Genomic DNA, 72,089 nt, shown 5'->3' on the forward strand with positions numbered 1-72,089 from the left:
CAATTTATGCCATTGAATGCCATTACTGACTGACTATGATGATGGGATTGGGAAATTAGGAGGGCAGTCCTTAGAAGGGTGGACAAGTTAACATCTTCTGCTGTGTGTGTCTGTGTGTGTGTGTGTGTGTGTGTGTGTGTGTGTATGTATGTATGTGTGGGTTGGGAGGGGAGGGTTCATGGTGACTGGCACATTGGCATAGAACTAACCAGTAGCTTCTCTGAAGCACTGATGGCATTGCCATAATTCTTCCCACTGTCTGACTCAATAGCAGGTTTCTGTGGGGGGCATTTTTTACCTATGACAGTTGCAGCTTTCAATCCTAGATTGGATTTCTACCTGTCCTCCCAGAAGATGCTTTAGTGATGTACCAGCTTAGCATATGATTGGTAAGGCCTTGAAATAAATCCCTAATCTCTAGCTCACAGAGATGTGTATGGGGGGGTAGGGGCGAAAAGGGGTTTTGAGGATGGAAGTGAGTGAAATTAACTAGTAAATCTAATACCTGGCTAACACTGATGATCTGGAAAAGGAGAATATAGTGTTTTAATCCTTCAGCCTCTCCAGTTTTTCTTTTTTCCTCTCTTGTTTTCCTTTCACTCCTTGGTCCCATTGTGAGCATTATCACCACAATCCCAGTCAGGTTATGGAAATTGAGTGTCTAATTGGCATGAGCATAGCAGGGTAGCATAGTGAATACAGGACAGGTCTTAAAGTCAGGAAAATCTGCCTCCGACACCTATTAGATCTGTGAGCATGGGCAAAACATTTAACCTCTCAATGACTTGGCAAGAACCTGAGAAGCTGAGTGGCCCAGAGGAAGAAATACTTTCATTCCATTTAGAGCAGTTTAGATTTCACTTTGCCATTTTCTACCCATGAGATCTCAGGCAATGTCATAGATTAAGCTGATGGCAGAGCATGAACTCAAACTTCTCTGAGTTTCAGTTTCCTCATTTACCAAATGAGGACATAGGACCAGATAAAATCTAAAGTTCTTTCCAGCTAAAGAATTCTGATTCTGGGTTTTCCTAAAGAAGTGAAGCTTCTATCTTGAATTAGTTTTTAATCTTCTCATATAATAATCTAGTCTATTCAACATTTCCCCCTTACTACAGAGCCCGTTCTTCCCCTAAAACTGATTTTACAAGCCAGTATACAAAGGTTGAATTCTATCTATGTACCCTGGTAAAGGAAGGGGAATAAGAAAACATTGGGAAAGAAAATATGGTTGCAAATGAAGAATGCAGAAGGAAAAGGGGAAAAACAACACATCCAGCTAACTGAAGGGAGGAAAATTGGAAATTAATGATAAAAGAAAAAGAAGAAAGAGAAAAGATAGAGAACAGAATAGAAAACTGAAATACAAGAAGTCGAAAGAGGAAAATATAATTAAGAGCAGAGGAGAAGGGAAAAGAAAGAATTGGGGGAAAAAAGAGGTTTATTTTTAAATGTTTTCCTTAAACCCATTTTCAGATTCTGACAATAGCAATTTTCTTCATCCATATGATGAAATAGAGAGATTCTCAGAGTCCATAAATGGAAGACCTTATCAATCTATATGAGTAAGAATTTTTCCAGAATGGGTTCTATGTATAATAAGCACCTCAAATACCATCCTCCCCCAGGATATCACCCAAATGAACTTGTCACAGTGACGCTCCATTAATCATTAAAAAGTTATAATAAGGTTATTACTATTATATTGAAAGAACCCATGTATGAATGAATAAATTAAAAAGTACTTTTTAAGTTCTTAACTGTGTTAAGCACTAAAAACGTAAATACAAAAGCAAGCCAGAAGTGTAAATAGCATCATTGGTAGAGGAAATAATAGAGTGAAAATTATGGAGTTATGTTCAAAAACATGGTTTAACTAAAAGATTTTGCTAAAGATTCATGGGAGATATAGATATACTATGGAAATAGGTAGAATGAAATGGGGCAATTAGGTGGTTCAGTGGATAGAGCAATGGGCCCAGGCCCTGACTCCAGAGTCAGGTTCATCATTCTGGTTTCAAATCTAGTCTTAGACACTTATGAGCTATGCGACCTTGGATAAATCCCATAACCCTGTTTGCCTTAGTTTCCTCATCTGTAAAAATGAGCTGGAGAAGAAATGGCAACCTCCTCCAATATCTTTTCCAAGAAAACATCAAATGGAATCACAAAGAGTCAGTTGTAATTGAACAGCAACAAAGTAAATAATGTATTGCTTTAAATGTTAGAACAAAGAATTAGAAATACAGTGTTTGAAACAATAATAATTGGATTGGATTATTGATCATATGACAGACTCTTAAGGATAGAAGTAAGTCCTGCTTGGTATTTCCTTTCTCCACCTCACTAATGGAAACCCCTTTGTATTGAGTAAGGCTACCGAGTGTGGTACATTATAAGGTGTTTTTGATTTAGAATAAGAGATCCTGGATTCAAATCCTAGTGTTGATATTTAGTATCTATGTGACATTTGGCAACACATTTAATGTCCCACTTTCCTAAATTTTAAAATTAAAGGGTTAGACTAACTACTGAACTTTCTTCTAATGTTAGCTCTAAGAGTATATACACTCATTTGTTTGGAAGTCTGTGTGCTGATGGGATCAGTCAAAAACAGAGAATTAAACTCCCATTATACTCCTAAAGCTTTTGAGACATTCTACTATATTGAATAAGAGATATAAACATAGTGTCTATCATAGTGGTTTTCAATTTTTTTTGAATCTACCTTTGGGCCAAAAAGCTCTTGTATATCACTTACTCAATATACTCTTCTTCTATTAACACTATAATTAGAGATGCATTGCAGAGATCAATGAATCAGAAGGATACCTAGGATCCCTGCTCAAGTAAATAGACTGTGAACAAATGTGTGGGAGGCAGTGTTAGCTGATGCATTTAAGCAGGAAAAGGGAGGGGGTGGCTTATTTCTTTCAGTGAATAGTTATACTGATGCAGTTTAGCTGCATAGAGAAGCTTTGGGTTGTTTACTGAGCAAGAATCAAATCTAAAGATATCTTCAGGACTCTAGAACAGTATGGTTCTTTTGCATCTAAGGCATTTCCTTCCTCTCCCTAACATGAATTGTCAGAAAATCTTACAGTTACAGATTTGAGGCAATGTTTACACTAACCAAACTTAGCTTACTTAAAAGCAATCACTCCATGTATTTACGTTTACCAACTAACTAGAGTCCATATTAGTTTAAAATTAGCATTTAATTAAACAACATCAAATAAACTCACAGAAGATCTTCCCTCAGACACATCTTACACAGGTTACCACATGCCCATTTGGAAGGGCACACTAAGAACATATATGATCAAGGACAACAAATGAAGAAGTCATGTTGGCAATATGTATATCCAGGGCCAGCCATTGTAGAGCTGTTGATAACCTCTGATGATATCACACTATTCTTTCATTTCTACTAATATGGTTTTTTGTCTGGATGTGTCATCTTTGTGTTAGAAATTATACTTTCAATAGGTAGATTTCTTTGAGCTATGTCTTTTTGGCTTCTGAGATAAAGGCAAAAAGAAAAAAAAAAAAAAACCTACACTTCTTGGAAGTATCCCGAGTTCAGATAAAGTACCAACTCCATATCACCTCCTGCCTTTTAGAGTTGATCTTTCCTAGGATCTATAAAAGCATATGTGGGGAGCACATATCTGCTTCTAGCTATTGGATTTCAGCTCTTCAGGACCAACTACTGAATCTCTGCTCTTGTCTATCAGTATGTAGTACCTAGAAAGCTTCTCCCTGAAAAAGAAGCACTATACCTGAATCTATTAATTAATAGATTACATTTCCTCAGTATAATTAGCCAAAAGCCAAAATACCCCCATCTTAAGATTGTCTATTTTTTTTGACTCTGGTACCAGTTTAAATTCTGTTGCCTCAGACAGCTTTTTAACATTGTGTTATAAAGTTCCTTGTAACTATTATTAGACCCCTAATGAAAACTTTTTGTCATCAAAACCCATTACAGGATCTGTGTGCCCCCAAACCTTACAGAATGGACGACACCTCTGCTGCTCTCTCAAAGGAAAGAATCAGCAGTTCAGGCATGTCCTTGGGAATGTGTCCTTTTTAAGGGCAGTATTATTATATCCATATTGGAACATCTGACAGGGAGGATGGCATTGTGTGCCTATGTCACTGAGTTCTGCCAAGCCTGAGCTATCCTGGATTTAGAGAAAATGGCACTGATGGTAGTATTTTGAAAAGTGCTGAAGCAAGAATTATTTCTTTCTTTCTTACTTTCTCTTCCATCTGGTTTCCAGCTTTATCAATGAAAGTTGTTCTCTCCAAAGTTATTGGTAATGTTTTAACTGACAAATCTTATAGATCTTTGATAATTTGCATCTTTCTCAACGATAAGTTTTGACATTGTTCTTTACCATTCTTTCCTCCTGGATGCTTGTTCTCCTCTGTGTTTTTATGGTACTGATCACTCTGGATTCTTTAACTAAGGCATCTGTTCCTTCTGAATTTCTTTTCTATGTAGTCACCTGTATTGTGCCCCATCCTCATTGCAGTTGAACCCCACAGCTCTGTCTTAGGCTTCTTTTCTCTATATTCATTCTGATTGGTTGACCTTATATGCTCATTTGGATTTTATTTATCATTTCTAGCAGATGATTCCCAAATGTAAATATCCAGCTTCTGTATCACCCTTGAGGTTTAGTCCTATAGTACAAACTGCCTTTTAGATATATCAAATTGGATGGCTCAAAACATTGTAAGCTCAACATAATCTTAACAGAATTTATCATCTTTCCTTCCAAATCTTCCTCTCTTCCACATATAGTTATCAATATTAAGGGAATCATCATCCTTCTAAAATCCAGATTAGCAACATTAATGCTATTTTTTATTCCATATGCTCTTTTGTCATGCATATTTTATCTAATTGCCAAATATTATAATTTCTTTTTCTATAACATACCCATCCTCTTTACAGTCAAAACTTTAGCATGCTTCTCTCTTGAACTATTGCAATGGTCTCCTAATTAAATCTCCCCACTCTAATTCATCTTCCACATAGCTGACAAAATGATGTTCATAAAGCCTAGAGCTGACCAGTTTATTCCTCTACTCAATAAGCTCTTTATCACTTTTAGGATCAAACATAAACTCCCTTTTTGGGCATTTGAAGGGGAGTTTATATTTGATCTAAAAGCTCAAGCAAGAGACTTAAAGATTGAACAAAGAAAGACTTGTCACAGGTCCCAGTGTCTCATAAAATGGCTATACAAGGCTGGGTAGCATTTTTGTATTCACTTTAAATTCTACCATTACCCAGCCTGCTAGGACAACCAGTTAGGGCAAAGAGGACAACCAGGAAAATCCTGTTGGCATTTCTAAGTCTTTTCCCCTTATTACATGGAATGATTGTTCACATAGGGTTAAGAATCAGATTTTAAGTATAAGACCTTATTTACTCTGGAGTGCGAAGAAATTATATTACTCATAGTTGTTAACATGGGGGGACATATTATTTAAAAGGAAAACTTTCCCTGAGTGAATGGTTTCAATTGAAGAAAGAGTCTTACACAGAGGCTTGAAATGACAAGAAAACAAGCCACTAGCCTGGCAAATAGCATATCACTCAAACTGGCTAGTTTTTTTATGTGGTCAACATGTCTTCAGGAATAGTGTTCAGGTAGCAGTGGTGTAGGGAGTCAATCCATGCCTCAATTAGCCTTCAAAGTCAATGATTCCTTTCTGAATTTGTTTGTCATGGATAACATTGCCTAGCATCTAACAAAGCAAAGTATTGAGTAATTAGGTCGGGAGGACTTGGGGTTTGGTCCAAGGGTTGCCAAATTCAAAAGGTGCTAAAAAGTCTTTCAGCATCATCATAATAATAGAGTTCAGTACCTCTTTAGCAAAAAACAAACAAACAAACAAACAAAAAACCAAAAAAAAAAAAACCCAACCCCCCCCCAAAAAAAAAACAAAAACAATTAAAACAGGTATCTCATAGATGCATTAGTAACTATACTCAAAGTGAGTCCTTCCCCTTTCACAAAGGTCACTTTAGTAGTGGTTTCTGTTCATGCAGGGGAGTATTAATGCTGGAAAAAAAATCTATTTGATGGTATATTTCCTGCTACTTTCCCTGGACGGTTTATGCTACCCCGTCACAACATTTCTTAGTTAACAGTTCTAACAACTAGAGATTTGAATTAGACTAACCTAAGAATAGGGGCCAATTGATTTCTTTCTTCTGGTGAGGATGACTATCCTAGGGATTTTGCTTGTAAGATTGAGAAGACACCTTCTGTTGCACAAGAACTTGCAGTTCAAGTTACTGCTCAGGGCTTATAAACCACAAGTGGAGATTTATGAATCAGAAATTGATTCCTCTTTTCAGAATTCTGAAAGTTCATAGAATGCAGGTAGATAGAGCATTAGCATTGATTAGTCCTTCAAAAGAAGGAAAAGAAGGCATACCGTAGGAAGTGAGTACCCCAAATGGGAGCACTGAGAAGGGCAGTAAAAGACTTTACTCAAGTGTAGCAGCACTAGACAACTTTAAAGACTATCTATCCCACATCCTCTGAACAGAGGAGAGTGATATTCTTGACCTTTTTCATGTTAGCCAGTTGTAGAGGGGAACAGGAGATAAGGAATCTTAGAAAGAACAATTCTATTATCATTGTAATTAGAGAAATTCAGGGACACTTGGGTGGAGGGGGGTGGGTGGGAATCAAGTGAAATGCAATTCAAGAAAATATACCAGTTAATCAATAAACATTTATTAAACATCTACTATGTGTCAGGGACATGTTAAGTCCTGGGAATACAAAAAGAGCAAAAGACATTTCCAATCTTCAAGGAGCTCATAGGAGATGGGGGAGATTGTGTAGAAATGTGGAAATCGAATGAACTTAAGTATTTCTGGAGAAAGAAAGATAATAATTAGAGGTTGGTGGGATATTAGAGTGGTCATAATCTTGATGACTTTCATTGAAGGGTAAGAAGAATAAGATCAAGATAAACTAGATTTTAGAAAGAATATTTGTTTTATTAAGGGCAGAGTGTAGGGAGTGTCTCTAACATGGAATTGTTCCTATGTCTCTCTGGTATATTGACCAGTAGGAAGGACACTGGTGAGATAGTATATATTTGCTTCCCCCTCCTCTTCAGTCATTTTTCTCAGTTAGTTATAGTGGTTAGGACTAAGGAGACCTGGATTCTATCAATAATTTTGTCTGAGAGTCCAGGTAAACCATTTGCCTTAGTGTAACAAGGAAAGCAACATAAACAGTAGGAATGGAATGAAGTAGGTGCAACTGTAATGACTAGAAGCCCACTGTCACTCCCATTTCAGCAGCTGTGGCATTGACTGTTATTTAAATGTGTATTGCTGGTTTTGACCCTTAGAGTTTATGGTTCTGAAGACACAGAGTGATTGATGTGGGGAGGGGGAGGCGAGGAGGCAGTAGTTACTATGATAATGCTTGACAAGCCCCTCTACTGGGAAGGACTGAGTTTCTGCTAAGTATATTCTGAGACATTCTGAGCCTCTACCCCTCACCCTAAAGGTTTGTGAAATCCATAAATGGAAATATTCAGTATTGAAAAAGAGTAACAATTCTTTTTATGGATGTCAATAAGTCAGTTAAAAAAAGAAGATAGATATGGTCTTATAATATCTCGCATTCATTTAGTGCTTTATAGTTTCTGAAGCAGTCTTCATAGCAACTATTTCATTTCATTCTTCCAACAGCTTTGTCACATTGATAGGGTGGGATCTCTCATCCATCAATAAAAATACCCCCAAGAGAGGGTAATTTCAGGTCTCTTATTTCTTCTAAGTCCTCAGTGAAGCAACATAAGTGCTGAATATACTCTGGGGAACAGGGAAGGGGGAAGGGGAAAGGCCTCCAAAGGCAGGATGAGGAACACAGATTTGAAGCATTAATCATCAGAGATAAACTCTTAAGTGATGTGGTACATGCCCAGACTTCAGGCCACTTTGATGACTTGGACTGAGGCATCCAAAAATGTCCTCAGGGAGAAACACAAAGACCCATCCTCCTGGCTGTCTTCCCAGAATGGGAGATGCTCTAGTAGGGCACACTGTTATACAAAGAAGAGAAATTCCCAGGGACCCCAAACCACTGCAGCTGCTCGACTTTATTGATGTAAAGGTTTTACTCAGCTCCTCTCTTTCCTCAGATCGATCATTCTGTGCCTGAAGAATCATAAAGTCTAAGGGTCAACCCTAGCAACATATATTTAAATACTGGCCAATTGCAATGGCTGCTGAAATGGAAACACTGGTATGCTTCTCTGCATTGCAGCTGCACCTGCTTCACTCCATCCCTTTGGAGTTGGGTTGCTTTCTGTGGATTAATAGGCAAATGACTTGCTTGGACTTATAAAGTTAGTGAATGACTGTCCTATCCCTGGGGTTCAGGTCACTTTGGTCTTAATCTGAAGCTTTCTTCATTCTCCTGCACTGTTTCCTTTGGACTGGACTACTCTTTAATGTCCACTGCCCTTTGAAATCTGAATGACTCTATGGGGTAAACTACCCATTGATTTTCAGAGAGAACAATGGATTTAGTCCCACAGTCCCTATTTTATAGGAATTGGGTTCTGAGAGATTTCTCTCATGGCCATAGGAAAAGTGTATTTTGCACATTAACACAACACTGTGTCAGCAAATATGTTTAAGGCAGCTATTTACCATTCCTTGGCTCTAATGGGTTTCCTTTTCAGTCTGCCAGGGAATGCCCCAGTGCTTCCAGAAACCCATTTCTCACATTTCCTTTTTTGCGGCTTTAAAGGTTGACCCATCTGAAATCTATACATTATTTCACAGCCATCAGTGGCTTTTTCCTGGTTAAATTATTTAATGGGATTGTTTTATTGAAGGCTTCAGATTAGCTGCTGACACTTATTGGCAGAAAGAAACACGTTCTTCCATTGGGATAAAACATATTTTTTATTAGAGAAAAGAGCAACTAAATTGGGTTTCTGTCTTTTAAATCCTAGCTGTAGAAAATGAAGACATCTGGCCCTTTAAATGGCAACTCACCTAAGTATCAAAATAAAGCATGAACCCATTTCTTTCTTTCCCTCCTCTCACTCTTTTTCTTCTTTCTCTTTGTCCTTGTTTTCCCCTCCTCTCCTGTTCCAACTTACTCTATTACTCTATTTTGTCTATTTTGGATGGCTTATCTTCTCATCTTCCTATTCTTTATTCCTCTGGGTTTGGAGTTTTTAATTCCAAATGCCACTTGTCTCATGGAGGGAATAAATCAGGGGATCTGAAAGGAAAGAGAAAAGTAATTGAGGTTTGATTTCAGCTGCCTTTCTCCCTCTGCAAAGCTTTTTCTCTGGGAATTTACAGATGCAAACAGAGACATTCCAAACTACCTGTTTTTCCATCTGAGTGGGGGACGGGAGAAAGGGGAAATGTGGGAGTAAACAACTGACCAGTTCTCTCTCTCTCCTTCCCTACTATTACTGCAGCCTTTTAGACTTTCTCTTCACTGTGTGCCTGTATTTCCTTATGTCTTCTATAAAATTAACCTATCGGATTGGACTAATATAATATTTCATTTACATAGTATATTCATTTATTTTACTCTCTCAAAATCTTTTTTTTTTATTAATTCTAATTTTCTTTCTAGCAATTGTACTGTAAGAAAGGGCAGATGGGATCATCCCCACTTTGCAAGTAAGGGAATACAAAACCAAGGGAAGTGATTTGTCTGAGGTAACAGAGTTAGTTTATGACATGAGAAATCTTACCATCTAAGTGTCTTGATTCTCCTGTTAGTTCCCCATCCTAGTTCCATTAGACCACACTGCAATTTTCACAATATCAGAATGATAACAGAGATACATATAAATACTAAACAGTAATCTCTTCTCTTTGAACCAAGTTGTAAAGAAGGAGTGTAGAAATTTCCTGGGAAGGTCTCCGAGAGAGACCCAAGAGAAGAAGAATGGAGCTGGCTCAGGGAGATGTGAACATTTTCTATCCATGATTTAACCAAACACATTTTAGCAACACTGTGCTAAACACAGCATTTAACTCTAATGCTATGGGGAAGGCACAGGCTCTTAGATTTAATGGTCCTACCACCTCCGCTTTACTTTGACTCTTGTCAGAGCTCACTTGGCCATGAATAGCCAGGGTGTATTAATTGGATTCAATTATTCATCCCCAACAAATGAGCTGAGTGACTAGGAGTACTTTTGTGGGGGCTGGGGACTGTTGGTCATTTCCCTGGAACAGACAGGCCAGAGAATCACAATGACATAGCTCATAAATAGAAGGAAGAAATGAATAGGATTTGGAGGGGGATAGTTAGCCCTTTTTTTTGATCACTCACACTAAATCCACCAATGTGTGTTGGGGGGGGGGGAAGGCTTAAGAATGGAAAAGAAGGAGACAGGAACTCTGGATACGATACCATGACAACATCTGCTCATTTCTGAGTAAATTAAAAAAAAAAGTCAATCAATATTTATTAAGTTGCTGTTACATGCAAGGCTTTTGGGTGGGCATCTGTAGAAGTAGACTGCAAACTTCTACTGTCTTCAGGGAGCTTAAAACTAGTTGGGGTAGCAAGATAAAGGTATGTGACAAAGTTTACAATATGAATTAGTATAAGGTAAAAATCACATGCAACTTAGAGATGGTGACATTTTGTTTACCTTTGAGGGGGACCCTAGAATCTGGTTTGTAACAATGATTCCTTACATTTTCAGCCATTTTCTCTCCCTCTGTAAATTACTGACTAGGAGTCAGTCTGGGAATGAGGGAAGGGAATTAACTCACTCAGGTCAATGGAGAGGGTCACATAGTGAATTATGGCTTTGGCACCTTAATGCATTTGCCCACTGCCCTGAAAGAATTAAAGTACCTTCCTCAGCACCTACTAGTTGTGCACTGAATCTAGCTGCAGAGAGGCATCTTTGTTTCTGTGATTAATTGTAGCTTGTACTGTCCTCGAATCTGATATTTAATTATCCTAAAGTGCTTTATGAATATAGATTATGTGCCTCTGGAATCTGGGGTATGGGCCAGGGGTGCCTTCATGAGTAATCTTTTCTCTAGTGAAGGCAGATATCAACATAGCCAGGCAACCTCCTTCTTCATTGTCTATCTTCAGCCCCCTGCCACATGGAGGAAAAAGGACACTTACTACCACAGGGTACCATTTGTCTCAGGCCACAGATGGAATTTGGATGTTTCTACTAACCCCATCTGTAAAAGCTGGCCCTGTTCCTGGATGGTTAGAAATTTTACACACACACACACTCTCTCACACACAAGAACCATACAAAACCTCTCAGATATCTCTGCCATGTCACTACAGGCCTGACATCCTAGTCCCCCAGCTCCCTAATATGGGCTGTCTTTTCTCTTTAGAATTTAAGCTTCTTCTGGGCAGAGATATCTTATTTGCTTTCATATCCAGTACAACGTCTGACATGTTTTAAAACTTTAATAATAGAAGGGTAAGATAGTTGACCAGGGGTTGGAGCATAACTTGTGACCGTGGGGATCAGACCAACAGTGCTGACCCCTCAGTTTCCTTTATCAATGAACTCACTTAATTTGCCCTAAGTACTGAGTAGGTAAACCCAAGTACTCAGATTTATAATGTATTATATGCTGATTGAGTTCCAGGAATATCCCTGAGGTCCTGATTTTCAATCCTTTTTTCAGACTACTGAGATAGTCATAGAAATGGGCATAGGAGAACTGGCTCAGACCTCAAAGAACTCAAGCAGCAAGCAAGTAAGAATTTTAATAAAATAATTGTAGACTAGATTCACTCCATTGCTTCGATATTTCTTCAGGCATTTATGCTTCTATTATCAGATACATCACAGCTATGACATTGTTGAGAGTGGAGAGGGTTCACGAAAATTTTGTGGGTTGACAGATGTTTTGAACCTATCTATCTCCCAGGCTGCACTACATCTAACAGCCTGAAAGTGATTTCCCTTTATGATATTTCATACCACATTGCAAATCTAAATTGATGCCTGTTTCCTAAATACATTTAAATATTAGCTGAATATAAAAATTTGAATACAGCCAACAATCCATGAATACGCAAATGCATTTCAAAACATTCTTCACCCTGAGAATCAGAATATGGCATATCTGGGACAAGTGAAAATGGATACAAAAGACCAAAATGGAAACATGCCTATCTGTGTATCTAAGCATTACTATTGTGTCTATCACCATAGTACCTGGGCCTTTTGTTGAAAAACATTTCTTCTCCTTAATGATGATAAACTCAGGAATATGCAGGAACAAGAGAACTAATTTATAAATAACGTACATCTCATCTATAATGGCTAGCACCAGGAGGCCATTATGTAGAGGGGTCTGGATCATTAATAGTGGCAATGTTGCCAACACTACAAATCCATTATGGAGTGGATGGAGTGAGGAAAGAAAAAGGAAAGTGTAGGGGCCAGGGGCAGGTGGTCTTTTTTAGAATAGCCTTCCTTATGTGGTTCATTTAGAATTATATATACTTTAGTAACCTATTGTGGTACTAAAGAATACAGCTTTGTGATACAAAATATAGCTCTTTTACCAGCTGACTTTGTCCCTAGATTCTTCTTGGCAATATTCAAGAAGGAGTAGATGACCCTTTTTATATAAAATACTTCACTAATGTAGGGGCTTGGTAGTAAGGAGACAAATCAAATCTCCCATCTTTGAGACACATAGACAAGGAGCATAAATGAATCTGTGGCAGAGAAAGGCAATTCATTCAAACTAGAATGAAACTCCATCCTGGCTACTGGCTGAGCCCAAGAATGACCAAATGTCCAAGTATCTCTTTCACCTGCTATTTTCAGTATGTCCTATCCACTTGCAGTGGTGCAAATAGAAACAGGTGGAAGTTATGGCAATATAATTGACATAGAAAACCACAAATTAACATTATATATGTTCTATTATATTTTTATTTATTCTGTTAAACATTTCACAATTACTTTTTAATCTGGTTTTTGCAGTAAAATGAGACTAAACAATCTCTAAGATCTAATTTAGTATCATTGGAAGGATAAAGATTAGGTAGAGAAAACATGGAATTATTTTTAAAAGCATTTTGTAAGCTGCATGGGGCTTGTAGGCCATAAGTTTGACATTTTGAAACAGGTTTTTTTATATTAAATACATTTTATTAAGTACTGAGTTCACAATAGATGATAAATAAATAAATATTTGTTGATTGATTGTCCCCTTAGCCCTTGATTTTTACCAAGAGAATGAAACATATTTTTGTTATATTGCTGGTTCCTTTTACCAAGGTAACAGAAGGAACTTGGACCTGAAGATAGAGCCAATTTTGTTGGCTCAATGCTTGCCTTGCCTTTAAAAACATGTCCTGTTCTCTCTCTAATCTGTATTTTTCCTTGTTGGAAATTGTTGTACAAAGATGTAACTCACATAAAGAGTAAGTATAGCACCTCTGTGACTTATCATTGGATAAGAATAAAGGAGTTTCTGCAATATTGGGTAAAGGAAAAATTCTCATTCTAAAATAATTTGTATCAGAATCTGTACCTCTAGCTTTTTTATACTCAGTCTTTATCCTTATGACTGGTTATAGTAAATTAAACTTAGGGTCTTATTCTAATTTTCCTCACATATAAATGACAAAACTCAGGCCCAATGAGAAGTGATAGCCTTAAGATCTCAAAGAAAAATAATACTAAAGCTAGGGTTTTATTATAGGTCTCCGGACAGCCAATAAAGTGACTTCCCCATTATATCCTGTTGCTTATGTTGCACACTTACTATGTACAGGGAACTGTGCTAGGTGCTATATTGGGGATAAAGCAGTTTAAGACCCTGTCTCAAGGAATTTATTATCCAGCTGTAGCAAAAGGCAAAACAAAACCAAAACCAAAACCAATACCTAATGCTAAAATAGTATGTGAGCTATGACATATGAGTAATGCAGATAAGATATGCCAAAATATTAGTTTCAATGGAAAAGAGATAATTTCATACAGTGCTAGTCAGGAAAGAGATTTCATTGAAAGATAGAAAGAGTTGTACCTTGAAGAGTCAGTTGAATTTATATCAGAAGAAAAGAGAAGACCTTTCTAGTTTGGAAGATAGTATGAAGAATTGATGGAACAGAAAAGCATGTTCAGGAGATGATAAGTCAACAGGCAAATTGAACTAAAGTTTATATGGATGAGTAGAAGGAGTTAAACAGGTTGTATATGTTTGGCTTATTAATGTCCTCAAATGCAAGACTGAAGAGTTTGCCTCAAATCTTGTAGACCTCAGGGAACTACTTAGGATTTTAAGTAGGAGAATGACATGAACAAATTGAAGTCCACAAAAATCACATGCTATCAGAATGAACAAGGCCTTTCAGAAAACATCAAATTCTGCCAGGTTAATGGCAAACTATTCAGGTAGCTTTTTGAAGTTCTTCAAAGAGCAGCTTCTTTAGTCCTTCTTTGCTATAGGAGTTCACTAAGTGTTTCTTATTTAGTAGCCTGAATTATTTTGCCATTCCCTTTAGTCTATGGCAGGATGGTTTTGAATGGACATTCCATAGTGCAGGGGCCTGACGTTGTTTCAATTGGGCAAGTTTTGGGATGTGGCCAATTAATCTAGAAATCTGAAAGCCTCATATTTCTTAGCAAGCAATGTGTTGGTCACTTTACTGAAGTTCAGTGCATTTTCTGATTGACATCAGAAATATATATATATATATAAAGACAATATAAAGACATATATAATGACAATATATAATATATATTGTATTTATAATATAAATATAAAGACAAAAATGATGTAATAACACTCCATTTTTTTGTGTGAAGATCCTTCTCACTCATCTGCTCTGATTTCTCTGTAACAAATATTTGACATGATGATCCAAAGGTGTTGAGGATGATTCTTATAGCAGTAAATTTTTTCTTTTTTCGTTTTTCATTCAAGCAGCTTTCATTTTATTGGTGGCATAAAACAAATTAATACAAAACATATACAAATTAATTTCAAGAGAGTTCTTTAAAATTTTTTTTAAATTTTCAAAACACACAGTTTTCAACATTCACCCCTGCAAAATCCTGTGTTCCAATTTTTTTCCTCCCTCCCTTCCCTTTATCCCCTCCCCTAGATGTCAAGCAATCCAATATATGTTAAACATGTGCAATTCTTCTATACATATTTCCACAAATATCATGCTGCATAAGAAAAATCAGATCAAAAAGGAAAAAATGAAAAAGAAAACAAAAAGCAAGTAAACAACAACAACAAAAATGAAAATACTATATTGTGATCCACACTCAGTTCTCATAATCTTCTCTCAGGGTACAGATGACTCTCTCCATCACAAGACCATTAGAACTGACCTGAATTGTCTTTTACAACAGTGATTTTATATTCTCTCCCTGTATTCTTTTGTACTTTTAAAATACCACACTAGCTAAAGCAAACTAAGCATTATTTGTTTCTTCTTTTTCCTTCCTCTTTTTAAAAGAAGTATACTAAGGTTGGGTAGTGGGCAGCCATGGGGATAAATTAATTGTCTGTTTAATGCGGCTGAGTGCATTATTCAACCCTGAAGTAGGAAACTAGCTCCCGGTAACAGTGCAATAGGAAAAACTAATCATTTGCTTCTTACATATCCAACTTCCCCAGAAGTAGGTCAGAGACAAGTAAGGTCCATGACAAAAGTGAAAAGTGGGCAAGTACTCTGGTAGATAGGGGTTAATTTTTTTTAACCTTGTCTTCCTCTCATTCTAGAGATCATATCCTTTGATGGATTCATTATGTGTCCTCCTAGAGCCTGACCAGGGCCCAGCACAATCTGGCTCTTCCCTTTTGCTCCAGTCAGGCTATTCTTCTCATTGTCACATGAATACAATGCTCTCTTTCCCATCTCTATGCCTTTGATGACACCTTCATCTCACCTGCAGTGTTCTCCTTACTCTGAATATACATCTTCTTCAATGCTCAGGTTATAGCTGACATTTTCCTTGTATGTTTCTCTACTTACTGAGCTAGAACAGAGGCCAGAGCACCTGCAGTTTTGAAAATCCCACATTTAGGGACCCAGGCCAGACCAAATTTAGATAGTGGTGATTGAGCTAAGGGAATTGCCCAGAGTGACAACAAAAATTGTACCATGATTACTATGGTTTGAAGGGATGAGTGAAGGCATATGTCCATATTCATGATGCAGAGATTTGATGTGAAGATGGCAGTAGGGTACCCTGAACTCCTGTAACACTTGGAGGTTATATCATACAACCTAGCCTTTCATTATTTAGGATTTTATATTGCTTGTGTTGCTACATAAGTACAGTCTTCTCTTCCTCAGTTAAGCCCTAAGATCCTTGAAGATCCGATACATAGCTAATATTTCTTTTGAGCAGATTGCAAGTGTTTAATAAATAGATGCTGATTGATTGATAAATTGATCAGACTAGCAGGAAATGAATCTCAGAGTGGTCCATTCTGTTTCTCAGTGGCAGTTCTCCTAAAAGGCATAACACAGGATGGGGAATTGTAATTATTGACAGAATTGTAAATATCACTCAGTGGGGAATCTATCAAAGGGGGGAAACCTCTTCAATGGAATTCTGTTTAGTTTGCTAATAGCAAAGAAAGGGACCAATGCCTCTTCTGAGACTTTTGTTTGGGATTTTAACATTTATATACTCATGACAGTAATGGTGAATATAAAGTTTGAAGAAAACTATGGATTCTGATCCATATCATTCTTCCCTGGTTATGAATAATTGAGACCCCATTGCTATAGAGTTGGCTGCTAGAAAAGATGGTGTCAGAATAACTGAAAAAACAAAGATGGAAGACAAAAATGAACTAACGAAGCAAAAACTAATGATCTGTAACCAGTTTCCTGGAGGATCTTTAGTCCAGCTTGGGCTATTTGTAAATCCATTCTAAAACCTAGCCTTAAAGAAATCAGAGAACTATTTCCTTCCTAGGGCCATAATTGTTTTCCCTATAGGTGTTAATAGGGTAACTCTGTTGCAGAGACATGCTCTGAAATTCAGTCATCCTGGGAGCAGCAGGAGAGGATGGAGATGAAGGGAACATGAAGCACTCTGGTAAGCAGAGTCAGGTCTAGTAATTATCCTTGTGATCTTGTCAATGACTAGGTTGCTCTGAATACACTAATGATGCCATTTTCAGGTTTGGAAGCAAATCTCTTGCCTTTTCTATCGGACCACTTATGATCAGCAAATGACCACAGCTCTGGTCTTTTGATGAGTTGAATGACAGCCCTTTGGAAAATGCTCCCAATCCACGAGGGAGGAGGGAAATCTCATCATGCCCTTCATTTTCGGTTTGGATCTTGTCAGAGGCAGAGTGCACAGCTCTGACCCAGCTTAGGCAAGTGAGAATGGAGAAGCTGGTGAATCGGAAATTCACAACCCTCTCCAAGCTTTGAGGTCATGGAGTTTGTTCCTTTGGCTAAGCTGCTTTTAGGACTTTTTCATTTCCCACCCCCTCTCCTGAAGAAATGAGCACAGGCTTCTTTCCACATATGTGCTCAGACATGCAGAAGCAAATGCCAAAATGAATTAACTGGAATAGCTCTATTAATTTATGCCTCGACAGTAATGACCTTAAGACACAGAAGAATTATATATTAATTTGTTTCTAGCGTATAGCACTGCTAAGTTAACACATTTAGGAGAATACACTTCCCTCATCTCCAGCTGTGAAGGTAAATGAGGCAGACTGTCAGCTTGGGAAGGACTTTGGGAAAATGAACACTAGATGGCAGCTTGGTCTCAAAGATCGGCCCTTGCTCCTCCAGCTGCCACTGCAAACCCTTGTCCTGGATCATTATTCGACAAACAAACAAAAAAATCTACTATTTTTCTCATGTTGCTCATTTGGTAATTATGCATAAATTCCAAGCTTTACATGGACATGCACATATATGTGTATAAAGAAAGCTTACTCCTTGGCCAGGTATGGAGGAAGGTTTCAGAGGCTTTGCTCCCTCCCAGTCTAAGTCTGCCCCTCACTCCTCAGGCTAGCAGCTGCACACCCAACACCATCGAGTTTTATTGATGTAGGGAAAGGGAGAGAAGTCTTTGGAAAGTCAGAGGGCATAATCCCTTCCAGGAGGGAAACTGTTTTTTAACACATGGCTCTGTCAGCCAAGGGCTTGGACAAGACCAAGACATGGAAACATGCATTCAAGGATGCATTCTCTATCTTGTACACGTGTATCCTTCCCAATTAAAATCAGATTAAAGAACTGAATGGCTCCTGTTCATTCCTTTTCCTTTGCTTTCCCCTCCAAATACTTTACAGGTTTTCCCTCTTTTCATTCTTCTTTTCATCTCCTCTCTTCCTCTTTCCCCTTCCCACCCCCCCAACTTCTTCCCTTGCCTCTAATTCCTTGCTTTTCCACCCCTTTCCTCCTTTTATTTTTATTTTTTTGTTTACTTTCTTGCTCTTCTAGGACATTATAGCCTTTCACTGCCTGTGAGCATATATAATTCTCTCTAACTTTTCATAGCGTTTTTTGCAGTTAATAAACAGTCATAATTTTATGGATGGTACTTGTCTACATTGCTGCCAGATCCTTTTTAGGCTGCTTTATTCTGTCAGAGACATCACTGTCAAAAGACCAGGTCACGTCTTGTCATTAAAAATACACCATATTTGTCTTTTCCCTCATGTCATACCATGTCTTTTCTCTCACTTCTAAGACTGAGGCAAGATTAGAATTGTAGCTTTAAAAATTCATCTAAGGACATAAATATGTATATGTATGTGTGTGTATGTATTTATATATATGCTTAAATATCTAGGTAGGATTAGAATTGTAGTTTCAAAAATACTCTAAGAATATCTATATATGTATATATACATACATATATATGTATACTTATACATATAAACATATATCTATCTACACATATTATCTATATCTAAATATTTATCCCTCTCCATCTACCTCTTTACATAGAGACAGATATAGCACAGTAGAAGAGAAACTTGGTATCAGCCTTTTCATAATGTTACTGGATTGTGTAGAATTTTCAGGAAGGAGTCCTAACTTTTATTCTGCCACTAAGTAACTGAGTCACTTTCCCTTTCTAGGCCTCAGTTTTTTTTTTTTTTTTTTTTTTTTAATGTGTAAAACCATGGAGTTCATTAGATGATCTTTTAGGATCTTTTTTGGCTTTGTGAGCCTGGTAGGAGCATTCAAATGTTTGAACTCTTTTGCAGAGTTAAATTTCCATTCAGAACTTTGAAACTGTCTTTTGAAACAAAACAAAATAGTCTTCTGTGCACCAGGAGAGAAGCTACATCAATAATATAATTCTTTTTTCTTTAATTTAAATTCTTGCTGATGCCACTTGTTTTTATATTGCTTTCATTTTTAAAAATCATATCTCTATCCCTCCCCTTTCCAGAGAGTCATTCCTTATAATACAGAATAAAAAAGTGAAAGTAAATTCAGAAAAAAAATCAACCTAATCAAAATATCAACTAAGTCCAACAGTGTATGCAGTGTTCTGTTCTCACTGTCTTTCATCTTTGCAAATAAGGGAGTGAAATGCAAATAATTGCAATTCTTAATGTTCCTCTTTTCCTCACTATATTACTGAGAGAAGAATTAGTATGAAATTCCCAGTCACAGAATCAGAGAATCTTTGAGTTATCAGGAACCTCAATGACCATCAAATCCAGTTCATACCCTAAAAGAATTTCCATTAAAACATTCCAGATATATTCAACTGCTTCTTAAAAACCTATAATGAGGTGGAACTATTTATTGCTAAGGCAGTCTTCTTCCTCTTCATTTTTCTATGTTTGCCTTGACTAAATATAATAGATTCAAGGACTTTTAGAGTGAGGGCACCGTCAGAGATTATCTTGTCCAAATCATACTGAATATGTGAATTCCCTCTACAAAATCCTTCAACAGTAATCATCCAGTCACTTCTTGGAACCTAGGAGACTTAGCAAATAAAGAAAACTTATGAGGGAGAGACAACTTGTAATTGGGAGATCTGGGAAGGCTTCCTAGAGTAGGTGGTATCTAAATTGAACATTGAAAGAATGAAAGGATTCTGAAAGACAGAGATGAGCAGAGTGTATTTCCATTTATTCATTTATCTATCTATTCATTTAATATACAGATTGACCTGTTTGAAGATATAGAAATACAAAAGGGTATGTTGAGTTTAGGGAACATCTTTATTTTTTTATTTTTATTTTTTTTGGAACTTGGAGTTTGTGAAGGGAAATAATATAAGCTTGGAAAGGTTTGTAGCCAGAGATGTATATTATTCCCTACTGGTAATGAGAAAGCTCTGAAAGCTTTAAAAATCAAATAAAAATTTTATTAAATGCCTACTGTGTGTCAGACATTTTGCTAAGTATATGAGATATAAAAAAGCAAAAAACCAAAACTAAACAAAATACCTCTTGCTTTTATAAGAAGTTCACAATTTAAGGAGACAACATGAAAGAAATGATGTACAAACCAGTTGTATGCATGGTAAATTGGAGACAATCTCAGAAGAAAGTCAAAAAGTTTTTAAGGAGGATTACAAAAAGGCTTCTTAAAGAGGATGGTTTTTGCTGCAACTTGAAGGAACACATGACAGAAATGTTTCTTAAGAAGATTTTTTGGTAGTATATGGAGACTCATCAGACAACAGAGAGACATGAAGTAAGGAGAACAATTAGGAAGATATTACAAAAGTCTTAAGAAGATGTGATTAAGGCTCAAACTATGCAAATCATTTACAGATACTCTTATGTACCTCATCAACATTTTATTTACTTCCACATAATCCTCAGGAAAATTAAAGAATCACATTGCTTGGGATTCCTAATCACCATTATTTTAAATATATTACCATGAACTCATAGTTCATGGTAATATATCAATAACTTTCCATTACCTAATTTTTTTTAAAAAAACTGAAACTTCCCCACAGTGATAACTGATGTTCATAATTATGACCATAAGGTGATGCAAGAAGGCAATGTAACTTCTGAATAATCATAATCAGATTCAATTATGTTCAATAGAATTTGAGTTTTAAGTATATTTTTTTGTAGTCCATTTCAAAATTAGAAAATTATCCATGGTGTGTGTGTGTGTGTGTGTGTGTGTGTTTGTGTGTGTACATACACATAGAGACACACCATATACATTAACTCTCAATCAGAATATTTGATTAAATAGGAAATTTTATTCTTGTTGATGTCAGGTAATTGAATATTTACTTCCCTTCTGTCAGTTCTTTCCTTTGTCTTTCCTTCTCTCCTTCCTTCCTTTCTTTCCCCTTTCCCCTTCCTTTCTTTCTTCCTTCTTTCCTCCCTTCCTTCCTTCTTTTATTCTTCCCTTCATTCTTTTCTTCCTTCTTTCCTTCTTTCTTCCCTTTCATTCTTTCTCTTACAGTTCTCTGAAATAAATTGCTGTGGCTTTGAAGTAAAACAAACAAAAGCTGTATTCTCTTTCTTTATAACCTGTATAGCCTTTCTATATAGCCTATAAACTGAAGACTGATTATGTCTTAAATTAATAGGATGCTGAAATCTTACAAGTTTCCATCCAATATAAACCTTATCCAGAGTTTCTGGATCATTGCCGAAAAACCTTCCTTTTGTTGCTGTTAGTGGACATTTTTTGCATGTGTGTGTGATCTAAGGGGGGGGAAATGTTCTCCTCCTGGCCTACTGTGGCATACTTCCTGTTGTTAGATGAATAATTGAGCAGTTTATTTTAATCAGGAGTTCCTTGCAGGGAGGGGGTGGGGCTGGAGAGGGTTAATTGCTAGGGTAAAACAGCTACAGGAGTTCAGCTTACTGGGGTGTTAATTGGGTAACAGGTGAACATAAATAGTGTGGAGAAGCAGGAAATTAGATCAGAGGAGAGAAAAGTAAAGACGTTGAACACCACAGCCCTTATAAAGGTGTCTGACTCATCAGAGCACAGACTGGGAAACATTCTGTTTTCCCTTTTTAAATCTCAGCCTGTTTTTTTCCTAGGACTATCTATCTCTTGGGGAAGAGAGACTGATATCAGTACAGAGAGTGAGGGTCTTCCAGTCCTATTGATATCTTAACGAATACTATTCACATTGTTCTACTGTGCTCAGCTTAGATGACTATTTGGGGGGCATGGAAGGCCCTAGTCTTCCCCAAAAGCCACCTTTAGCTATTCTAGGATGTTCCAGCTCCCTTTGCCAGAGAATAAAACTCTTTATTTCAGTTGGAAAGGAGATCTCACAAGTCACTCTGGGGAAAGTAATATGGCATGGAGACTCACTTTCCCACAACGATATGAATAATTAGAGTCAAATTATTCCTTAAGAGCATGTCTCAAAAGAAAAAGAGTAGAAGGCACACAAAATGAGAATTGAACAACACAGAATGAGGAAAGGGCACAGAAGATGAACTTTTATGGTTTTACAACTATGTTCCAGGCTATACTTGACCACCCATTGTTCAACTTGGGAAAATTGTCCCAGCTGTTAGTAGACTCCAGTCAGTTCCCTTTATGTATATCGTCATATAATATTTATTGAGATGTGTAGCCAAAGGAAACCAAAGAGGGATGTGTTGATATATCTCCAAATAGGGGAACTTATAGATTATTAGTGTTGCTAAAATATCTCTCTTTACTCTGTGTACCTAGCTTTTTTCTGGAAGGGCTATATTTCTTGCCTTCTACTATGCTTCATCTGCATATTCTATGGACACCTCAAACTCAGTATGTGTGATGACTGCGTTAGCATCCTAGATAACTTAGAATTAGCCAGAGTCAGGATAAGCAAAAGTCCTTTATTCTTGGTCTTTAGAGGTAGGATTGAATTGGATGGAAACAGAATCTCTGAGACCTTCCTTCTTCATCTCCTGCCCAGAAGTGACCCTGGCTAATCTTACTCCACCCCCTGGTCCCTCCTACAATTCTCTGTAAACACCAATTATCGAGCCAGCACAGAATAGTGGGAAGGGCCATATTCCAAGCATATGTTTATAGAGTATTCTCCAACTGGTAATTAGCCTTAAGTGACCTCAGTGCATCATCGACTCAAGAGTTTCAGCCCTTTACAAGTATGTCTGAAACTGAATTTGTCATCTTTTTCTAAAAGTGGTTTTTCTTTCAGAATTCTCTAGTTATAACAATTATATTGCCATTTTCACCATCATTAGTATTTATATCATTGGAGCCATCTTTGATAAACTGAGGATTTCTTTCTTCTTTATCTCACATATCCAATCAGTCATCAAATCCTATGAATTCTAATTTTGGAAATGCTTCCAGCATCTTCTCCTTCTTTAGGAATCTCCTCCTTATGGATCTGGCTGCCACAATCCCAGTTCAGACTGTATGTCTTGTATAAATTTTTCCTGTTTTCTTATCAGTTTCCCTCCCTTTAGTCTCTTCCACTTTAATCTGTTCTACATTAGATTAATATTTTTAAGATATTACTCTAGTCACAAGTTGTTCTACTACTCAAAAGCCTTCAATTGACTCTTGTGGTTTAATGAATATTCACAACTCCCCAATTTGCCATTTCAGGTCTTCTACAATATGGTTTTAATTTGCTTTTCTCAATTTCTCCTTTACTACTCTCCCTCACATAATCTTTGCTTCTGCAAAACTAGACTACTCACTGTCCTAAAGAAAATCCCATACTTTCCCAATTCCATATCTTTCATTTCACTGTTTAAGTATCTTTTAATTCTTGGGCATGAGTTGGGCTCTAAATTCTCTGATAGTTAAGGAAAAAAAAGAAAGATATTAAATGACAGTTGCTTTTTTCAGAGTATTCAATATGTACAAACTTATCTATAGAGACCTTTTTCCTATTGGATTAACTCAGAAAGTTCAGGATATTGAAAAAAAAACTTTGATTGATCTAGCGTTAGATGCAGGGATCTAATCCCTGGAGTCCAGGAGTCGGCTATCAAAAATAATTAAAGTGTTGGCAATCAAGGCCTGGGAATATTAAGGACAATAGTAATATTGGATTACTTGGAGAAAAGGAGGCTCAGGAGGATGACACTTAATAACCACTATCAAGTATGGAGTGTGTGGGTGGTGTTGAGTACCTGTTTTTTCTTTCCCATGAGTGAAGGAAAAAAAGAAAAAAAAAGTCAAAATCACATAAGAGGTATTTATGTTAAATTTTAAAATGGGTTGAGAAAGAGTGGAAGAAAGATTATGGAACTGCATTTTCTTTTTAATCAAAAGAGCAGCTACTGTTATCTTGGGAGAGAAATGTATCCTATCAAGAGTATGATGTACAATATCCTCCCAAGATCCTTTTGAGCACTGTTCCTACTATTTAACCACAAAGTGTTTATTGAGCTGTTCTATCCTCTTGGCCCTCCCTCTCCTTTTTTTTTCTCTCTAAATCCTTCTCATTCTTCAAGGTTTGGCTAAAGCCCTTTGTAAGTCTATTTTCACCAATGAGTCTTTAAGCAGCTCTCAAGAAGCACAACATCTTAGTCAACTCTTCCATACCAGCTTTGAGTCAACACCTTGTTTTGTGTTTCATTATTCTCTAATTGTTTCATGTGAATTAGAAGTTTTGTTTCACCTCATTCCCTTACAGGACACACACACACACACACACACACACACACACACACAAAATTTAGTACATGATTTCACATAATGCCAATTTGGACACTTTAAAAAAGAAACCTCACTAAAATCTTTATTCTTTCCTCTTTTTCTTGTTGGGGTCAGGTTTTTATATGATAGAGTATTTGCTTTGAAGGAGACTCTGAATGTATATGTTCTAGGCAGATGTCTACCTTCTCTGTCTCCTACACATAGGATACAATGGATATCAGGTGAAGAGATGGAAACCCTGGGGAAATGTGGGTACATAGTAAAAATTGATATTTATCCAGAATATTATATATATTATTTCACTTTAGTTTTGCATCAACCTGTGAATTAGGTATTATTCTCAGTATTATTTTCTTCACTATGCAGATGAGGACATTGAAGTTCAGAGGTTAAATGACTTGCCCATAATCAGTCAATGTCCTAGTTAGAACCTAAACCTACGTCTCATGACTCCATGCTTAGAAACAATTGTTTCTGTTAACTCACACTGCCTCTCAAGAACTTTATAGAAAGATTTTGTGCTGCTTGACTTTGGAAAACTCTGGGCAAGGTGGATTAAAAAAAAGTTGTTTTTGTTCTAGTCTTTGCTCTTTGGACTTTAGGCAAATCCATTAATCTCTCTGCATCTTTCATTACCCCTCTGGAGGTCTAGGAGTTCATATTAATGTTATGCCAAATGCACTTAACAACTCATTTTCTGTATTAGCCAAGAATTTCTTCATTCATCAGGCAGATGTCTCCCTGGGCTTTATGACCCACCTAAGCCACCTTGTTTCCCCAGCTGTGCTGAATGATATGGGATTGCTAGTTTGGCAACTACAGAAACAATTTTCCATGGGAACAGTGAGGAATAGATAGACCTTTGCTAGAAAAATAAGTTAGCTATCATTTCAATTTCTGTCTTCACTAGTTAATCAAAAATCTGTCAAATAGGTCCAATGACAGACTTTGCTTTAATCTTTTATTTTTGCTAACTATTATGAAGTTATGGCTTAGAAGTGAAATGAGTAAGAGGTAGGTTTAGCATACAGAATGAAGTAGCATGATACAATAAAAGGAAGTCTAGTTCTGAAATCTGAAGGCCTGGGATCAAGTTTTTGACATTTATTACTTTGGGTAAATTTATTACCCTAAATAAATCACTTCTATCACTTCATAAGGGTATTATCAAATGACCTCTGAAGTTCTTTTCAGTTTTAGATCTAGGATTCATGATATGATAGTTAGCCTTTATATAGTGTTTTAGAGGTTGCAAAAAGCACAGATTCTCGCCCTCCCCCCATCACAACCATGGGAGATAGGTATTATAATGATTATAGTTGAAGGAACTGAGACAGAGTTCATCTTGATTTCACATAATCATATGGCTCATTATGTGTCTGATGTCAGAATTTACATCACGTCTTTCTGACTTGCCATATCACCAAGTTGCTTCAAGAAGTTTTATGAAAAAACGGTGTATATGTTTCTCTGTATAGAATTCTGCAGAAAAGGTAAAGTATAAACTTTGGATCATCAGAGAATTAACAGGATAGATATTTATTGTCTTGGTATGTTCATCATCGAAAATGTTTGGGGATTTCTTTGAAATTAAGTTCACTATATGAAGTTTTAGTAATGGAAAGAGAACATGTAAAACATGATTTCTGATTTCAAAGAGCTTATAGTTTAGTTAAGGAAATAGAGTCGGGTTAGGGTTAGAGTAGTATAGCATATGATTAGTGACAAATGAACTTATATACCCAAAGTGTTGCATCAATAGAGTAGTGGGTGTGATCCACTGAAGGAATGTGGATTGGGTAGAATAGATGGTCAGGTATACCTTACCTGGGCAGGGTAGACTTTAAAATAGGTTTTCATGGAATAAAGCACATGGAAAAATAAAAGAGAAGAAAATTCCATGTAGTAAGAACAATGTTAATGTGACCAGAGATAACAAAGCATGTTGAATACTGATTAAAAGTTGAGATGAAATATTGACACATTTCATAATGTTGCAAAAGCAAAGTTCAGAATGACCAGTAAATATGATTTTCTTAGAAGCCTAACAGCCCTAAGTCACATATTTTGAAGGAAAAAAATCAGCTTGGCTAAGGAGTCCTCACCATGTTTTTATGCCTGGCTTTTATGGAGAGTCTAGGAAAGGATTTCAGAGATCATTTTATCCAAAGATCATGAATGGGCAGATGGCTGAAGATGACTGGTAAAACAGCAGCAAGCAAAGGCTTTGTTTTTAAAATTTTGTTTGTTATACAAGTCAACTTGGAGTCTTCTATTCCCATGATGGAAAATACTTATGTTAAGACCCAGGAGTTCTAGAATAGCTTCTGAGAGAAATTGCACAAATGCATGATATGAACTATACTGTCTTCTACCTTATGGCATGAAATTTATATTGCTTCTTTCAGTTGCTCATACTCTATCAGTTTCTTAGCTTGCAGGACAAGTGAAAAAAAATCACATCATACAGTATCTTTTTCATGCAAATGTAAATTGTAGATGTGTCAGCATCTCAGGGAAAAAAATCTATTCTTTGTATTTACAACTCATATTAGCTACAGACTTTTTGGAAATAGATTGAAAGATGAAAAGCAATCTTTAGAGTTTATAAGAGTCCTATTTAAAATCATCACTTTATTTATTTATTTTTACCTTCAGATATATTGAATAGACCATCAAGTTCTATATGGCAGGAAATGTATCAAACCACAAATATTGATCAAGAAACATGTTTGTTGCTGATCAGAGATAATGTTACTTGTAGGAATGTGCTTTTTGGTCAATATTTATTCCTTTCTAAAATTACACAATTATGTTTTCTGCTCTTAAACTCAATTTGGACAATTTGCTTTAATGTAATTTCCTGTTTTCATGTATAATTTATTTATGTGGTTAGTTTTTCTTCTACAGCAACCTATACTATTGTAACTTTCTCCAAACAGCACATCTGGGAGAGTTAAGATCTGGCACTATCAGACAAAGAAGCATTTAGCTTGAGAAACACAAAAACAAATGTGACTAAAGAAATTGTTCAAAGTGATCAATTTTAATAGGGTTGTGATGGCAATACTTAAAAAGGAGAACAAACAACAAAATTTATGCTGTTCATATAAATTTATATTCTCACAACTTGATGCTTGAATCTATGATCACTAACAAAAGAATAGGTTAGTGATATAGCACACATCTGACTTTGGTTTATCATCCAGCATACTTTATATACATTAACTGATTCTCTCAGCATGACATTGTGATAATATAGATGGGCAATGAGATTTTTAAATAGCCTGACCTCTTAGAAAAGAAACATTAGTGTTCATTCATTCAATAACAACTTTTACTATGCAAAAAGAGATCTTGAAAGATTAAAGAAAAGGAGAAGGATATGACACAATTTTTGACCTTATAGACACATTCCCAAGGGAACGAATAAGTTGACAAATTCTAGGGATTCAAATGATTCTACATGTGTTGCAAAGCCTTTTCCCCACCATGTTTGCTTATGTCCAACTATATCACTGCATGAATGACATAATTTCTGGAAATATACTTAAAGCATATTTAGTTCAAAGGAGGAGAATCTACTGCACCAGTGGATTCAAACCTTCTTAGGCTCAAAACCTTTAATACCAGGATAGATCTCCTCAGGCTAGATCTTCTCAGTTGGGATGACTGAGTGATTTCTGTGATAACTTAATAAAGAAAGTGGTATTTGACATCAAATCTCAATGAACACAATGATTCCCTTTGGAAGTAATTTTGGTCTAATTTTAGTATGACTACTGCCTCCCACCTTCTCATCTTTTTGTAATTTAACCCATCAATTTATCCATCCATAAATTAAGTTGTATTCCTTAAGTTCTTACTATGTTTCAGACACTATGCTTGTCATTGGAGATACACAGATAAATATGAGTGGTCACAACCTGTTTACCTGCTTATCTATTTTCTAATATAATATGTAAAAACCACCCTATTTTATAATCTCAATTCACTGAATTTGTCTTTAATTTTTTAATGTTTGCCTCTTTGACTCACTGATCATGCTTTTGATTGCTGAAGTTAGATAGCCTTGGGAGGAAGGAAGAAAAAATTGATAGGTACTATTATATGGAAGGTACTAAGCAAAGTGCTTTTTGTAAATATTATCTCATTTGATCCTCACAAGAGTCCTGCAATGTAGGTATTATTATCCCCAATTTACACTGGAAGAAACCAAGGCATGCAGGGCTTATCATATTTATGTTGTTCAGGATTATATAGTTAGTAAGTGTTTGAGGACAGTTTTGAATTTGAAACTTCCTGACTACAAGTCTAGCACATTATCCAATGAGTCACCAGTTGCCTTGGTATCTGCTTACACGATCATCGATCTTTTAGTTTTATTCTGAAATATTCATTCATTAATGTCTGTATCCTAGATCCAATGCTACATTTTTTTTTTTTAACATTTTTGTGTGTTATAGAACCTTTGGCCATCTGGTAAAATCTAGTAATGCTTTCTCAGTATGATATTTTAAAATGCATAAAATAGGATTAAAAAGGAAATTACTATATTGAAATAGCTTTATATAATACACATACATATATGTACATACACCATGTGCATATATTTCACACACGTGTGTGTTCTGTACATTATATATGTGCCTGGTCTATTGTCAGGAAGACCTGTGTTCAAATCCAGCCTTAGGCATTTATTAGTTTTGGTACCTTGGGCACAAAATCACAAGAGCTGAGGTAGAAGGAGCTTTAAGGGCCCCTGGCAGCAGTACAGTTCTTTTGTTTCATAACTAAGGAAACAGATCCAGAGAATTTTCATGATTTTTTTATTGCCTTGAATCTAATGCTTTCTATTACCTTCCTAATTGTTTCTTCTATTGTTTCCATCTACAGTATTCTATTTATTACATTGTTTCCTCTCTACTGAACACAGTAATCTGGAGATATTCATTCTAAAATCCAATGAAAATTAAAAGGAACTAGATTAAAATAAAAAATATTGTCAATTTTATGACTCATTTTTAAGTCAAACTTATAGGTAAATATTAATCTGTGGCAAATTCATATTTTGTGACTCCACATTGAATTTGCTTTTCTCACATGGACCTAACATAAGGGAAGATTATCACATCACAGTGGAATAGAAATTGACTCTGGAATCAGATGCTGAGGTTCAAATCCTGCCTTTGATACTTATTATTTGGGTGACTTTGGCATATCATTTAGCCTTCTTGAGTATGAGGAGTTTTATCTGTAAAATGAAGGGGTTGTATTAGATGGTATCCAGTGTCTTTTCTAGCCCTAGTTCTGATTCTATGTTCATTCTATTATATCTTCCCCGAATCCCTTTATTTTTCATCATTTAGTAACATGGGAGTCAGTGTGCCATAGTTAAAAGTGTTACAGATTTGAATACAGAAATTTTGGATTGAACCCAAGCTTTGCCTTTTATTTTTTGCGTATCTGTGGGCAAATTACTTTTTTCTAGGCCTCAATTTCTTAATCTGCACTCTAAAGTTGTTGATTAAATTAAAACATATCCCTTTTAAACCAAAATCTATGATCATGTTAAAACTGTATGATAATAAACTACTCGAATGCCTTGTGATATGTTATTATTTTCTTCTTAAATTAAAACAAAAGAAATATATTATTTTTATATAATCTTTTCTTCCCCAAGAATATTTCCTTCCTCCCAGTTATTCTTTCTATAACTTGATAGGATATATTCTGATTCTAAATAAAAATAAAAGCACAGAAGTTAACTTTTTCCTCTTTTATTCAGGGCTAAGTTCAACCATTATACTTACGTAGCTTTTAGTTATCTTGTTCTTTTCACTTACATTGTTATAGTCACTATGCATATAGTTTTTATGATTCTGCTTACTTATATGTCAATTTATATAAGTTTTCCTAAGCTTCTCTATAGTCATCATATTTGTTGTTTCTTTTAATTCAGCAATATTCCTTTACATGCCTGTACCACAATTTGTTTAGCCCTTCTCTAATCAGCAGACATAATATTTACTAATCATTCAAAATTAACTGAAACCAGGCTGAAATTCCTTGTACTACTATATTCCTTTGATATAGATGTGATGATAGCACATGATTCTTGAACATTTTGATACTGGTCCTTGGTTTTGGGAGGGCTCGCAAGATAAAAAAGCTTTGAGCCTATTATTCAGATTACTAATTTTTTTGTTGTTGGAGAACCTGACTAATTAGTTGCAGAGAAACTAGGCATCAAGATCTAGGATGAGAGAAAATAAATTTACCTGCTCACAGTAATTTATGAAGACTTTTTATTAAATAGCATGTATATGTCATGTATCCCTTGTTGCTGTTCAGTTGTTTCAGTTCTGTCCAATTCTGTATCCCATTTGGAGTTTCCTTGGCAAAGATATTGAAGTGGGAATTAATATTTATTAAGAGTCTACTATCTCATTTGATTTGTACAAAAATCCTATGAGATAGATTATCCTATGATTCCCATTTACAGTTGAGGAAACTAAAGCAGTTGGAAATTGAGTGACTTTCTCACTGGCACATAATGAGTATGTGTCTGAGACTGGATTTGAACTCAAGTTTTCCTGACAGCAGACTCAGCTAATTGCCTCTCAATGGCTAATGTAGCTCATCACTTAGTTCATCTAATTAGCATCATAGTAACTAATAGTTGCTTTCCTAATATGTATGTGTATGCTTATACATACATGCATACATGTATATGTGTAAATTTTATTTTCCTTAAAATGTTTCCTTTTCATAATTTGTCTGGAAACTATTCATAAATAAGAATTTTCAATATAAAAAAGAAAAAAGAGAATTATATATGTACCTGAATTTTTATACAATTAATCACATTTGATAAGAGCCTTCTAAGACAGAATCTTCAATGAAATGTTCATAAAATGGGACATTCAAATTGCTGAAATGATTCTGAAAATAGTAATGAAAGAATATGTGTTTATGTGTGCAAATTTGCCTGAGTTGCAACAAGATCTATTTAAAGTAGCCTGTTTGAAATCAATGACTTTCCTATTGCTACACAAGTAACTGTGGTGTTTTCTTTATGAACAGGAAGACAGCAAATTCTGACATCCCTGATCACTAAAAATGCTTCAAAGTAGTTGCTTAGAAAAGAATGATTCTAGGAATTAGAGTGGTGGGGAGGGAGAATGACTAGCAAGCTCTTTTTTTGTGCCCTCCCCATCAAAAAAAAAAAAAAAAAGTGAATAGAGTAGTGTTTCAGTGGCTAATACAAAGTGCCTGGGGAAAAAAAAAGCAATTCAGTTTTCCCAATATTAATTATTGGGCCATATCCTGCCATTGATTTGTGCATGTAAAAATCAATGCCAAGATAAGGACCTTGATAATTGACAGGAGTAATTTTGAGGTATGTAGTCATTGACATTCAAGGGGCCAAGAAACAATGAAGCCAATATGGATGAGCAAACTTAGTTTCACTTTGAAGTCATTTGAAGTTTTAATAATTACTGAAACTTTTGTTGAGGAAGAAGGGCTACAACATGCCTTTTTCCTAATTTAAAAAAAATAAGAAAAGAAAAAAAGTATTAAGTTGGGAAGGTAGTGGCTATTAGTTTCATTTTTTGTTATGGAAAAAGAATCTGAAGTCCAGTAAGTTATATATAATGCTTATCCAAAGCATAGAGAATGGTCCTGACAGAGTCACTCAGAAACCAATTCTTGATTCTCAAACCTCTATTTTTTCTACTACACTCAGGATGGATTAGGAGGATAATACATTAACACATCAACATTTGCCTGAAGGGGCAAAAGATGATTTGAAGGTTGTTATAAATCTCATGAACTTTCTTTCAAGGTTTTTGAGGGGATAGAGTTGAGTTTGAGGGAGGGGAATCCCAAAAGTATTATACTTCAAATCCATAAAAGATAAAAATTCACTTTGAATCCACAGAAATAGCTTGAGGATTTAGGACTATCTTAGATATTAGAAGTTGATTAGTTCATATGTTTATTCTATAGATGAAGATACCAAAACTCTAAAAGAGTCATTAATTTGCCCTGAGAATTTTAGGGCAGCTAGGTGACACCAAAGTGCATAGAAAACCTAGTGTCAGGAAGACACTCCTCAGTTCAAATCTGGCTTTAGACACTAAATATGAAACTCTGGATAAGTCATATAATCCTTTTTGCCTCAGTTTCCTCATCTGTGAGAAAAAAAACTGGTAAGCCACTCTAATAACTTTGCCAAGAAAACACCAAATGGAGAAATAAAAAATTTAGGCATGACTGAAAAAAACTAAGAAACAGTAACACTCAAAGATTTAATAGTTGGATTTGAAATCTGTAAATCCACCATGATGCATTGGCTGCATCTTATCCCCTGCCCTGCTCTTATCATATTTGGTAGGGTGAGATTTAAAATGCCCAGTTACACATATTTATGATGTTAGCTTTGAACCATAATTTTCTTCATAGTTGTTAGTGGTAAGACAGAACTATAGTCTAGTGGAAAAAAGGCTGCTCTGGAGTTACAATATCCAAAGGGAGGATCAGAGATTTAGAGAAAAAGAACTTTAGAGGCCAGGCTTGAAGCTTAGGGCAGGTAAGTGACTTGCCCTGTCACAAGCAGCAAGTTTCAGAGATGGATTCATGCCCTCTGATTCCAGGTTCTGTGCCCTTTCCATCATACCATGCTACTTACTATCTGCTACTGAGTACCTTGAATACATTTTTGACTGCTCTAGGTCTCAGTTTACTCACACATGAAGTGAGGGGGCTAGACCAGACATCTATAGTTCATTAAAGCTCTAAATCTATAATTGTATATGTGAGAAATGTCATAAAGTTGGAATTGACAAAAATTGGCAACAGATTGAATCTAAAAAATGAATAAAAATGAAGAGTAGAGAACGGCTCTGAAGTTGCGAAATAGGTGATTGGAAGGATACTGATGGGCTCATGATTTATTTTAATAGAATAAGGAATTCTCTTTTAATGCATATCACCCTCTGCATTATAACTGAGAGCATTGATGAGTTACCTAGATCACTGGGATTTTAAATGATTTGCTCAAAGTCACATAGCCAGGATTTGTTGTAAGTGGAACTTGAATCCAGATCTTCTTGAATTTAAAAATCAGAATTTTATCCACTATAAGATTTTGGGAATACAAAGTCAAAAATAAAGTAGTGGGGTGGGATATAAATCATGTATAAAAGCAGGTAAATAAATGCAAGGAAATTGAGGAGGGAAATAGCATGGACAATTTTGGTAGGATGGTGGAGGAGGAAAAGGAAGGACAGAAAAAAAACTATACCTAAGAGGTGACTTGAGAGTTGAAACTTGAAGGACTTGAAAAATTCTAGGGAAAGAAGTTTTATTCAATTGGTTCCTCTAATTTGACATGTTCTAGGACTCATATTTGTAATCTTATAAGGAGCTTTTGTCCTATTAGATTGTGAGCTTCTTCATGACAGGAATCATCTTTTGCTTCTTTTTGTATCCTCTGCAATTAGCACTGTGCGTGGCATATAGAAACCATTTATTCATTGTTTTTTTTAAAAGCACATCTTTTCTCAGGCTTGAGTTTAGAGAACAGTTTCAGTGATTTAGTTTGTCTGGAGTATAAAGTTCATAAAAAGGAGCAATATAAAATAAGGTTGGAAAGGTCAGTTGGAGGCTCAATATGAAGGGCTTTATAGATTTTTAAAATAAAACTTTTATTGACATCTTTTGTTTTTTATATCACCACAATTCCCCTAGTATCCCTGTCATTTCTTCTGTTAGATAGCTATCCCTTAAAACAAATAGTATTTTTAAAAATATTTATTAAAAGGAAAAGGAGAAAGAGGAAAAAAGAGCATAGTCGACCAACAAATCAAAAAAATACAAATATGTACGTAACGTACTGTACTTGTGGACTTCCCATTTCTGCAAAAAGTGTGGGTGTTTTTCCAAATCTCTCCTTTTAAGCCATGTTTGCTTGTTCTTTATAATTTTGCAACATTTAATTTTGATTTTTTTCATAGTTGTTCTTTTCATTTATGTTGCTATAGTCATTGTGAACATTGTTTTCTTCACTCTGCATCAGTTAATGTAGGTTAGAAATCAAATATGCAGTGTAGTAGAGTAAAATGTGATTAGGAAATATTTAACAAATATGTACAGTAGAACATAAATAATACTAATATGTGTTTTTAAGTCAGTATGCCTGTAGGCATTCTTATGCAGTTTCAAGACTCCATTTTTATTTGAATTTGACCTCATTGATATAGATCTTTCCAAATCTCCCTGTATTCATCACATACATAATTTCTTTTAACACAGCAGCATTTCATTACATTCATGTACCACAATATATCGAGACATTCTCCCCAATAGAAAGTCATCTACTTTATTTTCAATTCTTTGCTATTTCAAAATGTGCTACTTTAAATATATTGGTATACATGAGTACTTTTACCCCTTCTCCATTCATCCTTTTCCTTCCCTCTTTTCTTTTCTCTATCCTCTCCTGTCTTGCAATAATTACAAAAGGAGACAGTGAGGCCATGAAATGACTATTTGATGAGAAGAGAGTGAATGAGAGATATTTTAGGAATATAACTTGCAAAAACTTAACAATGAGTGTGATATGGGTAATGGAGGAAAGATAAAAGTCAAAGATTAATTGGAAGTTATAAACCTAGAATGACAGAAAAAATGGGGGTGCTTTCTACAAAAATGAGAAATGTTGGAAGAGGGGCAAGACAGAGAAAAGATAAGGAGCACAGTTTTTGACATGTTGAGTTTGAGGTGCTGATTGGACAACTAATTGAAGAGATTTAGCATGAGTTGATTATGTAGGACTGATTAGGAGAGTGATTAGAACTAGAGAGATAAATATTTGGAAGTTATCTGTGTAGAGCTATTAATTGGGTCCAGAGGAGTAAATAAGACCACAATGAAAGAGAATATAGAGACAAAAGAAAAACAAAGAAAAGTATCCTAGGATAGAACCTTGGGGCATAGGATTGTCATCTAGCAAAGGAATTTGGAGAAAGAACCATCTGACAAGTAATAGAAGAATAAGGACAGAATAATATTGCAACCCGTGGCTCCAAGATCCTTTACATAAGAACTTTCCTAGAGATTAATTGATTACTCAGTGCTCTGAGCCTGCAAGAGCAGGATTCCCAAATCTATGTTTTCCTTTTAAGGAAAGCTAGAAACATTAGGATCTCTCTTCTCTCAAGCTTCACTCCTCACACAGGAAGGGAACACCAAACAACAGATTTCCACTAGTGAGGAGAGTCTTATGCAAATGACCATCAAATTTGGGTTAAAAAGGATCTAGAAGGGGATATTACCCCAGAAAAGGGAATGATTAATGGAGTAAGCTCAAAGATGAGCAGAGGTGAGGGAATGAGATGAAAGATATGAACAGTGTTGGTAAAGAGAATATTCAAATCTTCCTTAGAGATTATCACAAAGGAGAAATATGAGGTGGGAGAGATGATGCTGTTGAAAGATTTTGAGATGTAAAGTAAGGAACACAGAGTTCGTTATATTTGGTCTCAAGTGTCTCAGAAAAATGCAAGGTTTGTTCTGTTGCTAAAGAGAGCTCTAGTGAATTTAATCTAGGGGGCTTTAGGAAAAGAAGGGAGAGAATTTTTGAACTAGATCTGTGAGGAATGTAATAAAGAATGAAGCAAAGAATAAAATAATTTCCATGCAGAACTAAAAACCCAATTAACATTATATAAAAAAATTGTAGCAGATCTAGTCTGCATGATTTTCTTCAGTGGTATTCAATAGTAAACAGCTAGGAGAGGTGGCTGGTGGTAGTAGTGGGTGGATAAAGGAGATATTGAACTAGGTGACCTCTAAGCTCTCTTCCAACTCTTAAGATTTTATTATTATATATTAGCTGAATTGAATTGAAGCCTCCTGTGCCTGTAAAATGTAATTTCCAAGTATGCTGATGCTCATGTTTGATGTGAAAATTCACAAATAAGTGCATCAAAGTGGCAGCAAGGCAAAGTTCTGTGAATTCCATTTCTCACACAAGCTAGGTAGAGGAATTCAGAATATCATTTTTAAACACCTTGCATCTAGAGAAAATAATTTATAGAACAGAGAAAAAGAAAGAGGGCTTGTTAAGAGTGAAAAAATCCCCCAAGAAGATTAGCAAGAATGAATCATGGGATATGTCTAATCAGGACGATTCAGTAAAACAGTCCTTAAAAAGGTCCATTGGCCAGTAGTCCAAGAGATAGGTTATGAAATGACTTATGCCAGTCAAACATAGGATTTCAAAAAAGTGAGGGAAAATTTGAAATGCACACACACACACACACACACACAACTTACAGTTGAAATGTCAAATCAAAACCAATATCAGTCATTAGGGTGTTGATGCAGTGTGTGTGTGTGTGTGTGTGTGTGTGTGTGTAGCAAGGGGCAGGGCTTAAGATGTGCTTGAAATTTTGAGAATTTGTTGTAGTATATTGATAAGCTCAGGAGTCTAAGATTTAAGGAATAATAAATAATTAGGTAAAAATTCAAAACTGAAAGTTTTTCTAATAAGAATAAAATTACTAGTAAGCAGCTTCCCTATTCCACTCAAATAATATACTCATTAGAAGACATCTGACTTTACCTTTCTAGGCAAAGTGCTGTTTCATCACTCTCCACCCCTTCATGGTTAAAAACTTCTTGAAAAAGTTTTATGCTTCTCCATGTTCCTTTCACATCATTTCAATCTTTCTTCAATGTACTTTCTACCATTGCTCTATTGAAAGTGCTCTTAGAGAATCTCATTGGGGAGATGGAGCAATGATGGTGGCATAAAGACAGGAACTCACCTGAGTCCTTCACCAAACCCATCCAAATATCCTTAAATAATAAAGAACCAAATTCTGGAGTGTCCAAACCCACAGAAAGATAGAGTAAAACAATTTTCCCAGCCCAGGACAATTTGGAAGTTTGGTAGGAAAGGTCTGTCCTACCAAGGTGAAAGCGAAGCAAACCATGAACAGAAAGTGAGAGCTACTGAATCATCAGCAGCAATAGTGGCTTCTGGAGCTCTCAGTACACAGTGTGGGGAGAGGGTCATACAAATGTTCAGAAGGAGATCACAGGTGTCTCATTGATAGCATTGAGGCAGGACTCTGTTGCTTAGACCAAACTTGGATCCAGGTCTCAGTCCTGGGTGGCAATCCCAGAGTGTAGAGAAATACATAGCACACGGTGTAGTCAAAATAGAGTGGGATCTCAGAGTTCCAGGGCAGAAAAGAGTGCTTTGGTCATTCACAGACCAAGTCACCAAAGACCAGAAGAGTAGTGAACACACATCTCCTTAGGTCATAACAACCTTGGAAGAACTGAAAATTTACAGGTCCTAGAAGTATCTCTGAAAACAGCTGCATAAAACCCCTGGAGCTTAGAACAATGCATCCCTTAACCTGGAAATGGAATCGTACTTTAACAAAGAGTTTAAAGTCACATAATAGGCTGGAGATAAACAAACAATAGAAAAAGTTTCTGAGAGTGTTCCAAATCACTATTGATCAGAGAAATGCAAATTAAGACAACTTTGAGATACCACTATACACCTGTCAGATTGGCCAGAATGACAGGGAAAGATAATGCAGAATGTTGGAGGGGATGTGGGAAAACAGGGACACTGATACATTGTTGGTGGAATTGTGAATCCATCCAGCCATTCTGGAGAGCAATTTGGAACTATGCACAAAAAGTTATCAAACTGTGCATACCCTTTGATCTAGCAGTGTCTCTACTGGGCTTATACCCCAAAGAGATACTAAAAAAGGGAAAGGGACCTGTATGTGCCAAAATGTTTGTGGCAGCCCTGTTTGTAGTGGCCAGAAGCTGGAAAATGAATGGATACCCATCAATTGGAGAATGGTTGAGTAAATTGTGATATATGAATGTTATGGAATATTATTGTTCTGTAAGAAATGACCAGCAGGATGAATACAGAGAGGATTGGCAAGACTTACATGAACTGATGCTGAGTGAAATGAGCAGAACCAGGAAATCATTATATACCTCAACAACGATACTGTATGAGGATGTATTCTGATGGAAGTGGATTTCTTCAACAAAGATAAGATCTAACTTAGTTTCAATTGATCAAGGATGGACAGAAGCAGCTACACCCAAAGAAAGAACACTAGGAAATGAATGTAAACTGCTTGCATTTTTGTTCTTCTTCCTAGGTTATTTATACCTTCTAAATCCAATTCTCCCTGAGCAACAAGAAAACTGTTCGGTTCTGCACACATATTGTATCCAAGATCTACTGTAATCTATTTAACATGTATAGGACTGCTTGCCATCTTTGGGGAGAGGGTGAAGGGAGGGAGGGGAAAAATTGGAACAGAAGTGAGTGCAAGGGATAATGTTGTAAAAAAACTACCCTGGCATGGGTTCTGTCAATAAAAAGTTATTTAATAAAAAAAAGTTACTATGATGACAAGGAAGATCAAAACACATACTCAGAAGATAACAAAGTCAAAGCTTCTACATCCAAGACTGCCAAGAAAAATATGAATTGGTTTTAGGACATGGAAGAACTCAAAAAGGATTTTGAAAATCAAGTAATATAAGTAGAAGAAAAATGGGGAAAAGAAATGAGAATGGTGCAAGAAAATCATGAAAAACAAGTCAACAACTTGATAAAGGAGACATAGAAAAATACTGAAGAAAACATTTTAAAAACAGATTAGGCCAAATAGTAAAGGAAATATAGAAAGTCAATGAGAAGAAGAGTGCCTCAAAAAGTAGAACTGGCCAAATTGGGTGGGTACGGGAGTTCACTGAAAAAAACAACTCCTTTAAAAGTGGGATTGCACAAATGGTACAAAAGCTCATTGAAAAAAAATTTTCTTAAAATTAGACTTGAGGAGGCAGTTAGATGGGTGCAGTCAATAAATTACTGGCCCTCAGCAGAACCTGAGTTCAGATGTGGTCTCAGACATTTAACATTTAGTAATTCCTGGGCAAGTCACTTAACCCCAATTGCCTTGCTCCTCCCCCCCCCAAAATTTTTCACTTGAACAAATGAAGGTGCATGACTTTATGAGAAATCAAGAAACAGTAAACAAAACTAAAAGAATGAAAGAATAGAAGACAACATGAAATATCTCATTGGAAAAAAAAAACACTGACCTTGAAAATAGATCTAAGAGAGATCAATTAATAAATTTTGGACTACCTGAAAGTTATAATCAAAGGAAGTGCCTAGACATTATCTTTCAAGCTGTGATATTCCAGAACCACAAGGTAAAATAGAAATTGAATGAATCCTCCTATTACCTCCTGAAGGAGAGAACCTAATAATCATGAAATTCAATGACCTCTTTTCCCTTTTTAAGTTGACTGTTTTTCAGCATTATTTTTCTTTTTCTTATTCTTCTTCCCTTCTCCTCTCAATCTTTTTCTCTTTCCCTTCTTTTTTCTCTCCTCTTCTGTTCTTTTATCTCTTCTCTCCTATTTTAACCTTGGCAATTCTCCTTTATCTATTTACATTCTCTAACATCTATAATTGCCTCTTTCTTCTCACTGCCATTATCCAAAACAGACTACCATTACCATCTATCTGTTCCATTGTTATAGCCTACTAAGAGGTCTTACCATCATCATTGTAGATATTAACGTTCTAAATGTCCTGCTTATTTATTTTAATTTTATTGTTGCCTTTTGCTTTATAGTAGTCATTTTTTCTTCAAACCCAACAACCTGTTGAAAGTTTCCTTTTAGCAAAGAAAAACACTGAAACAGTCGATGTATACAAATACCCCTATTTATGAAATTTTTATTTGTTCTTTAAAGCCCAATTCAAATGCTATTCTTTTTTCCAGAAAGCCTGCTCCCATTCAATAAAAGCCTTCTACTCACTAATCTTCACATAGTATTTCAAATTTTTTTTTTCTGAGGCAAAAGGAGTTAAGTGACTTGCCCAGGGTCACCAGCTAAGAAGTATTAAATGTCTGAGACTGAATTTGAACTCAGGTCCTCCTGACTTCAGGGCCGGTTCTCTATCCACTGCGCCATCTAACTGCCCCCCTTTTCAAATTTTTCTAATGCATATATTATGCATTATTTTTACATTGTTCTATCTATTCAAGAGAATTCAAGCTCCAAAAGGGTAAGGACTATTTCTTATCTGAACTTAGTACTCTCAGTGGTGACTTCAATGCTTTTAAAAAAATAGTCATTGAAATGAAATTAAGTGAAATCCTCCAACTTTATTTTATGTGCCATGGTACACAGAGGCAACATGGCAGAAGAAAGAGAACTGGCCTAGAATTTAGGAAAACCTGACTCTAAGTCTTATGTCTAACAAATCTCCCATCCCCGTGGTTTAGAATTGGCCATCCCCTGCCACTGGAACTTTCTATATCATTGTAGATCAATGTTGTAACTTACTGTTTAAGAAAGTTGTTTTAGGGCTCGGAGATGTTAAATGGGTAACCAGGATTATATAGCCAGTATGGGGCAGAGGCAGAGCTGTCTACTTTGACAGGCTGCTTCTTAATGATATTCTTAGTTTTTCCTTATAAACTACAATTCTTTGCCTTGAGATGTTACAGATTTAATGTGCTACCTCCCTAGGCAATATGCAAGTTATTTTAAAACATAAGTACAAAAAGTGGGATATTCTTCACCTCAATAAATGAAATCCTAATGTCAGAATTTCATCCACTGTAGCACTTAGATAAGGGAAGTACTTTGAGGGTGGAGGTCCCTTCCTAGTACCCTTAATCATTCTACATAGGTAGCTCTAGTTCCCCCCTTTGAAAGACCAACCTATAAGAGGTATCAGGGTAGATTTGGGACTAAAAGGCTACACAGTAAGAAAAGTTTGCAAATCTTTTCCATTCCAGTTTATTCAGATCAAGATATACTAAAAATTAGAATCAGGATCAAAGCCAAACCATATTCATTGGTAAATAATTTAGAAGCAACCTCCTTTTTCTCTTCTCCTTTCTTAACCCAAACCGAGACCCATTTTGTGTTCTGTTACTCCACTGTGAAATAATCATTCACCATCTAGGCTTTTTTCCTAGTTTCTGTCTTTTTGACCATGTCCACTGTTGCAAAATACCTCATTATCTCCACTCTCCTACAGAGCAGGCAATGCTATCGCATTAGCTTTGCCTAAGGATTGGAAATACAGTTCTGCCTTTCTCAACAGTCCTGCTAGCTCTGATCTGACCAGGACATCTAAGTCTAGCCCATTCCACATTCCTTCTCTTCAAAGGTGAGGGGCTGACTTTCTCATCCTCCCACTTTTGACAGAGTTGGATAATGCTGTCCAGATTGCCTGACAGATTTCTCAGTCAAAGAAAAAGATTCTATAGTGTTTAGAAAACAAAGCCAGTTTGGATTATTTGACTCTGAGCTGATAAACAAGTTTTACCATGAGAGATGTAGAGTAACATGCTTGATGCAGACATGCATACACCCACACAGAGCAAGTTAAATGTGGTCAGTTAAAGACAAGACTGACATACTAAGTAGTTAAGCCACACTGCTTTCTTTCTGACCTGTTGGGAACTTATTCAGTTGATAGCTTTCTATCACCCATCACAAAAAAATAAGATCCTTTTATGAAGACAATCCAAATTACTCTAACATCTTTTTTAAAGAGAAGAAAATGTAGAAAGTTAGCCTGTAGGGACTTCATTTTTTATAGATATGTAATTTATGATGTTTGAAATATAAACTTCTGATTTTAGGTTGAAAAGAACTTGTCAAAAAGGTATATGAAAGACAAATACATTGCATTCCTTTCTACTTTGGGCTAATCTTTCTCATTGCTTTTATTCTCAGAACAGTTTACAAGCTTCTGACTTTTTGTTTTGTTTTGTTTTAGTATCTGAGTGAAAAAGAATTTACTGCTTTGGGGATCATTTTGAGGAGGGTGTAGGAAAGAAAAAAAGGTATAAAATAAAGCACTTCATACTGTTAACAAGGTGGAAAGCACAGTGATGTTTAATACACAAAGGGGGAAAGCCATCCAAGTCTGATGAAAATTTTTCTATTCAGACCCCACTTATTTAAAATGATTCTTTCATGCCTCTATTTCTTACTCAGAATCACAATTTGGGTGAGGTAAATGGGTTTTTTCCCCCAGGATGCTAACATTGAGGGAATTTAATGTTTTTGTACCTCTTCCTCTCATCTATATGCTATAGTTTTCTACAACCACAATGTGACTGTTCACACCTCCTATTTGGCTTAGGGATGCTATTCTAAGTGTCTTAGGACTTTTATAGTACCATCTTTTGCACACTGCCATATTCTTTGCCTGTGACCTCTTTCCTGACCTGGTTTCTTCCAGAGGTTGCATGGTTAGGAATTAGATATTATTTTATATGATGAATTTTCCAAGGGATAGAACACTTCTCTTATATATCTTGAATTTTTCCTGAGACTTTAGGAGCATTAGTTATCAATTCCAAGGTTGTGTTGAAATCAGCTATCATGATTTTGGGAGAGTTGGTTGACACATTTTCAGTGTGATCATTATATTATAGAAATCTAAAAACATTACATATCAGGGATTGATTTATTGTCCTTAGTTGTCTAGGGACAAGAACATGGCATAGGAAATGTTAATAATGCTGGTTAAACTTCAAGTATATGAAGTATAATATTTTTGTTAGTTGATGAGTTGATTATTAAACATTTATCAGTATAATCCTGTTAAACCCTGGTTGGGCATCTTTCCCACCCTCCCCCCCTTACCTAGAATTTTTTTTCTTCTTTCTTCTCTCAAAATCCTACCCAGTCTTCAAACCTTAAATCTTACTTCCTCTATTATGTCATCTGTCATTATTCTAGCCCTAAACTATTCTCTGAATTCCTAATATATTTGTGGACTATATAACACAACTTAATACTTTGGTTATAATTCAATTAAATTTAATCAACATTTATTAAGCACCATTTGGTGCTAAGCACTGTTTTAAGCATTTTGTTCTATGAAGCTGCAATTATAAAGGTAGGCATTGATACTTTACCTTTTAGCCCTCTATATAGAGAGGAGAGGAGACTAAGGATGATGGTATCCATCAAGGCTGGAATTAGTAGCAATGAAGATAAGATTAAAAGTGATAAATTTATCCTGGAGAGGAAAGCACAGAGTAGCAGTCAGAATAGCAGATCCAAAATAGAATATTTATAGCATTTGTAGCTAATTCAATTCATTTCAAGGCTCATAGGATCATAGATTTTAGAGCTAGGAAATATGCCAGAGGTTATCTAATCAAATATCTTTATTGTATAGGTGAGAAACTGAGGTCTTGCCACCCATAATAAGTAGACAAACTGAAATTTGAACCCAGGTCTTTTGATCTAAGATCTAGTGATTTTTTTTTCTAAAGCATCTTGAGAGCATTTAGAATCAGATGACTTAAGATTACATCCTACTCTGACACTTATTTGTGGACTTTCATGTGTGTGTGTGTGTGTGTGAGACCTTGAGCAATTAACTTAATTTCTTTGTGTCTCAATGTCCTTGCCTGTAAAATGAAAGAGTTAACAGAGATCAGGGATTCTCAACCTTTCTTGGGTAATTGACCCCTCTGACAACCTGGTGATATCTTCTCAGTATTATATTTTTAAATGCACAAAATAAAATACAAAAATTTATCAAGGAAATCAATCATGTTAACATATAACTATCAAAATACTTAATAAAAATAACAACAAAAAAGTATATAGGTCTCAGTTAAGAATCTCTGATCAAAGTGGTCTCTTAAATTCAGCTGCAGAGCTATAATTCAACCATCATTTAGAAGAAAACATAATAAAATGAGGAAATAAGGTAGAAAATCTGCTCCCAAGAGGCTTATGTTATATAGGGTAAAGAACAAAACAAAACCATATACACAAATAACCATAAAATGAATCAGAATGTTATATGTGCAAAGAACAAGTCTATACAAAATAAAAGATAATATTTCAAAAGGAAAAACAGCCATATGATTCAGTGAAAGTCTTTATAGAAGTAGTGAGACTTGATTTGAAGTGTGAAGAAGAGATTTTCAGAGGTTGAATTGGTGGGGTTTAGGGAGAGGTAGAGGGAGAGAAATGAGCATGCATTCCATATATGTGACTGGGTTGACAAAGAAATGGTGACAGAAAAGGGAAGGAGAGAGGCAATTGTGAGTGAGTCCTGTTTAGCTGGATTGTAAATTCTTAAAGAAGAGGAGAATAACAAAAATAAATAAAAAAGATGGGGTAGAGGAAAGTTACCTGGAAAAGATGATTAGTGTTATACATACTTAATTGGAGTGGTTGGTGACACATACATTTGAAGATAATTAGAATGCAGTTGAAATGTAGAGTTGGAATTCTGCTAATAATTTCATAGCTTTGCTCTTTTTATAAAATTAATGTTTTATTTTTTCCAAAATGCATATAAAACAATTTTTAACATTCATAAAAAAAATTGGGTGCTAAATTCTCTCCCTCCCTCCTCACTCCTTGAGTAGGTAAGCAATTTTTCTAGGCCAATTGATTTCCTAATACAATATTTTACATTTTCTAATTTTTCATTCTTTTGATTATATTTTATTGTTTTTTGATATCTTATAAAGTGATTGTCTTTCAGTTGCACAATTAGAATTTTTAAGAAAGTATTTTCTTTTGGACCTAAAACTAATTCAAATTGGATTTGTTGTCTTCTTTTGATTTTGTATATTGGTTTTTCCTGTCAATGTGACAGAAACTTTTTTGGGTCAAGTTCCATTTTTGTTTTTGCTCATTTTTTAAGGCTCTTTCTTGATTTTTCATTTTATATATTAAAATTGACTCTGCTGTCAGGATGGAGAGGTTTCAAGTTTTTTGTGATGCTGGCTCCAGATCTAGTTCTGGGGCGGGGGGTCTGTAATGTTTTCACTTGTTGTAGGCTGGCATTATATAAGAAAAGGCATGGTCATTGCTTTCTTAGCTTATGTTCTAATTTGTGAGTGACATTCTCAGTTTGAATATTGCTGAAGCCTAGCTTGCAGAATCTTAAGAATAATTTTGCTAGTACGCAAAATGAGTTCAATTGTTTGATAATTTGAATATTGACTTGCCTACTTTTGAACTAGGATGTAAATTTAATTTCTTCAAATCCAGTGATCATAGTTACATTTTCCAAATTTGCTGGCATACTGAATGCAATATTTTAGAAACATCTTTTAGGATTTTAACTAGTTCATTTGGAATTTCATCACCTCCACTAGTTTTATTGTTAGCATTTCTTCCTAAGGCCCATTTGACTTCTTTCTCCAAGATTTCTGGCTCTATATTGGCAACCACATCATAGTGGTTATCAGTAATATTAAAATCTTTCTTATAGTTCTTCTGAATATTTTTTTACCTCTTTAAAATCTTGTCTGCTTTGTCCTGAATTACAATATGAAAAACTGTTAAATGCTTAGTTGAAAACTAGACAAACTGTACCTATTACATTGCCTGGACCATTAGTCCAGTAAAAATTTTTAAAAAAGGAAATGAGAATAGCCTACTTACTATGTATTTTTGATAAAGCTAGCTCTCCTTTTTGTGATCTTAACTTTCCTTTAGAAATATTCATATACTATCTCTTTATGGTTTCCAGGATTTTCCCAGGTGTTAAGAACAAGTGAAACTATTTATATGGAAAGCTAGATGGAATTGGAGATGGAGAACATAGCTTCAAATCTTAGCTCTGCCATGTGTTACCTTGTGTGAAGTGACTCAACCATCATATTTGTTTCCTCTGTTATAAAATAGAGTTGGACTAGCTTAACTCTAAGGTTCTTTTCAGTTTATGAATTTGCAATTAGAATTTGCTTAGAAAAACCAGGATAACGAACATTTGTTCTTCCCTAGACCTGAATCCTTCTTTCTTATTCTCAATGATCTTTTAGAGATCACGAAAATGGATTTAGAATCATATATATCAATTTCTTTTAGTGTCCTAAAATGCACTTCTCTCACGCTCAGTGATTTGAACTCACCGAGGTCAGTAAGATGTTGTTTTATTATCTCTTCACTTATCCTGAGTTATACTGCTATAAACCATTTGTTTTCTGTCTTTTCCAGTCCAAATAACAAATAACATTGCAAGCTAAGATTTGAATATATTAGCTTTTTCTAATCATCTAACTACAAGTCCCTTCTGTTGTTCTCTCCCCTACTTATTATATTCCTTTACATTTATCCATATTTCACAATATGCCCCAACTCACAATACTTGCAGTTTTTTGATGAGTCCAGCTTGATGAAAAATCCTCCACAGATGCAAATCTTGTTTTTAAACAACATATCTGTTACTTAATCTTAAGAGTATTGTCTGGATCACTGAGACTTTAAATTGTTTGCCGATGGTGCAAGAATTAGCATGTATCAGGGCCAGAAGTTGAACTCAGATTCTTTCAACTCCAAAGTTCTTTGTCTCCTCTATACACTATATCATACTACTTATCATTCTTCTTTCCCTCCTATTTTCTCCAAACTCTCCAATATAAACTATCTTGTCAAACCAATTTACACACTGTTTCATAAATATGGCTTATACTTTCCTTCCTCTATTTTTTAATTAATAATGTTTTATTTTTCTAAATATATGCAAATATAGTTTTCAACATTCACCATGGCAAAATCTTGTGTTCCAAACTTTTTTCCCTTTCTCCCTTCTCCTTACCCTAGACAGGAGACAATCCAATATAGGTTAAACTCGTGCAATTCTTCTAAACATATTTCCATATTTATCATGCTGTGCAAGAAAAATTGGATCAAAAGGGAAAAAAAAAACATGCTGCCTCTGTTTTTATTCACACTATTCTATTCACTTGAAATATTCTTGTCACTTCTTTCTATTTGAATTCCAGCAAATTACATCTGAAATATGACCCCTCTAAGTACTTCTTTGACCATCTCCCATCACAATGATTTTCACTTTCTTTGGTTTCTGAGAACACTTATCATCTCCACTCCTCATTTAACACCTCTCCCACTGAGTATTGTTAGTTAACTTTTTGTTATACATGTTATATGTCCTATTCCCAGAAGACTTTAAGTAGATAAAGGCAGGGACCATGCCATAGCTTGTGTCTTCTACAGAGCCTAGATTGCTGTTTTACCCACTCTAAGCACTTATTTCTTTTGATTGCTTCATTAGTTCTGCCAGCCCCATAATTTTGTTATGAACTACTTACAATTTTAGGAACTCATGGAACAGACTAAGCCTAATTTACAAGACCAAGATCATAGAAATTAGAGTTTGGCTGAATCCTAAATTTTGTTCTCATCCTTTAAATTTACAGATGAAGAAACAGACCCAGAGAGAAGGTGAAGTGACTGGATTTGAACCCAGGTTATTTGATTCTTGTGTGATTATTGTCTGATTCTTGATCACTCTTATAAAACTCACTTCTATCTTTTAATTTTGTTAGAATACTTCTTAAACTGTGATTTGTAACCTCATATAGGGTCTCATAACTAAATGAAGGAGTCATCAAATTGTGATTTATTATTAGTAAATGTTTGATTTACATGCCTGCTTTACATACCTATAGCCCCAGGGTTATGTAAACATTTTTGGTATGAAATGGGGTAGTGAGTAGAAAAAAATTTAAAAGCCTTGCTTTAGGTAAAATTTTGACCTATAAGCTTTGGGAAGTATAACTCTACAGGCATGCAATGTTGTGATTCCATAATAGTCCTATAATGAGATTTGTTACATTTGGACAACGATCATAAATTGGTTCTTGGTGGCTAGGCAAGTGCAATACAAGTTTTGTAAGGTTCTAAGAAGGTAAAAAGACTTCCCAGATTGGTCCAGAAGCTCTATATTTCTAGTATATGAAATCCAATTTAATGAGTTTTGGAAGAACTATTCAGTAGGAATTTGGTTGCCAGTTGATGAAATTCAAGGTCATAATAACTGATAATGTTATCTATCAAGTAAGATAGAGTGTAGTTTAAGCTAGTAGAGGGAATAGCCACCAATGAACTCAGGGATCATTGAATAGACTTTCATTTAAAGCGGCGATTTGTACTAGTCAGAACTTTCTTAGAATAGTTTGTATAATTTATTCCATAGTTTGAGAGAGATGTACAAAAGGTGGTTGGAAATCAGAATGAAGAAGGTAAAGGTATGATATGAAATTTTATCTTGAAAAAGAGAAGTCTGACATAGTAATCTACAGATATGTGCAGGAGGATGTCAGAGGGGATGAGGACCTGCCATTTTGGATTTTGATGGATGATTATATCAAAAGGAAAGAGGTGCTACTTTAGAAAAAAGAGGATTCATATTAGAGCAATGATCTTGCTTTCTGGTTGTCAAGGTTAAGATAGTTGCTGCTGAGAAATCAATGGAACCTCTTTTCTAGAAGAGATTTAAGAATCAGATAGAAATCACATACATGATATGGATATTCCAGAAAGCTGTGGGAAAGCCAAGTTTTAATTAAAAAGCTATTTATTAAACACTAGATAATATCTGAGCTGGGAGAAACTTGAAGGAACATATAGTCCAGATGAGGAAACTGGAGATCTAGAGAATTAAAAAATTAAAGTGAGAAAAATCCACAGCCTAAACTCCTAGTTCTAAAAATGTGGTCTGTTTTCCAAAAGTTTATAAATAAAATTGGACAATAAAACATGTACCTAGGAGAATAACAGAGAATCATACAAGACTATAATATGGCATAGATCAATTAAGGCTACTCCTTTGAAAAATTGGGCAATACTTTAATTTTTCTATTCCTTAGATCTCTATTATACTTCATCCAACTATTTGACTTTTTGAAGTATCCAGCTCTAATCATAAATCAATAAATCAATCAACAAGTATTTTTTGACTACTACATAACAGACCCTATGTTAGGTACAGGGTAAATAAAGATAAAAGAAGCTTATATTCTATAGAAGTATACACATACATATTTATACATATACAAAATACACACAAAATGAATATAAGATAATTTTTCTTGAGGGGAGGGAGAAACAAGGACAGTAGTTTTTTGGAAGTTCAGGAAAATCTTATCTTCTAAGAATGCTCTCCTCTCTACATCCATGCACTATTAACCTTTGCCTGGTCTATCCTTGTGTCCTCTGAGTTGAACCTGGCAATTCTTGAGACAAGGGACACTTTGCCTTTTATTGTTTTCTGTTTGTTTGTTTTGTTTTTTTCTTTAAATCATGGGTTCCTTGGTCAGTCTGGTGAAGCCTATGAGCTCTTTATGATATTTTTTTCCTTTTGATTTATAATTGAGAAAGCAGTGTTAAATTTTACTTATACGATGCAAATGATGTTGTTTTTTTACATTTATTAACTCCCTGAAATCTACCCACAGATGCCTTGAAAATACCTGAACTCTTGCGTTAAAGCTTTCATGAGTTTCATGGCACCAAAACAATAAAATAAAATGTCTTACTGGATAACTAAAGTTCATCTGATTAATTCTGAGCCAATATGCTTCATGTTATATTTTGTTCCACTTATATAATATTTGGTTACCTCTGATGTATTCTGCTTGTGAGTATAACAACTGAAAACCTCAAGTGCTATAAACATTTTTGTTATTTTTTATAGTGCTGTAAAGGTTTGTACAGCATTTTTTATTTATTTTCTCTTTTGATTCTCATAACAACCGTGGGGAGGTAGGTACTACGATTCTCTCTATTTTACCTTGAGTAAACTGAGACTGAGAAAAATGAAGGGACTCACCTAAGGTCACATAGCTGGTGAGTGTCTGAGGTTAGATTTTAATTAAGCTCTGTCTACTAAACTGATCCTCTGTGTTACCTTGATGGAGGTATTGACCTTCATTGGGAGAGAGAGTTTCCTCATCTAGAAATTCTCTATACAGATTAAATCACAGGTGCCTATTCCTCTCTCCATACTCAATCCCAGGTCTTTGGAAACAAAACCCAAAGAAGTTGGGGAAAATTGTGGGGAAAATTTTAGGAATTGTGGTGACCAAGTAGAGAAGATATTTGGGGACAAGTAGCGTGTTGGGTTAATCAAAGAATAATACATATAAATAATTTATTTTTCTATACATTAGAATAACCCTACCTCTTTTCTTTTCTCTTTCAGTTTAGGAAACATGTTTCCTAGTATAAGAGGGAGCCTAGAATAATCTATCCCACAAAGATCTGGTCAAAGTTTATTTTCTTCTCCAAGAGGAAAAGAATGTAGGAGGGTTTGGGGGGTTGGTCAGCTGGGTAGGGAACTTTGAATTTGTGAAATGATTCCCCATTGCTAGTTAAGAAGTCATTGTCGTGTAGCCTGCTGCTGCTGTATTTTTCACACTTTATCTAGCATCCTGTGTCTCTGTTCCCAGAGAACCATATTTATATTTACACTGTGAAGCGTGAATATGCTGCTGTCCTTTGGGGAAAGGATTCATCAAATAATCCTTTTGGTTGAGTATTATTAAGTGGACCATGGAACCTCCTTTGCTTGTTTTTGCTTGGAGCCCTGGGACATCTGAGGTGGCCTTGTCCACTTCAATAGGTTTCCCCATAGTTAGCAAGATTTAAAGAAACATAAATTCAGTAGAGAGAGAGAGAGAGAAGATAACATGGCATAGCTGAATAATGGACTTTAATAGGCAAAGCAAATAGTTAAATAAAAGATGCACGCTGCATGCTAAAACTTAAGGAATGCATATTCAATGCAATGCATTATTAAATATAACAGTGAGCATATGGGTACCTACAATTAATGTATATAAATAGCTGATAAAATTGCTCAGTATTAGAAAGCTAGCGGCAAAAATGACCTCATATGTCAAGCAGACAAGTAGGCAGCTACCATTTTCTTTGTACACCTTACAGATGATAAATTAGTTTTATGGTCTGCATGGGGCCCTTATCACACTACAGCACCAAGTGCATGATAAAGAAAAAAAAATGTCTCAGCTCAAAAATCGAACTGGAATTTGGAGTCCCACTGGAGCTCATTTTTTAAATGTAAAGAATTTTAACCCGCTTCCTTTGGCGAAGATTTATTGCAGCCAAGAGAAATGTAGATCTTGGTTATGTGTTTTGATTAAAACTTGATTTTTGTTTTTATCGACACCAGGTAGAATGCGAATCCGTCATAACTTGCTGCTTATTGATTGAAAGCAGTGTGGTCTAATGGGTAGAGAGTAGGGTGTGGAAGCAAGAATCCTGATTGTTATTTCCAGCTACTACCAGGCTAAGCTGACCTTGGGCAAGTCTATATAAGTACTTGTTACTACAGCATCCTGCATTTCCCTCTCTTCATGCTGGTGCATCATCTCTTTGTTTTACCCCCAGTACCAGTGGATTAGCATCTATCTCAAGCCATGGGTAGGGAAGCATGTTGGCCAAATGTTTAATAGGAAAAACTTCATCGGAAAGTAAAGTGCTGGAACATATATAGAAGCTAATGAAATCTGTCCCCTAGAAGAGATAACGAGGTATTCCAAATAGCATAGAGGATATCATTGTTCTCAGGGCAAATCGGATTTGTTTCTCCTTTGTCCTGGTTTTGAGGCAAGGAAGCAACCTGTGCCTCTAGCAGGATAGATTATTTTCCTAGAATATCATGTTATGATTCAACTTAGGGAAGGTGAGCTTTCCTTTATAAATTCTAATATCTTTTGGAAAAGAGGAATATTAGGGAGAAAAGCCATGAATGGAAAGGCTGGAAATATGGTGATTATAAAAATCCTCCTTTTCTTTTCCTTGCCTACCTCAATTTCTTTCCTCTTTTCAAAACTGCTGGAAAGCAAAAAAAAAAAAAAAAAAAAAAAAAAAAAAAAAAAGCAAAATAAAACATATTCTTATTTGTAGCACATAGAAAAGAGAAACTAAATGAAGATATTTTTCCTTTTTTCTTTTTAACCATGAATCCTTTTTACCTAATTAGTAACAATGCATAATAGAATCATGGAGTTAGAGCTAGAAGGGATCTTAGAGACCACCTAATTTAACACTCTCTTTTTACATATGAGGAAACAGAGACCCAGAAAGATTCATTGATTTGCCAAAGGTCCTTTAACTAGTAATTATCTGAGTCAGAATTCAAGGACAAGACTTCAAGTTGAATGCTCTATTATACTAGGATGCCTCTAGGTTTGGTTCTATTGGTCTTATAACATTGTGAACAAAATTCTAGCTTTGCCATAGAGGTTCCTCTTTGAAAACACCATTTGAAAAATATTTTAGTTAGACTAAAAAAAATTAACAATGTCATTATATAGTAGGAAGATAGGGAAAAGTGAGGGAATAGAAATGAAAATGGTTATTCTCCATACTTCTTCACCCTGGCTAGTGTCCTCTGTAGACATATTATAGCATCTTGACATTTTAAAATTAAATTTCATTAAATATTCATCAATTAAATATAGACTATTTAAAAAATTCAATTTTTTAAAATTTTATTTTCAGATTCTCTCCTTTCTTCTCCCCTTCCACTTCTCCTTACCCCTTGAGAAGACAAGCAATATACTATTCACGATATATCTGAAGTCATGAAAAACATTTCCATAATAATCATGTTGCAATAGAAAACATGGACAAAAAAGAAAATGGTAAAAAAGATGCTTAAATCTACTCTCAGAGTTCACTAGTTCTTTTTTTTTTTTTGAGGTAAATAGCATAGTATTAACTTAGATTATTTTCTTGATCAGAGTAGTTCTCTTTTATTGTTGATCATCTTTATAATATTGCTGTTATTGTGTACAGCATTCTTTTGGTTTTGCTCATTTCACTTTGCATTAGTTCATATAAAACTTTTCAGGTTTTTCTGAAATTATTCTTGCTATTTTTATAACATAATAGTATTCCATCACAATTTACCAAACTTAGCCAGTCTCAAGTGGATGGACATTAATTCAATTTCCAATTCACTTATACCCCCAAAAAGAGCAACTATAAATATTTTTTATAAAAATAAATCCTTTTCCCTTTTTAATTTTTCTTAAAAAATTTCTGGGATCTCTTTGGGATACAGATTGAGTAGTAATTTTGCTATTTCAAAGGATATGTAGATATGCAGTTTTATACTCCTTTAGGCATAGTTCTAAATAGTTCTCCAGAATGGTTAGGTGTGCAAAATTCTACCAACAATGCATAGTGGTTATTTTTCCACTTTCCCTTCAGCCTTTCTCATTTTTTTTTATGCCATGTATGTCACTTTTGATAGTTGTGAATGGTCCTTCAGAGTTGTTTTGATTTGCATTTGTCTAATCAATAGTAATTGGTAGCATTTTTAAAATTTGTTTATATAGCTTTATCTGAAAACTGCCTATTCATCTTTGGCCATTTATCAATTGGGGTTAGTTTTGCATAAATTTGAGAAATGAGGCCTTTATCAAAAAAACTTGTTGCAATTTTCCCCTCACCCCATTAGCTTCCTCTCTCCCTTCTAATTTTGGCTGCATTAGTTTTGTATGTGTAAAGCCTTTTTAATTACACAATATCAAAATTATCCACTTTATTTTCTGTGATTCCATTTTTTTTTAGTCATAAAGTCTTACCTTATCCAAAGATATGGCAAATTCATTTTCCCACATTCTCCTAATTTAATTATAATATTGTCCTTTATATCTAAATCACTTACCTTTTTTGATCTTATTTTTATATATAGTGTAAGGTGTTGGTCAATACCTAGTTTGTACCAAACTCTTTCCAGTTTTCCCAGCAATTTGTCAGATACTGAGTTCTTACCCCCAAAACTTGGATCTTTAGATTTCTCAAACACTGGAATACTAGGATTGTTTTTTTATTATTATTACTATTTTGGTGTATCTTATCTATTCCATTGATCCACCACTCTATTTTTCAGCTAGTACCACATTGTTTTCAAGATTACCACTTTTAATATTGTTTGAAATTTGGTACTGCCATTTTACCCTCATTTACATTTTTTTTGTGATTTCCTTGATATGCTTGACATTTTATTCTTCCAGATTAATTTTATTATTTTTTTCTGTATTTATAAAGTGATTCTTCTGTAGTTTGGTTGGTATAGCAATGAATAAGTAAAAAGGTAGAATTGTAATTTTATTGCCTTGGTCTACCTATGAACATTTAATATCTCCCCAATTGTTTAGATCTGCCTTTATTTGTATGAAAAGTATCTTATAATTGTGTTCATATAATCCTTGAGTTTGTCTTGGCAGGTAAGTATTGTGTATTGTCTGCAGTGATTTTAAATGGAATTTCTATTTTTATCTCTTTCTGCTGGGTTTTGGTAGTACTTAGTTTTGGTAGTACTTATAAATATTGATAATTTTATATGGTTTTATTTTATATCTTTCAACTTTGCTAAAGTTGTTAATTGTTTCAACTACTTTTTAAGTTGATTCTCTCATGTTCTTTAAATGATACCATAGTATTATCTGTAAAGAGTGATAGTTTTTTCCTTATTGCTTTTTTTTTTCATTTTACATCATTGTTATTTTAACATCTATTTTCTATGAAAATGAAAGAAATAATGATGTCAATAACCTGTAACACTACCCCTTCACTAACTACTAACACACATACATATAATTATTTTAATACAAATAACAAACCACCTTTAATCATATTTTTCATTTGGCAAATTTTTTTTTTAAGTTGGGAGGGAAGAAAGTGTTTTTAAATAAATGACTGATTCATTATTATGGGCCACTTTCAATATAGAGATTTCTTTTACTTACTCAACTGTGAATCTCATATGTAACATATAATTTTAAAGAATTTCCTGTGTCACTGACAGGTTATATGACATAGTCAGAGGCTGGACTTGAATTCAAGTCTTTCTTTTTTTAAAAAAACTTTAAAAAATTATTAAAGCTTTTTATTTTTAAAACACTTGCATAGATAATTTGGAACATTCATCCCTGCAAAACCCCCTGTTCCAAATTTTTCTCTCTCCCCTCCTCCCACTCTCTTCCCCAGACAGCAAGTATGTTAAAGATATGGATATGGTATGTTAAAGAAGTGGACATCTATGTTAAAGATGTCCACTTCTTCTATACATAGTTTTACAATTATCATGCTGCATAAAAAAAGATCAAAAAGGGAAAAAAAATGAGAAAGAAAACAAAATGCAAGCAAAGAATAACAAAAAGAGTAAAAATGCTGTGTTGTGGTCCACACTCACTTTCCACAGTTCTCTCTCTGGGTGCAGATGGCTCTCTTTATCACAAGGCTATTAGAACTGCCCTGAATCATTTCATTGTTGAAAAGACTTATGTCCATCAGAATTAACTGTCATATAGTCTTCTTGTTGCCTTGTATAATGATCTCCTGGTTCTGCTCATTACACTTAGCATCAGTTCATGTCTCTCCAGGCCTCTCTGAAATCATCCTGTTGGTCGTTTCTCACAGAACAATAACATTCCATAATATTCATATACCATAATTTATTCAGCCATTCTCCAATTGATGAGCATCCACTCAGTTTCCAGTTTCTAGCCACTACAAAAAGGGCTGCCACAAACATTTTTGCACATACGGGTCCCTTTCCCTCCTTTAAGTTCTCTTTGAGATAAAAGCTCAATAGAAACATTGCTGGGTCAAAGGGTATGCAAAATTTTATAGCCCTTTGGGCATAGTTCCAGATTGTTCTCCAGAAGGGTTGGATCAGTTCACAACTCCACCAACAATGTATCAGTGTCCCAGTTTTCCCACATTCCCTCTAACATTCAACATTATATTTTTCTGTCATGTTAGCCTATCTGACAGGTGTGTAGTGATACCTTAGAGTTGTCTTAATTTTCATTTCTCTGATCAATAATGATTTAGAGCACCTTTTCATATGATGAATCCATTTCTTTCAAGGATGGCCTTCAAACCATTAAACTATTTTGTTCTTCTCATATGTTAGTGTATACATGAATATGTATACAAATGGTATGGTAGAATGGTATATAAAATTTATTTGTCCTTCATTTTCAAAGAAGATATGTTATCAGGGAGGCAATTTGATAATATGTAGTAACAGGATGCCCACTGGGGACCTAATTGGACTTGGTCATTTGGGCAACACAACTTTTCTTTTTTTCTCTTTTCTTCTCACCTCACCTTGTCTCTTCTTTTCTTTTTTTCTTCTTTTCTTTCCTGTCCTTCTGACCACATTATATTATTGCCTGTAGGTACTCTGTTCAAAGGTACTCTGAGTGTAAATTTTTTTTATTATAGCTTTTTATTTACAAGATATATGCATGGATAATTTTTCAGCATTGACAGTTGCAAAATCTTTTGTTCCAATTTTTCCCCTCCTTCCCCCCATCCCCCAGATGGCAGGTAGACCAATACATGTTAAATATGTTAAAGTATATGTTAAATACAATATATGTATACATGTCCATATAATTATTTTGCTGTACAAAAAGAATCTGACTTTGAAATAGTATACAATTAACCTGTGAAAAAAATCAAAAATTCAAACGGACAAAAATAGAGGGATTGGGGATTCTATGTAGTGGTTGACACTCATTTCTCTGAGTTCTTTCACTGGGTATAGCTCGTTCAATTCATTACTGTTCTATTGGAGTTGATTTGTTTCATCTCATTGTTGAAGAGGACCACGTCCATCAGAATTGATCATCATATAGTATTGTTGTTGAAGTATATATATAATGAGCTCCTGGTCCTGCTCATTTCACTCAATATCAATTCATGTAAGTCTGCCCAGACCTTTCAGAAATCATCCTGCTGGTCATTTATTACAGAACAATAATATTCCATAGCATTCATATACCACAATTTATTCAGTCATTCTCCAATTGAGGGGCATCCACTCAGTTTCCAGTTTTTGGCCACTACAAAGAGGGCTGCCACAAACATTTTTGCACAAACAGGTCCCTTTCCCTTATTTAAAATCTTTTTGGGATATAAGCCTAGTAGTAACACTGCTGGATCAAAGGGTATGTACAGTTTGATAACTTTTTGAGCATAGTTCCAAATCGCTCTCCAGAATAGCTGAATGTGTTGACAATTCCACCAACAATGTATCAGTGTCCCAGTTTTCGCACATCCCCTCCAACATTCTGCATTATCTTTCCCTGTCATTCTAACCAATCTGACAGGTGTGTAGTGATATCTCAGAGTTATCTTAATTTGCATTTCTTTTATTAATAATGACTTGGAGCATCTTCATATGGCTAGAAATAGTTTCAATTCTGGGAATTGTCTGTTCATATCTTTTGACCATTTATCAATTGGAGAATGGCTTGATTTCATATAAATTAGAGTCAATTCTCTATATATTTTGGAAATGAGGTCTTTATCATAACCTTTGACTGTAAAAATGTTTTCCCAGTTTATTGCTTCCTTTCTAATTTTGTCTGCATTAGTTTTGTTTGTACAAAAACTTTTCAATTTGATATAATCAAAGTTTTCTATTTTGTGATCAATAATGATCTTTAGTTCTTCTTTGGTCACAAATTCCTTCCTCCTCCATAGGTCTGAGAGGTAAACTATCCTATGTTCTTCTAATTTATTTATAATTTCATTCTTTATGTCTAAGTCATGAATCCATTTTGACCTTATCTTGGCATATGATGGTAAGGGTGGGTCAATGCCTAGTTTCTGCCATACTGATTTCCAATTTTCCCAGCAGGTTTTGTCAAACACTGAATTCTTATCCTCAAAGCTGGGGTCTTTGGGTTTGTCAAACAGTAGATTATTAAAGTTATTGACTATTTTGTTCTTTGAACCTAACCTGTTCGACTGATCAACTAGTCTATTTCTTAGCAATACCAAATGGTTTTGGTAACCGCTGCTTTATAATATAATTTTAAATCTGGTACAGCTAGACCGCCTTCATTTGATTTTTTTTTTTCATTATTTCCCTTGAAATTCTTGACCTTTTGTTTTTCCATATGAATATTGTTGTTATTTTTTCCAGGTCATTAAAATAGTTTTTTGGGAGTCTGATTGGTACAGCACCAAATAAATAGATTAGTTTAGGTCGTATTGTCATCTTTATTATATTTGCTTGCCCTGTCCAAGAACATTTAATATTTTTCCAATTGGTTAGATCTGACTTTATTTGTGTGGAAAGTGTTTTCTAGTTTTGCTCATATAGTTCCTGATTTTCTCTTGGCAGATAGATTCCCAAATATTTTATGCTATCAGTAGTTACTTTAAATGGAATTTCTCTTTGTACCTCTACCTGTTGGATTTGTTAATGATATATAAGAATACTGATGACTTATGTGGGTTTATTTTGTATACTGCAACTTTGCTAAAGGTGTGGATTATTTTTTAATGATTTTTAGTAGAATCTCTGGGGTTCTCTAAGTATATCATCATATCATGAACAAAGAGTGATAATTTGGTTTCCTCATTATATACTCTAATTCCTTTAATCTCTTTCTCAACTCTTCTTGCCAAAGCTAGCATTTCTAATACAATATTGAACAGTAATGGTGATAGTAGGCAACCTTGTTTCACTCCTGGTCTTACTGGGAATGGTTGCAGTTTGTCCCCATTACATATGATGCTTACTGCTGGTTTTAAATAAATGCTACTGATTATTTTAAGGAAAAGTCCATTTATTCCTATACTCTCAAGTGTTTTTAATAGGAATGGTTGTTGGATTTTATCAAATGCTTTTTCTGCATCTATTGAGATGATCATGTGGTTTTTGTTAATTTGCTTATTGATATAGTCGATTATGCTAATAGTTTTCCTTATACTGAACCAGGCCTGCATTCCTGGTATAAATCCTACTTGGTCATGGTGTATTATTCTGGGGATGATGTTCTGTAGTCTTTTTGCTAATATTTTATTTAAGATTTTAGCATCAATATTCGTTAGGGAGATTGGTCTATAATTTTCTTTCTCTGTTTTCAACCTACCTGGTTTAGGTATCAGTTCCATGTCTGTGTCATAAAAGGAATTTGGTAGGACTATTTCAAGGAATGTAAATTTTAATCACTGAAACCTGGATTTCTTGGGATTTGTGGGCTAGATTGCTTTCTTTTTTTAATTATCTAGATTGCTTTCTTAAGAATCATGCCTTAAACTCAAATCCCTGTGGGTATCATTGATTGTCAACAATAAGTCCCAGGTGAAGTCCCATAAGTTTATACACACACATATATGTATGTATATGTAACTTTAATATAATACAATTCTAAATTTATCATTATCACAAAATGCTTCTCTCTGCATTATATGATGAATATACCTTCTAGTTCCTACAAAAATCTTCAGAAGAGAGTACTTTTCTAGGCATCTGTTTTGGGTCTATTTGAAAAAGAAAAGACAAACTGTCTTTTATTAGAGCAATAGAAAGAAATCTTCTATGCCCATGGTTTGGATAATTTTTCATGTAATCTCACTGGCTAATGACAAAGGTTCTCTTTAGCAAAAAAACAAAAAACAAAAAACAAAAAAAACAGACATTGTCATTTAGAAGAAACTAATCTGGGTAGATAATGCCAAGGATGAATAAAGCCATCTTTTAGGTTTGCAGCAATAGTCATTAAAAATAAAATAGGACCCCTCTCAGGGGTCTGCCAACCTTGCCGGTCAGTTGACATTGTTCAGAACAGAGGACACTCAGCACCACGTCAGAATAGAAGAGAAAAAAAGCAGCAGGATTTCCAAACAATTTTCTGTCTCTGTCTTTGAACCAGGGCTTTTGCTTATTAACAGCAGTTGAGCTGATTTAGAATGAAAATGAAACTTCACCTACAAGCCATTGTCCATCCGCTCAGCTGTTAGCAGCACAGTAGGTGACATTAATCAGAATGAGTATTGTTAGGCTGCCTGATGCAAAGTTTCAGCTGAACATCTCCACTTACTTCATTGCTTTGTCTCTCTTGGGTTATTTGTAGATATTTAAATACCTGTGACACTTACTAATGGGGCAAAATGCCATGTCCTTGCTCAGTGAAGTTATTCCAAAAAAGTACTGCAAATAAAAGGACTGGTGAAAGGTTTTTTTTTGTTTTCCATGTAAATCCAAAATGAATGCATATACGTACATGGAGAAAGAAGAATTTATGCCTTTGAATATGGTTCACAAGGAGGGAGTAAACCTACTGAATTTAGCAATCAAATTTGTTAAGGCTTCTCTAAAGCCTAAACTTCCAATTAACAAGCAAATCATCATCAGACAGTCAGTGAATGGCAAATTCATTCTATTCAACATCTTTTCAAAAGTGGATTTTGTGCACTTATCTCCATGAAAACCCAGCAGGGAGATTTTCCCTGGGAGTGATCCTACATCTGCCTGTTTTTAATGACTGTAATGGCAAGCAATATTCTACAATTACTTTGGCGATCTCATTTCAAGCATGCAAATCATATTATTTAAGAGCCCAGAAAAAACAATTTATTTTTTGGAACTGCCAGCTAACTTTTTGTGAGGTGAGGGAACCACATCAAGAAGACCAAGCCCTCATGTCACTTTACTTTGATGGCATAGTTGTAAAATTGTCCAACAAGGTCAGAGAAAGCAATATAAAAATGAACAGAGAGGAAAAACGAAACAAAACAACTGTTGTTCATTTCTAAGTCAAGGAGGTGCAGTTTCAATTTAGATGATAAATAAAATGGTTGTTATTGGCTCACCAAGTGAAATATATTCTAGTAACAATCAAATACCCTGAATATACAATACATATGACAATTCCATTCGGTACCAAGAGACCACTCATGAATGAACATTTCTTTAGAAATCTCAGTTAGGGAAATCTTCCATTATCCTTAGTCAACCAAAGAAATATTAAAGTTTCCCAACCAAAAAGGAGATTAGGTTAGAAAAGAAATCATTTAATAAAAGAGAGTAGGTATATGATGCAATAATTCCTGGAATCAGTAAGAACTGAGTTCAAATCCAGCCTCAGATACTAGCTGTATGACCATGAACAAGTTACTTCACTTAGTTTGCCTCAGTTTCCTCATCTGTAAAATGAACTGAAGAAGGAAATGTCAAACCAATCTATTATTTTTGCCAAGGAAACCCCAAGAAGGATCATGAGGAGTCAGAAGTGACTGAAATGACTAAAGAAAAACAATGAAAAAAATATTGCAAGAGCACATGTAAACATGTAAAAACCTACAGAAATAATTTTGAACGAAGCAGATTTTAATATAACAAATGATAGTGGAGGCTAAAAACAAGCATCTTACTGGAATTTTAAAATGTAACCAATTTGCTTCCAAATGAATTCTATTAAATAGTTAATATCCTAGGGTAAAATCCCAAAAGCCTCAGTGGGAGACATTCATGTAAACTAAGTGAACAATATGTCAATAAAGAAAGATCAGACAGATTGTTAAATCATGCAGATTTGTTAATGTAAATGAAGATTTTTGAAGGAATTTAGTTCAAATTGTTGCTACCATAAACTACTGAAAGGTAAGGAACCCCAAACGAAGTGAGCAATAAATAGTATGAAAGGAAATAGAAATCACCTCACCTTAGGCTGCACAAATTTAATGCTGCCTAAATACCTAGCAAGAATTATATGGTATCTAGAATTATGAATCTAAAGCATGAAGACTTTTGTATTCTGACAAATGGCACATCTCTACATTACAAATATAGATCTCAAAATATCTTTGAAACCTCAACCAATAAATTTTTCTGGAACAGAGTAAACTTTTCCACAAGTGACTCAAGAAAAAATTAATTCAATAATACTTCAGAAAATAATTAATAAGCATCACCATACCAAACACTCACAATTTCCAAACTTCTTGGAATGATAAGTTTTCAAAATATAAAGATCTAGGAAATGAGATCAAAATCACATAATACTAGGATGAAGTTAACATTTTATGTATTTTCCTTGTCTGCTGATGCTGTTGTACTGAGGATGCTTCTCTTGAGTCTTCAAGAAATAAGTTTAGATCCTGATATTTTTATTTAACTACAAAAGAGTTATTTTATTTCCTTTGCATAATAGTTCATAGAATGCTAAATGTAAAAGAATAATAAGAAGATAATGACTTATCCTGGGACTATTTTAACTGAATTCCATTGAACGAGATGAGAAGAGTTTTACTATAAAGATAATAGTTGTTAGATACTGCTTTGAGATCTGGAAAATGTTTTACACACTGTATCATATTTAATGCCCACAGAAGTCCATTGAGATAGATTTGATGGAAATTATCCTTCTAATTTTATCCATGAGGAAGCTGAGGCTCAGAAAATTAAGTGACTGATAAAGTGACTCTGTCACACAGAAAATCCCTGTTGCTGAATGGTAAAAAGATATTTCATTTCAGGGCTGGAGGTCCAGAAATCTTTTCTGACTTTTCACATTTGCCCATAGTTCAATTATTCTCATTCTTATCTGGTCCTAAAGGCCAGAAAAAAGGGTTTCCATCCATAAATTGAGACTGTGTTTTAAAAAAGTAGACTAATTTTTAAATGCTTATCTTATTTCAAACAAAAAATTAGTTAACCAATTATTTATTGGGTACCGATCTTAAAACATAGATTCTATGAAGGATGATATATATTATGAATATATGATATATACATACATGTGAAACATATATCCATATGTATATATGTGAATATGTTTATATCCATATATGTGGATTTACTACATATATATATATATAAATATATTATATATGACATAAATGATATATATGATATAAATATATCAATAAAATAGGTGTGCATTTCTCTCTCTCTCTCTTTCTCTTCTTCTCTCCCTCCTACTTTATTCCCTCCCTCCCACTTCATTCCCTCTCTGTCTCTATCACTGTCTGTATATCTGTTGCTCTCCCTCCTTTCCTCTTTCCCTCTCTTTCTTCCTCTCTCCCTCGTTGTCCTATTCTTATTTCTCTCTACATCTCTTTTTATCCTCCTCCCTCATTGCAGTCCCTGTACAAAAAGCCCTCAGAATACAATTGGGAATTTAAGATTTAGACATCTAAAAAGATGCATGATAAACATGCAAGATCAATGATACAATCAACATGCTTTTGTTACCTGCCTACTATATGGCAGATAGTGTTGTAGGCAATGAAGATATATGTACAAAGAATGAAGCAATCCCTACTCATAAAGAACTTATAATCTAATATGGGAAAGTATAAGTACTCATAAAATAAATGCAACATAAATAAAAAATTAATAAATGTACACACACAGAAAATGTTCCAGGAGTTCAGAGGAAGGGAAAGTCATTTTGGTCAGAGATGACCAGGAAAGCCTTCAAAAAGGAGGCAATAGAATTGTAATCAAGCATGGTTACAATTTCATTAAGTTAGAAAAGAGGAGGGTTATGGTGACCTGTTGTGTGGAAATTGTAAAGTATAATGTGTGTTCTGAGCATAATGAGAACAATAGAGAACACTATTAAGTCAAAATCTGAGTGAATGAAGTTGATACCTAATAGTGGAAAGCCTTAAAAGGTGGGTTGAAGAATTTATATCTGTAGGCAAGTAGGGGGCTACTGAAGATTTTTAAAGAGGAGGGTGATGTGATAAAAGTGATTTAAGAAGATGAAACTTAGGGCAGCACACATGGTTGATTTTGAGTGTGAATCCCCTTAGGTTTTAAGGAGAGTGGGCAGGCCAAAGTTGCCTGCCTCTATTCCTCTTCAGGCTCTACTTCTTACTCCCTGGACTTTATTATGCCACAGAAACCTCCTCACCCTTCATCCTTTACTTTTCAAACTTTACTCGTTTGATCATTATCTCCATATCTTTTCTGTGTATAGACTCCCAGAAAAATTTTTCTACAATCTGCCTCCATTTATTTTTCTGTCACTTTTCAATTCCTTATAATCTGTTTCTCTACTCATTTATCAGCTGAAACTACTTTTTAAAGTTACTAATGTTTTAATTGTTAAATATGATTTTTTTTGGTTCCATCTTCATTCTTTGTGACCTTTCTGGAGTATTTGACATGGATGACTACCTTTTTTTCCTCAATATTCTCTTTTTGGGGATTTAAAAACACTACCCTCTTTTGTTTCTCCTGTTTTTCTAAAATACTATTTTTTAGTCAACTTGGAAAAGCCATAATTTATATTTCACCCCCAACTATGTGTTTATCCCAATGTTCTTTCCTTGGTCCTTTTGTCTGTTTATATTCCTGCTGAGTGATAACATCAGCTCTTATGGGTTTAATTAAACAGAAAACTTTCTATATTTTATATCCAGTGTTATATCCAGTTCTGGGCTTTCTATATTTTATAATCAGTTTTATATCAAGTTCTAGACTACCCAAGTGATCTCCACATCACAGCTTACTAGATATTTCTAAATAGAAGTTCTATGGGCATCTTAAACTCAACATCTCTAAATATAGAAGCAATTATTCCTCCCAAGTCCAACATTCTCCTGAATTTCCTAATTACTATCCTTCCAGACATCCAGGTTTGCAATCTCATAGTCATGCTCAATTCTTTTTTCCTACTCTATGTATTCAATCACTTGTTAATTTTACTGATTCTAATTCTAAAACAATATTCATATTTATTCCTTTCTCTATACTCTCAGAGTCACCTAATTCAGTAGATGATCACCTCTTGCCAGGATTACTGTAGTAGTCTTTAATTGGTCTCTCTGCTACACAATTCTCCTCTCCTTTAGTGCAATCTCCACACAGCTGCCAAAGTGTTTTTCTTAAATCAAAGGTCTGATAACATCACTCTTCTATTTAGTAAATACCAGTGGCTCCCTATTACTGCCATCCAATACAGCCCCCTTCAAATCATTTACAACTATTTGCTTTTGGCTTGGCCCTATCATTCCCCTTCACATGCTTTATGTTTCAACCAAAACTGGTCTTTTTGCTCTTCCTTATATATGCTATTCCATCTCTTGCTCCCATAGCTTTGAATAAGACATCCATAATGCTTTCCTTCCTTATCTCTATCCCCAAGAATCCTCAGTTTCTTTCAAAGCTCAATTTTAACACCATTTCTGGTACAATTGCTTGGGAACTAGACCCCATGTTAAGAAAACCTATGTTTAAATTTTGTCTTACTCTGGACAAGTCATTTAAAGCTCTCTCTGCCTCGACTGTAAGATGGAGATAAAAATATCACATACCTCCAAAAGTTGTTGGAAGGATCAAAATAGATATCTGTAAAGTATTTACCAGAATTGTTAAAGAAAGAAAATGTTAACAATTATTTGTTCTGTTCCTTCTCCCATACTGATCTGTTCTTTCTTCTCTTATGTTAATGTATCACCTTTATTTATTTCATGCACACTTTACATATTCTGATATGCGTACATATTACCTTCCCTAATAGAATATAGGTTCCTTAGGGGTAGGAATTGTTTTTCATTTTTTTATTCAAATCTCCAGTGCCTAGAACAGTGTGATTAATAAGTATTTTCTTGCTTATTTATAAGTACTCATTAATAATGTTTAATTTAATTTTAAGGGAGAGACAATTAATGATATCTATCTCTTTCAACAGGTAGTTTGAAAAAACACTTCAATTGATAGGGAGAGTTGCTATCAATCTCTCTTGCTGTCATGTGGAAAGGAGTTGGATTTGTTTTACTTGCCTTAAAGGAAAAAAAAAAAAGTAAAAAGAAGCTATAGGGAAAAATTGGAGAGAGGGAGATTTTTGTTTGATATAAGGGCCCTGCACTGGCACATGTTTAACAATTGGGCTGTCTGGGGCATAAGAGTATATACACATACTTTTAAGTTTAATCTGAATTATTAACACTTTGTTTTTGTTTAATCTTTGTATTTGAAGAGAACCAATGACATTATTGGGCGATATCTTGACTTGCATATCAGACCAATAAAATCTTTAGTCTCATTTTTCCAGAGTCATCAAAGTCCAGTGGCAGGACAAAGACCAAGATGACAGTATGGCCTAGGATGCAATGGATGATCTTTGTGTCTTCAATGTCTGCTCAAGCTCCAAGAGCTCCATAGCACCTGCTTTAAGCCTTCTTAATGTCTTTGGAATAAATTATTCTAATTCACCCTTCTGGGGAAAGTCTTATCATTCTTGGAATAGACATCTCCTTAAACTCACTGACAGGTTTTAAGGCCTTATCTATCTCATCCGCTGAGAAGGTTTTACTAATTTTTATGCACATACTACAACTTCTTGGAGCCACAGAGTTAAATATCAGGTGATGACTAAAGGTGAATGAACAGCCCTGAAAAGAACTTTAAAAAGCCCTCACATCAGAGATGCTAGTCCTTTCTGAACATCCCATACCAAAAAAAAAAAAAACAAAAAAACAAAACAGTTCCTTATTTGTAGCAATTGTCAATTTTTGAAATCGCATTACTCATACTGAAAAATTAATATTCAACTTTTGAAATAGTTAAAGCTGACTCCAGCATAACCTTGAAACAAGGTAAAATTTCCCAATAGAATTATCACATTAACTTTCTCCTGGGCAAGTTAGTTCCTCATCTTTAGCTGAATGATGAACATTTTATTTCATTTTGATATAATGCCATCATTTTAAGCTCAAAATGTTTAAAGCAAGCTTATAGTTTTCTATCTCCCTTCTTTACTACTCCTGGTCAAATGCAAACAAAATTACCTCCTATTTTGTTCATATTTATAAATAGTAGCATTCTCCTATGCAGTTCATTTAGCAATGACATTTATTGCATGTTATCTTTTTATTTGCATATGATTTATCTTTCTAATTAGCTCCTTGAGAACTGAGATCATAGAACCTTAGATAGAAGGCACTTTAAAGGTCTTTCTATCCAAAAGTAATGGACTGAGAATTCTCTCTTACAATGTCTCCAGAAAGTGATAACCAGTTCTTGGAGACATCAAACAAAGGAGAACCTATTATTTCCAGAAGCTGCCCATTCCATTTTTTTTTTATGATTTTAATGGCTAGCATATCTTATTCTCCTCTCTACTTCCTTTCCCTTTACCCAGATTGTATGTGCTCAATAAACACTTGCTGATTGATTGATTGATTAAGACAGATGATTAGTGTCCACTGCTGTGAACTATCTCCACATGCTTTGGACAGATTGAGTGGTCTGCTTGCTTTGTATGAACATGGTAGTAGTAGAATGAGAAATATGAAAGACATGGCTGGGATGGTTACTCTACTTATGTTGAGCTTTCTGAAATGAAAAATAGAACAGAGTCACTTCAGGGGTATGGGGACCAATTTATATGGAAGGATTTCATTTTGCTACTTGTACAGCATTGTGAGGACCATAGGAAGAATGAGATTGAATAAATATTCAAAAAACCTAAAGCAAACCTGATGTTGCCTATTTGCCATTTGTAGTTGTATTAATAAGATATAAAGAAAGCCTTCTATTTGGGAGGAGCGTGAGTTACTAGGTAGATACAAAAAAAGAGAAAATACCAAATGATAATGAAATATCAAAAATACACAGAAGAAAGCAAAAAAGAGGATTTCTTAAGGGGACATAAACAGCGCAATTTTCTAATTACCTTGTTCAATTTAATATATATTTCTGAAAAACAAGCTATATTACAGAATAGCATAGTTTCATATATAACCCTCCTTTTAGTTTTTGTATTTTAGAACATTTGCATTATTATTATTGTTTATTATTGTTAATTTCAAAATAAAAAAGAAAATATAAGTTAAAACCTTCACAAAGAATGTTTTGCCATCTTATTAGTGCACTGAAATATATAAGCATATTTTAGAGCATGACATTTTTATTGGTTTTTTCATAGAATCTTATAGAAAGGATCTTTGAGGTTAGTCAGTACAACTAATATCTGAATATGCATTTTTCCCTACAACATCTTGAACAAGTAATCATTTAGCTTCAACTTAAAGATCTGCATTGAAGAAAAAAAATCTATTACATATCTATAAGTGTAAATGTTAGCAAGTTTTCTCTTATACTGAACAGCATAGACTATAAGACTGTAAGATCATAGATGGAAAGCAGCAAATACTTTTAAAAGTTATTTAGCCAAACCTCCTCTTTTAGAGAGAAGAAACAAACAACTAACCAACCAATCAGTCAAGAAATATTGATTGATCAAATATCTATTTTGTTCCAGGAATTCTAGAAATCATCTAAGAAAGAATATAAAGGGGATTATCTTCTCCCTTGTTCTTGGCATTTTTCTTTATGTAATACAAGCTAAGATATAATTAGCATTTCTGGCTGCCATTTCAGACTGCTGATTCATGGTAGAACTTAAAAGTCTTTTTTTTAAACATGAATTTTTTCAAGTTATACTTCCACCATCAAGTACTTATGTGGTTTTAAAAAAATTAATTGTAAGCTTTACATTTATCCTCATTTAATTTCATTTTATTAGATTCAGACTATTATTCTATTAACTTGAGATTTTTTTGGTGATCCTTATTTAATCATGTACTGTGTTAACGATCTCTTTCAGTTTCTTGTCATTCAGATATTTGGAAGACATGCCATCTATCCTTTTAACCAAGCTAATCATAAAAACATTCCAAGATGTTCTTTTGTGTTGACATCACGTCGTTAATTAACACTCTTTCTATCTAGTTGCTCCTCTTAATTATACTATTTAGCTAACTTGAAACTCAAAAATATGATAAAAAGTTTTGTCAAATATCTTGCTGAAATACAGGTATGATGTGTTTATAGCATGACTCTCATTTGTCAGTCTAATAATTTTGTCTGAAAAGCAAATTAAGTTAGGTCTGTCTTGATTTGTTTTTAAGGGTTGCATTCTTTCTTTTATTCAGCATTCCTTCCTTTTCTAAGTGCTCACAAAGCATCCCTTTAATAATGCATTCTAGACTTGCTTTCATCTTTTGACACAGAAGTGATGGACTAGAGGTGCAAAATGAGAAATACATTTTTAGGAACAGCCAATGTTTATAGATTGGTTTTGCATGACTACTTATTTGTTAGAAGAGAAGGATTAGGAAGGGTGATATTAAAAAATAAAATGGAAGAAAAGAAATGAATGCCAATATATCATTTAAAAAATATGCAGATGATATCAGAAGGAAGATCAAAAAGGCCATAGACAATCAGGGAATTGTTAGATCTGCCATGTTGAATTGAAAAAATATATATATTTTAAAACAATCAAGTTACATGTTGTGGGGATTCATAGTTACATATTCAGTCTTCTCTTTTTTTTGTTTTTTGTTTTGTTTTGGTTTTGCTAAAGGAAATGTTCACCTTTATTAATGATTTTCAAGATCATAATAATGAAATGGGAAATTAAAATTTAAATGAAAGATGAATTCTAGAATGTTCCTGATTATTGAGGTGAAGCTCACTGGTCTATTATTTGAAGATTCAGGATCCTCTTTGTTTTAAAAAATTAGGACATTTGCCTCCTTTTGGTTCCACTTAGCATCTGTATTTATACTATTAAAAAAGATTATTAATAGTCGTTCTCGTCTTGAAATTCTTCCAGTAACTTAGAATGCAATTTATTTGAACCTGATGATTTGAACTTACTGAGATTAACTTGTTATTCTCTTAACATTAAAAAAGAATTACCCTGGATTTAGATTCCCTATTTGCTATTTTTGAGGGCATTTTATTTCACCTGAGCCAGCTGCTTCTATAGGAGCTTGAGTCATGAAATCTTAACTATCCTTTTATTTTTTGAACTCTTTATATTTTGTTTTCTATAAAAGAAATATTTTACTAATGTCTTTTTTATATCACAATCATTTTCCAACACATTCCCCAGACCCCATTTTTGAATCTTCCCTTGTATGAAACTATGAAAAAAAGCAGTTCCAGAAAAAAATTTATAGATGACATTTGTCTGACAATATATGCATGTAGCAGTTATCTATTGTGTTCTCTCTGGGGGAAAGGAAATATGTCTCATCATCTATTTTCTGAAACTGAAATTGTTTATTGCAATTAGTGTTCACCTACCTTTTAGTATCATTTCATTTACTTTATTATAGTAATTATGTATATTGTTCTCTTAGTTCCACTTTTTTCACTCTGCATGAATTCATACTTACTTTCCTATAATTCCATGAATTCATCATATTTGCAATCTCTTACCTTGTAATTATATTTCATTACATTAAAATATAATTGTTTGGCTATTCCTCACTCAATGGACACCATTTTTTTTTTAAAAAAAATTTTCTTACCTCAAAAAATATTGTCATTAATATTTTGGTATATATGGGGTCTTTCACCTCTTTGGGATATATATTATTAGTAGTGGAATTATTGAGCCAAAGGATATGAACAGTAGTGACTTTTCTTGTATAATTTCGATTATTTTCCTGAACAATTGGACCAAATTCACAGCTTCACAGCAGTGTATTGGTGTGCCGGTCTTCCCACAGCCCTTCCAACATTGACTCTTTCTGTCTTTTATCATCTTTGACAGTTTGATAGGTTGAAATCTGTTTCCTTGAAACTCAGGGTGAGTGTAATTTAACTGTCTGCCATTTAACTCCTTATCTGTCATAAACTTTAAAATGATGCAGCTATTACTTTCTCAGTGTTTAATATTTCCGTTTTTGTGACCAGTATCTCTTGTTGGATTATAAGCCCTGTAAGGGCAGGTGTTCTTTCTATCCTGATTCAGAATATCACTCTCTTCAATATCAGAGAGAGTATCTTACACATCTTAGTTGCTTTAAAATTATTTTTACTGCCAAATGATAACCTGGCATTAAATGAGGAACTTTTTAAAGGCAATATACAGAAGACAATGAATAAATAAATAATGAAAGAACAGTTCCAAGTATGTTGTCTTTGGCTCATTGCTCCTTAAAATGTAGCTCAGAAATGGGGGCTGCAAAGCCCTGGGAAGCAGAAATGTGCTGATCGGGACTCTCCATCACCAATAGAATGCTAGTTTATGTTGCTAATAACAATAAGCCATTACCTTCTGATGGCTGCCTGCCTCCAATGGTCTGGGTAAATGACTTTTTCTAATTCTTAGTATGGGAGTGGGGGAGATGGGTGAATGTGTGAGCAAATAAGAAGCTTTCTTCTTTTGGAAGATTTCTGTGATTATCTCTATCCAACTGCTCACTCCTTTACTCTGAATCTTATCAGCATTAATTTTGGGTCTAGATTTATGTACCTTATAACTGCAAATCTTATTCATTGCCACTTGTTGATAGATCATGTGGTGTATTTTTATAAAGTACTTTTCAAGTGGATGTTTTGTTTCCATACCTGGAGTTAGATTTCATCTTAGAAAAAAGGAACTGTTTTCTATTTTTCCAGTTCTTTACTACTTCCCCAGCATAGTATGCCTTGTACAGAGTAGGGATTGGGAAAATGTAACCTGACTTATTTTTGCCTCCTTTGGACCCAAAGAGGTTGTCATGTGGGCAAGGCTAAACAGATAAGAAAGCACTAATAAGAATAGGGCTGCTCTGCCTCCAAGTTTCCCCTTAGTCCCTTTTATTCAGCAGCCAGATTCCTTGATTGTCTTTCAATCTGTCCCTGAAGTGCTGTGAGACAAACATTAGAGCCAATTATTTGAAGCAAGCAGCACTGTGTGTTTGCGTGATTATTACTGAGTTACAAAGCATTCCCCACCCCCAGAGGTGGTC

Source organism: Sarcophilus harrisii, chromosome 1, assembly GCF_902635505.1.
Source record: "Sarcophilus harrisii chromosome 1, mSarHar1.11, whole genome shotgun sequence".
In the NCBI taxonomy this organism is placed as follows: domain Eukaryota; kingdom Metazoa; phylum Chordata; class Mammalia; order Dasyuromorphia; family Dasyuridae; genus Sarcophilus; species Sarcophilus harrisii.